The sequence below is a fragment of the Nyctereutes procyonoides genome, unplaced genomic scaffold (genome assembly GCF_905146905.1).
Source record: "Nyctereutes procyonoides isolate TBG_1078 unplaced genomic scaffold, NYPRO_anot_genome, whole genome shotgun sequence".
Taxonomy (NCBI): domain Eukaryota; kingdom Metazoa; phylum Chordata; class Mammalia; order Carnivora; family Canidae; genus Nyctereutes; species Nyctereutes procyonoides.
This window is the reverse complement of record NW_026575126.1, coordinates 31,539,905-31,611,993: the sequence shown is the minus strand read 5'-3', so window position 1 is coordinate 31,611,993 and position 72,089 is coordinate 31,539,905. Positions and strand designations below refer to the sequence as shown.

At 34.8% G+C, this 72,089-nt stretch overlaps 1 protein-coding gene and 1 pseudogene across 1 annotated transcript; one reads left to right on the top strand and one right to left on the bottom strand.

The window, feature by feature from the left end:
* Nucleotides 1-28,316: 28,316 nt before the first annotated feature.
* On the bottom strand, nucleotides 28,317-29,265 carry LOC129520149 (pre-mRNA-splicing regulator WTAP-like; annotated as a pseudogene).
* A 29,295-nt stretch (nucleotides 29,266-58,560) lies between these two features.
* LOC129520150 (protein dpy-30 homolog) lies at nucleotides 58,561-58,746 on the top strand. The gene has a single exon (XM_055341168.1). It carries the CDS (start codon nucleotides 58,561-58,563, stop codon nucleotides 58,744-58,746), a length of 186 nt encoding a protein of 61 aa, XP_055197143.1.
* Nucleotides 58,747-72,089: the final 13,343 nt, after the last annotated feature.

Here is a 72,089-nt window from a genome sequence, read left to right as displayed (position 1 = left end):
GGCGCCTGCCTTTGGCCCAGGGCGCGATCCTGGAGACCCGGGATCGAATCCCACATCGGGCTCCCGGTGCATGGAGCCTGCTTCTCCCTCTGCCTATGTCTCTGCCTCTCTCTCTCTCTCTCTCTCTCTGTGTGACTATCATAAGTAAATAAAAATTAAAAATATTAAAAAAATAATAATTATGGGGAACAGGATGTGCTTCCTAGAGAAAGTGACTTCTTTTTTTTTTATTTTTTAAAGATTTATTGATTTATTCTGGTGGGGAGGGGATACAAGCAAGTGGGGTGAAAAGAGAACGAAAGGGATTCTCAAGCAGACTCCATGCTGAGCACAGAGGCTGACAGAGGGCTCAATCTCAGGACCCTGAGTTTGTGACCTGAGCCAAAACCAAGAGCTGGAGTCTCAACCAACTGCCAGGTGCCCCTAAAGAAAGTAACTCCTAAGGGAAAATCATAAATTAGTTTGGCTAGGGGAAATTATGGGCAAAGGGTAGATTGAAGAAGAATATCCTAAACAAGAGGAACAAAAGATGGAAGGACAAGGCATATTCCTTTTTTTGGAAATTTAAATCAGTAATTAGTTTTTTAGTTTAAGAATTTTCTCCCAATGTTCTTAGATAGCACTGTTTAAGAAAAAGCAGCATAAATGGTGTAGTAAAATCAGAATAGTAGCAATCCCTCCCCCTGGACTAAGAGGAGAAAAGAGGGAAAAGTTACTGCATCCTGAAGACAGAACTATATGGAGAAAGTGGGCAAACAGAAACTAATATTACACAGATGGATGATGTAGCCAATATACTTCCATTCCTTAGCAGTTGACCTAGGACTAAGCGCTCAATCTCACTCTGAATCTCCTGTTCTATTCTGGTGTCTCTCTTTGGCCAAAGAGTCATTTGACTTCTCATTAGAAGTCAGATAGCTTGGGACTCCATTGCTGCAGTCCACAGAGACTAGCACCAGCAGGTAGAACAGGGTGGAGAATGGTGAAAAGTGGCTATGGAAGGGTAAAAAACATGTCACCCAGATGAAAGTAGCATGTAACAAACTGCCTGCCTTAACTCTACGGTGGCAGTCTTTTTCCTTAGCAAGCAAAGTAGAGCCTGTATTTGACCCTAATTAGTGCTCTGTGGCTTACACATAGGAAATATTAAAGTACGATTCGACCTTTCAGGGAAAGGAGAGTTTGCAAGGCTGTATAGTTCCCAGGTGACATGTGGTGTTTTTAATGCTACCACAGCTCCATTTTATCAACCTCTTAAGATTTAGATGAAGTGTTATATTAATGATTTATTTTGTGCTCCTTAAAGTCCTAAAACTCCCCTGGAATCAATGCAACATTGATCATAGAAATGCATAGAAAAGCTCATAGAAGTGGTTTAGCTGGTAACACCAGTTTTGCTATATGACCAATGGAGTATTGAAATAAACAAACAAGCAAGCAAACAAATAAATAAAACACCTCAGAAGCTTTAGGCTCAGCTTCCATGATGCCAAGACATAACACATATGTCATCATGGTTGGTAATCTTGAATTGAGTCATGTCCTGAGAAAATGAGAGACCTTTAAAATCTTTGTCTGGATCTCTGAAACTTGGCTGTTTGCCTAATGTTTTCTTTCTTCTGTTCTATCTTACACATTGCCTTTATTAAAGCTTCATTTGAGTATATTTTGTGTAGTCACATAAGTCTTTTCAATAATCCAACCCCAAGTGGCCATAATGTAATTACTGCAATAACATATACAATAAATAGCCATTAAAATATTGTTTCACTGAATAAATGAATCAGTGAGTAAAGGACAATAAATATATAAAGAGTACCAACTATTTTACAGAGATACTAACTGCACAAATGAAGTGAATTCAATGAGTTCATGGAGAAATGTGTTATTTTTATATTTAGGTGATTTAAAATTCTGTTACTTGTTCCTTTATTTTAATGATCTCATATGTATATCAAGGAATATATATATAAAAAGATCTCAGTACTGAATTTTCATAAAAGTTTTATTTATATGGTTAGCAGGATGGTACAATAAAACTCTTTTAAATTTAGCACAAACCAAATAAAATCTTTCAAGGCACACAAAAAATAATTTTGAACTGTCATTGTTACTGCTTATGTAGGTTAATGTCAGATGGGACCAGGACTTTCATTATTAAATATCACATACACTTCATGCCCCAAGTCTTTGCTGAATCCCTGACCAGGCGACATTTTCTGACTAATACGGGTAGTCCTTAGTTGTACTCATAACATGTTTTTAATGCCTCCACCGTTCATTCTTTAACCTATCTTCACAACCTACAACATGTCAAACTATGTTGGCTAGATGCTGATAATGCAAGTATTAAAAACAAAACAAAACCATATTTCACATATGCATAAACTAGTAAAGGTTAGAGTCATTTCAATATATAATTTCAATATAAATTTTGAAATGAATGAAAATGAAAGGCACAGAGGGCCCTGGGCAGCTCAGTTGGTTAAGCAACTGACTCTTGATTTCAACTCAGGTCATGAAACAGGAAGTAGAGTGGCCTTTGCCAGGAACTGGAGGAGGGGAAAGAAAGGAGATGCTCAATGGATACAGGGTTTCAGTTTTACAAGATGAAAAAGTTCTAGAAATGTTGCACAACAATGTGCATAGTTAAAACACTACTGTACTGTATACTTAAAAATGGTTAAGATGGTAAATTTTATATTTGTGCTTTGATCACAATAAAACAAAATAATAATAAAACAGACAAGAGTCCTAAAAGAATAAAAAGAAGTAGGAGCCTAAATGCCATTGATGGAATAGAAAGTGTTCTTTTGTTCACTTGAATGACCTTAAAAAAAAGTTATTTATTTATTTTTTAGTAATCTCTACACCCAACTTGGGGCTCAAATTCAAAACCCCGCAATCAAAAGTGGTATGCTCCTTTGACAGAGACAGCCAGGCACCCCATTTGGATAGCTCTTGATGTACTTTATTGCACACAGGGTCAGATACTTAGATTACCTTTCCACAAAGGAGAATACAATTGTTGAAATTATGTTCCAGAGTGGCATGAAGCTGCTAGCAAATGGTTTGCATAATATTAAAGATTTAAATCATATAAAGAAAATTTGGAGACCCTTCTATATCCAAAGTTTTTCTTTCAAAATGAATATAGTTAACAACAACTGTATTTGTTCTGGCCACTGTGTGTTTCAAGGCTATAGAAAATCAAGACAATGAGGTGTCAGGTACCTTTACTCCCTAGAAGCTGAGAAAATCTGCCTATGGTATTTTATGCTAGGATAATATCTGAATCACATGTTTAAGAGTTGAGTTTATTATTTTAAATATAATTTGACATTTAAAATGAAGCTGACTAGGGAGAAAGGTAGGATTTACATTTCATTTTAAATTTCCTTAGTGAAAGTATGTAGTCAAGACAACTATAGATTGTGAAACTAATATCTTGATTCCAATAATGCCTGATCCCAAGATGTCAATAGTCTTTCAACAGATAATATAAAGAGTGAATACATATCTAATTTTAACATAATATTAAATGTAGAATGTATTACTGCATTGCTAGAAGAAACATAAAGATAACTAAGGACAAATCTGTAAAGGCCAAAACCTCAATTTCTCCTTGGTTGTGTATATATTTGAGTCTCAATTATATCTGCAGGTCCTTCCATTCTATACATGTGTATATCAAATGTAAATTCTGTGTATCCAATTCTTTCATTGAGGAAATTGGTAGGTTGACTATTCTACTCTAAACCTTGAGTTTTGTTCCAATTTTGAATACTGTCTAATGGTTTTGTGGGTACAGTAGTCTCCCTCTTATCTGCAGGGAACATGTTCCAAGACCCCCAGTGGATGCCTGAAACCAAAGACAGTATAGAACTCTCTATATAGCTTGTTTTTTCCCCTGTGTATGCACACCTATAATCAAGTTTAATTTATAAATTAGATACAGTAAGAGACTAAGAACAGTAACTAATAATAAAATAAAATACTTATAATAATATATTGTAATAAAAGTTAGGTGAACATGGTCTCTCAATACATCTTGTACTGTACTCACCCCTCTTCTTGTGATGATATGAGATGATAAAATGCCTACAAGATGAGACGGAGTGAGGTGAATGACATAAACATTGTGTCATAGTGTTAAGCTACCGTTGACCTTCTGAGAATTTCTCAGGAGTATCATTCCCTTCTGGACTGCAGTTGACTATGGAAAACTGAAACTGTGAAAAGTGAAACCACAGATGAGAAAAACTACTATATACCTTTGTTTCAAGACAGAATATGCAGAGCGTGTCAGGAGCACACAAGCAGAGGACCTAACCTAGGGAGAGTTGGCCCCTGGTTTCGAAGACAGGAGCTGGTAATAAACAGTGGTGAGAAAGCGCTCTAGAGAGAGGATGTAGTCAGCACAAAGGCAAGAGGTGAGAGAGAACCTGTTACACTCAGGAAACTGCAATATTTGGTTTATAGTAACTATCCCGCAAATATTTGCCATTATTATTTTTTACTGAAGTTGTTTTTTATTACTGTAGTGAGAGAGGAGCATACGGGGAACAGAGAGACGATGACTTTAAGAATTTTGTACATTTTGTATAGATTCTATAGAGCACTTAAGACAAATGCAGGAGGTAATGATTTGATCTGATTTACATTGTAGAAAGGTGTGATAGAATAGGTAAAAGTAGAGTAAACCTGATTATTAGGAGTTTTATTATAGCAATCTAAGGGAGAAACAATAATTCTAACAGCAATAGAGTGGATTAAGAGAAAGTATTGGCATTTTGGAAGACAAATGAAAGAGGGGATTGACTTTTTGTGGGGGATGAAAGACAGAGATAGAGCAAGGAATCCTGAATGACTTCCAGTAGGCTTGTGCAAGTTAGTAAGTGATTTTGTTACTAACATATATATATATATACAGCTCAAGAAATATCACGGTTGGGGAAAAGTTACATTATATTTTAATTATGTTTATTTTCAAGTTCCCAAAGGACCTCTAAATGAAGATATCATATATTTGGATATAGGTACAAATTTGGGGAGTCTTCAATATATAATAGTGTTGAGGCCATGGATGTGACCATAACATCTATGTAGAAGATGCAGAGAGATACAGACTGACCACACACACACACACACACACACACACACACACACACAGCAGCAGCAGCAGCTGAAAAAAGTTGTAACAGAAACGAGCAGGACAGAACACTTCCCTAAAACTGATGCAGAACATTTTTGTGGAAGTAGAGTTGAATATTTTCAAATACTGAAAAGACAAGGTAAGAACTGGGAAGTGTGCACTGGGCATCACAAAGAGAAGAGAATATAGTTTCCTATAAAGAGTGAAGATGAAAACCATGAGGCAATGGTTTGAAGACTAAATGCTGCATGAAGAATGGAGAGAGAAGGTGTAAACTACTCAATGGAGATTAGCAAAAGGAAAATACCTTTTCTTCCTAGTCCTACCTGTTTTTAATTACTAATGGTTATCCTCCAGGTTCAATATAATTGAAGTCTTGAGAAAGGAGGCTAATTGATTTCTAAGTTGAGATGTCCCTTTGAGATAAAGTTAATAGGAAATAGTGAATGGGCGCTTTCTACCTTGACAGATGGGCTATAAGGAATCATGACTAACCAGGAGAGCAAATATGGAAGAAAACATGTATTTTTGGTGAGAGATAATGAGTTTGTTTTTGACATGTTTACCACATGTGCTGGTGGAAATAACTGGTTTAAAAATAACAATGAAGTCCAGGTATTAAAAGAGTGGTTAGTGATAGGGGATTTGTGAATTCTGAGAATTGAAGACTTGCTTTAAAAAATTAAAAAATAAAATAAATAAAATAAATACTTGTTTTCATGATTTGCAACATGTGGCTTGACTGAGGGGGCTTGACTTTTTACTCTTTGAAGAAAGAGTAAAAACAGCCATTGGTTTGTCTGAGATGTTATTAACCCTAGTGGGGATTGCTTTTTGAAATCCATGTGCCAAGAAAGAGCATAATTTTCTAATTGGCCTTTAGGCTGTCTCACATGCTCATGGAGGTTCTGTTGGTATATTCATAGTTAATTATTATCATGGAACTGGATGAAAAACTATAGATTAAAATAAAATAGAGAATATAGAAAGTAGGAATAAAGCACACCAAAGGACTTTGGAAAAGAAATATTTAAGGGATGCATATAGAAGAAAAAAATCCAGTCAAGAAAATTGAGTAGAGGGATCCCTGGGTGGCACAGCGGTTTGGCGCCTGCCTTTGGCCCAGGGCGCGATCCTGGAGACCCGGGATCGAATCCCACGTCGGGCTCCCGGTGCATGGAGCCTGCTTCTCCCTCTGCCTATGTCTCTGCCTCTCTCTCTCTCTCTCTCTCTCTCTCTCTCTCTGTGTGACTATCATAAAAAAAAAAAAAAGAAAAAGAAAAAGAAAATTGAGTAGAAATGTTCAGAGATAGGGAGGAAACCAGGGCCACATAATATCCAGAAGTCACAGGTCATCTTGGGTCTACAATTCTGATGCGATTTGACACCCATTTGGAATAGCGTTTTTCATGTAACTTAATCCACACTGAATTAACTTCCTCCTCTTTCTCCACTTTTCAAATTGTTAGGCATTTCTTCAGCCCAGATAGCTCTTTGCTGCCCCCTTCTGATACTTGCCTGCTACAACTCCAGCAAATTGCGTGATTTCAATTTAGGTCAACCCTAAAAAGACCCAGAGGGGGCTCATAATTGATTTTTACCATTAGAAATCTGACTTCTACACTCTATCCAAGATATAGAAATCTGTTCATCAATATCAGTCACTTACGGTTTTGCTAATCCCTCCCCTTTTTTTTTTTTTGGTTTTGCTAATCCTATTTCAAGTTCTACACATTTTTAATTACTGATAGTTACTTGAAGTGTTGAACGACACGAACAAAGCAATGAGGGTATAGATTTCCAGTGCAACCCCAAATTAATCTAACTTCTATAATCCTGGTATCTCTGCACTTGGAGAGTCTTCTGCATATCTGAGTGTCCACTGGCCTGCATCTACTCCAGAATTAACTTCTTGTTTGCTTCCTTCGCAAGAACGAGATTCTACTTTGAATTTATATTCAGCAATTTAAAATCTGAATCGTCGAATGTCAGCAGCCCTATACACTTCCAAATCAAAACTGCACTGTAATTGTCTCTTTAGTCAGTATTTGATGCTAGACCTTTAGTTACATATGATCTCAATCCTAGTCGATCTTTTTCTTTTCATGAATTTATCACTTTATTTTTCCCAGCTTTATTGAGAGATACTCGAAAAATAATAGTGTCAAGTTAGACCTACACTGGTACACTGTGATGATTCTATATACATTTATATTGTGAAATGATTAGAATAATAAGATTATTTCATACAGCCATCACAATAAAGGTAACATCATATAGTTGCCTGTGTGTGTGTGTGTGTGTGTGTGTGTGTGTGTGTGTGTGTGGTGAGAATGTCTAAGATCTAGTCTATCAACAAATTTCACGTATTTAACCCAGTGTAACTATGGTCACCATGCTGTGTGTTAGATCTTCAGAACGTATTCATCTCATAAAGGAAAGTGTGTACCATTTAGCCAATGACTCCCCACTTCCTTCACCTCCCCTCAGTCCCTGGTAGCCTCCAATCTGTTGTTTCCATGAGTTTTTTTTTTTTAAGATTCCACATAGAAGTGAGATTATACAGTATTTGTCCTCATTTCCTGACTTAGTTCCCTTAGCATAATACTCTCAAAGTTCATCCATGTTACAAATGGCAGAATTTCCTTTTTTTTTAATGGTTGAATAAACTTCTATCGGGTATATTTTCTTTATCCATTCATTCATCAATGGACAGGTAGGTTATTTTCATATTCGGCTTCTGTGAATGATACTGCAATAAAACATACGAATGCAGATATCTTTTCAAGATAGTGATTTCATTTCTTTCAGACATATATTCGGAAGTGGAATTGCCAGATCATATAACAGCTCTTTTTTAAATTTTTTTTGAGGAATCTTCATACTGCTTCCATAGCGGGGGTACCAATTTACACTCCCACCAACATTGAACTCAGTTTCCCTTGTCTCCATATGCTTATCAACTATTTATAATCTCTTGTCCTTTTTATAATAGCCATCCGAACAGGTGTGACACAGTATGTCATTGGGGTTTTGATTTGAATTTCCCTGATGACTCGCAATGGTGAGTGTATTTTCATGTATTTTTGCCATTTGTGTATCTTTGAGAAAATGTCTATTTAAGTTCTTTGTCCTTTAATTTTAGATTATTCATTTTTTTACTGTTCCTTATTTTTTTTTTTTTTGGATATCAATCCCTTATGATATAGGTGGTTTGCAGTTTCTTTTTGCAGTCTTTAAATTGCCTTTTCATTTTGTTGGCTGTTTCTTTTGCTGTGCAGAAGCTTTTTAGTTTGATGGAATCCCACTTGTTTATTTTTGCTTCTGTGTTTTGTAATTTGGGAGGTCATAGGTAAAAAAATTATTTCTAAAATCAATGCCAAAGGATCTTTTCCCCTGTCTTCTTTTAGGAATTCTGGTTTCAATCTTACATTTAAGACTAAACTCTATTTTGAGTACATTTTTGTGAGTAGTGTGAGATAAGAATCTAGTTTTGTTCTTTTACACACGCATATCCAATTTTTTCCAGTATTGTGTATTGAAGAGATCATCTTTTCTCCATTGATTATTCTTGGCTACCTCATCAAATACTAGTTGACCATTATGCATGGGTTTATTCCAGGCTGTCATTACTCTTCCATTGGTCTCTGTGACTGTTTTTGTGCCAATATTATACTGTTTTGATTAATATAGTTAATATAATTTGAAATCAGGAAGTGTGGTGCATCCAGCTTTGTTCTCTCTCAATTTTTTTTTTCACTCCTTGGGGTCTTTTGTGATTCTATGCAAATTTTAGGATTGTTTTCCTTTATCTGTAAAAAGAAATGTCATTGGAATTTTGATAACTGTTGCTTTCAATCTATAAATTATTTTAGGTAGTATGAACATTTTAACAATATTAACTCTCCCAATCTATCAACATAGTTATCTTTCCATTTATTTGTGCCTTCTTCAATTTCTTTCATTAAAGGCCATATAGTTTTCAGTGCATAAATCTCTTATTCCCCTCCTTGGCAAATTTACCACACCAGCTGAAAATGCTACACAGGAGATTTGACACATTATTAAAGGACAAAGAACATAAATAGACATTTTCTCAAAGATACATAAATGGCCAAAATTACATGAAAATACACTCACCATCAGGAGTCACCAGGGAAATGCAAATCAAAACCACAATGACATACTATGTGACATCTGTTAGGATGGCTATTATAAAAAAGACAAGATATTATAAATAGTTGATAAGCACATGGAGACAAGGGAAACTGAGTTCAATGTTGGTGAGAGTGTAAATTATTATTACTTAATTTTAAGTAGGTAAGAAATGATATTTTACTCAATCTGGGTATATATTGAGGAAGTAAGTTTTTTTAAAGTTTTGAAGTTCACATTTAAGGTAATCTGAGCAAGTGTTACAAACTAGAGAGTGGTTGATGTTAAGACATCTTTTGCAAGAGCTGATGCCTTCTCATTGGTTACTATAGTTTCTCATTACTCTGAACTGTTTTGAAGGGAGAGGAAGGGAGTATCTTACTATTTTTTTATGTATTTGATCTCACCTTACTTGCAGTTTCTTGTCTTTCTAAATTTATATCTTCAACTTTGTGTTTAGGGCAAACAAAATGGACCAACTTGTGTGTTGTAACATTGTCTAGCAATGTGCCTATGTTTTTTTTTTCAGCAATTCATAGTCAGTATGGTAATAAATATGCATGGGAGAGGGAGCAATCTTGATCAACAAACTTATTCTTACCTTTAAGGATGACATTTGAAAACAGAATTTCTGTGAATATTCCACAAAGTTTGTATAAATGAACTAGCATTGAAGTAAAAGAGAACTACCCAATCCTTATTTAAGAAAAATCATTTTTTTTGTCTATTTGCCCATATGCATTGAATAAAAGGCTGCAGAAACATTGCGTAATGTCAGCATTACATGGATGACCATTAATGGTTACTTTATTTCTTATTAAACTGTTGTTTCAAAAAAAAAAAAAACAAAACAAAACAGGAACTGAGTTTTCGAGTACTGGCTTGTACTAAGAGTAATAATGATAAAGATGATAGTAATAAATTATCTTTTTAAAGACTATTTAATATGAGTAAGTTCTCTACTAAGGTCTTTATGTATAATATAACTTAATGATGCAATCATAATTTATCTCTTTTAAAACAAGAACACATATTTTCTTGACCTGTATGACAAAAATAATCTATACAGTAAAAAACAAATAATAGGGGTTGTATATGTTTTATTATTATACATTTATATCTCTACAATATAATCATGAAGTACTATGTTTTTCAAGGTGCACCTTGAAAATTACTTTTCTTCAATGTAACTTAACCTGAGTAAGTAATAAAATAAATACTCTCACTATATCTGGAAACAAAATAAGAGATTTTCCTTTTAACCCAGGATTTTCAGAAGTTTTTCTGATTTTCCCACAGAGTAAATTAAGTTTCCTTTTTCTCAAAGGTGTAGGCTTATTAAAACAGGTGTTTAACGTTCTGAGTTTATTTATCAATTGATCACCAGATTAATGGAGTTCCTTATATTTTAATAATAATTATTGTTAATACTTTTAGTGATATTAAGGATTGACTTGTATCAGCCACTCTAATAACTGTTTTACAGAAACTCATTTATCACAAGAACTCTATGTTGTTGTTGTTGTTTTTAAAGATTTTATTTTTTCATGAGAGACAGAGAGAAAGAGGCAGAGACACAGGCAGAGGGAGAAGCAGGCTCCATGCCAGGAGCCCGATGTGGGACTCGATCCTGCGACTCCAGGATCACGCCCCTGGGCGGAAGGTAGGTGCTCAACTGCTGAGCCACCCAAGGATCCCCAACTCTATGTTTTAGATACAGTTAATGACCACCTCCATTTTACAGATGAAAAGCTTAAGACTCATAAAAGTTAAATACCTTGTTTCAGGTGTCATTGCAGAGCTGGTGGGTGGATAATCTGAATACTTCACCTCCAGAAGATGTGCACTTTATTGAGATGTAGAACTGCTATAGAGGGCATGGGATGGGAATATATTTAAATGTGAAGCAATAATGTCCCTATGCTCCTATGCTACCCACTGTCCAAAAAAAAAAAAATGGAATGACAAGGTAAGAGAATTTTAAATAATTCATTTCTATATCGGGGCACACATGCATTCAATCAGTGTGCTTCACAAAACAAACCCTTTTTTTTAAAGATTTTTATTTATTTATTTATTCATGAGAGACACAGAAAGAGAGAGAGAGAGAGGCAGAGACATAGGCAGAGGGAGAAGTAGGCTCCATGCAGGGAGCCTAATGTGGGACTCTATCCAGGGACCCTAGGATCATGCCCTGGACTGAAGGCTGATGCCCAACTGCTGAGCCACCACACATTCCCACAAAATTCTTTGAAAGAGAGCTCACAATCTTCAAATTACAATGAAATTATTGGTTGTGGTGTGGCAAATAGGAATGACTTTGGGTAGAATTTAGTCAATCTAGGTCTTGTCTTTGAAGGTGAACTACTATCATTTGTTCTGACTATTGATATTTTTATTGTGAATCTAAAAATAATCTGGAAATAGCTGATTTGTAAATCTCCATGAATAGACAGCATCCATTGCCCACTCTCCCACTAAACTTAAACTGGAAACAAGTGTGTCTTCCCTTTAAATTAAAGTATATCTGATTTTGTTTAAACCTTAAAAATATTTTGGCAGATCTATTATTTCAACAGACATTCAATTAAGGCATTTCCTATTTTGGTAATGAATAGTTATTTTTTAAATACTGAAACATTATTATTATTTTTTGAAAATTTGGTTCACAGCAATGTGTTTCTTCAGGAAGAAAATAGATTCTTCAGCTAACTAGAAGGGCACGAGGCCAAGGCGAAGAAGTCACCAGACTGTGTGCCTTATTTTACCCTCTCTGAGCTCTATACGGAAATTTTTATCATTCTTTTACATTATCAGAATGAGCAGAAAGGATTTTTAAATAGTCTATCTCCAGCTGTCTCCTTTTTGGGTCCCTGGATGATTTCTCAATGTGAAACATCTTTCATCTTTATTCAGGTGAAAGGTATACTTGCAGGTTTTCTACAAATGAAACCAACTAAATCTCCTAAGCTCAGAAATAAAGCTTAGACTCTTTTTGAAGGAGGCGGCCTCGTCATAGCTGCTCAGCTGCAGAGCACTCACTGAGGCTCCGCCACCCACCACTCAAACAAGGGCAGGTGCCAATTAAAAGGAAGCCAAGCAGGTAGGACCCACATGGGCAATGAAGTATCTCTTTCTTTTTATTTGCCAAATAGACACAACCTGGCCAACGAAAGCATGTTAGGTCAAACTATGATGCTTCTTTACAAGTTATCAGGGGATATTGGGCCAAAACAAAGCACATGTGATCAACTTTGCCTTGGGTGCCCTGTATCCTTCTTATTTCACCCCTTTCTGAGCACCCCTTTCATGCACCTCTCTTCTTGTAAGACTTCTCCCAGTTAACCAGTGCGTTCATCGTTTTTTCCCTCCCTTTCTCATTACACCTGTTATCAGTAAAAAAGGTGATACATTCATCCATTCACTTCAGGATGAAAATTATGCATAAGGCTTAATGTCCTTCATGATTATTTGTCATTTTGTTTTTTTTTTTTTAATTTGTCATTTTGTATGAGATAATATCTAAGGTCAAAGTCAGGCAGATTTGATGATGGACTATCTGACAACAGCCACAGAGTTGAGAAGAATATTTTGGAAGTATAAATTCCCCAACATTTAAGAATTACTTATTTATTCTGCATATAAATCAAATACAAACACATACGTAATGCTAAGCTAGGTAGTTCTGTCAATGTACATATGTATGTGTATATAATGCTGGTGGCGTTGGTATGCAAGATGAGTACTTGGCAATTTATTTCAGTAAAAACTATTTTCATGTTCTGATGAGGAAATAATAAGTGATGTCACCTTTAGTTCCACTTTCTTTCTTTCTATATTAATTTTCACTAACTTTTACCCGCGGCAGTGTGCCGTATTCCACATCCTAAATGACCTTCCCAATGAAAGCACCTAAAACTGCTCAATAAAATATTTTGAAAATTTTCTTAAATGGAAGCTGATATGGCAGGAAAGTAAGAAATTCTGAGAGGCTAAAAACAAAGAGAGCAGGAAGCTTGGGACTACTGTAAGAGGCAAGCACATTCTGAAGGGCTTTGCCCTCAGGATATCTGTCAAATGCTTGAAGAGTAATTACATGGGGTCAGATAATTGAGAGGACTCACCACACTCCACAGGGTATACTCACATAAGGTAAAATATACAGTCCAGCAGGAGAAAGAAAAGCACAGGCAAACATCAGACAGGCCCAAGACTTACATACGCAACTCCCAGAGTCCTTTCTTGATACACAACTCACACTTGGTCTTAAGGTTGTTAATCACCACATGTGGAATGGGTTCCAGGTAGGGTGGGAGCTGGATACCTAGGTCTCAGGAGTACCTTTGCCTCATTGAAGAAGGAAGGACTTGTGTACTCCTTTGTTCATGTAGCCAAGACGAGTCTGCATTACTATGCTCCACAGCGGAAACCAAAAGAAACAATGCAGAAACCAGAACAAACCTTCAATCTGTTCATTTTCTGTAAACTCATAAAGTGATGTGAATTTCCTCCAGGTTTGTCTCAAATCCTTGCATAAGACTACTCTAATCATTAGTTAGAACAATTTATTCAGTTTGGCCAAGGGTCATTCTAAGGTTCCAAGCACCCTGGAAGTAAGGATGAGTCTGCAACAGGATAGCTGAGTATTCCTGCACTAAGTACACAATTTACACACAGATTGCACAAGTTACAATTTTTGAGGACCCTAAGGAATTGAAGGAACAAAAAAATGTGTTGAGCTACGCAAACTTGGTGAGAGTCTAATAGGAAACATTCTGCAGTTAGCTGCAATCCAAATGTTATATTTGCTTTATAAGGATGAGATCGAAATACAGCTGATGTACAGAGAGAAATAGTAAAAAGGTTTCTGTCTCAATCTGGGCATTTGGAAGAGGCAGGAAAGTCTTTGCTGAGGATTCATAATTTTATGAACTTCATTTGAAATTTGTCCTCTTAGCTGCTCTAAACTGGGTGAAACAACAACAACAACAAATTTTGTGAGGAACAAACATAATTCTTAATACAAGAGCCATCCTTTAATACAATAATCAAAATATAGACCCCATGAGTTCTAAAATCACAAAGCACACAAGGAAAGAATGAACAAATGTGAGCCACCAGAAACAATACACAGCAAATACACAGTATTTAAGATATTTGCAATTTCTCAGATTACTATATGAAGTAAATATGATGGTTTTGCTTAAATGAAATATAGTTATACTTTTTTAATATAGTTTAAACTTATGAGAAAGAAAATGCCACAAAAATTGTTCATATGAATTTAAAAATTACAGAGAGTGTCCAGAGGCAAGAAGGAGATGGAAAAAAGTGCAAAAGAATGTAAAGGTCTTGGTAGAGCACAAATACCAACACACCTACTTGGAACTACAGAAGAAAAGACAAAAGAATGGGGAATCTTTGTTTATAGGGAAAATTACAGGCCATTCCTGAACTGATGAAAAATATGTATATTTGAATATCCCAATGGTTGGAAAGTAGAATAAATAAAAGCAAATGTCCTTCATGAAAATGTAGAAAGCCAAAATCTATAGACGTTTGCCATTTCATCAAAACATTTTACATTAATGTATAGAATCAATAATGTATAGAATTATTGACTCATTATATTATATACCTGAAATTAATATAACACTGTATGTTAATTTACTTCATCTTAAAAAAAACACTCAATAGTAAACATACAGGTTATATCCACATTGAGATTTTGTGGTTGATAAAAAATGTAAAGTAAATTTAATATTTTGTTAGTCGAAGCCTCGACCATTTTTCCTGCTATTTGTAGAGTCTTTGCTTCTTATAGTTCTTCCTAGCAATAATCACTTATAAACAAAAACCAATATTTGGAGTTTGTTGAAGTAAAACTATTTCCATTTGTTCCTTATCAATATTTCACTTCTCCTTAGCAGGGTCAAAATTTTTATTCTCACAGAGCTGCAAGGAGACAATATATTTCCTTAAATTCACACAGAAGTGGAAATGACTTGTCATATATCATCTTCTCAGAACAGATTTTACTTGCAGAGGAAAGTAAGATTTCCCTAAATGCCTCAAAAGAGGTTAGATAGGGACCAAAGCCAGCTAAGGGATGGGGGCAGCAGGGGAGGTGATGGCCTAGCAGAGGAGGGAAGGGATAGAGAATGTAAACAATTTTTGCCCAGGAGACAAACACCTTTGGAATGTTGGCCTGAGGATTACTAGATCTCCAATCTTTAAAGCATGATAGCCACTGAGCCTCAAAGCTGAGCATGCCAGGTTCTTAAGAATAAAGCCTGCTATACTATCCTGATATAATCTTTGTATTGGTCAAATGATAGGGAAAACCTAGCATTCATGCCTTGACCTAGAAAGAAGCAATCTTTCCCATCAGTTATTTTTTTTTTTCTTAGCAGGTAGCATCGTTGTATCACACAAGAACCAAGAATATAAATGATTAGCTTTGCATATTACAGACTGTTAACATCCTTTGCTTGTCAAATCTACAATACTGCCCAGAGTACTGTCACCACTTATTAATTTACCTTTCAAAAAGACAAAGCTACCGCATATACTAAACACACAGCTAAAGTGACAGAGTCCTTTTTACAACCCAAATAAATATATCACTGTCATTTAGCCATCCTGTGCGTTTGGTTGATTTTTTTTTTTTTTTTTTTTCCCTACCAGGAAGTAAAGGAGGGTGAAAATAGAGAGACAGCTCATTGACTCCCCTTGCATACATCTATACCACTTTAATCTTGGACATAAAAGGTCAAGCATAAAATTATTTGCTTGGAGCAGCTGTCCTCCGAGATTTGAATTAACATAGATGGAGAGTACCACAAGGAAAAAAGTTAATTTTACCTTAATTGGATTAAGCCAGGTCCCATCCATACTGAGGGGATGAGGTTACAAAGACTGGAAACTGCTAGGTTGACAGAAAGGGATTAATTCATGGGCTAGCGTCGGGTTGTTGACTAATAACGTATTGATCGCATCTATAAGATATGCAGAGTGTCTGTCAGGAAGAGAGACACTTTGGAATCGAAGATCGCTACCCTATCTGACATGATCAAAGTTAGATTAATATTATTAAGGAGTTGCAAGTGAGCCGCATATCGCCTTAGCAACCACAGAAATTTTCTACACGTGTCTGGAAGAGACTGACCATCATAAACAGTAGCAGAACTTGTCAGTTAGAAGCAAGGGCCTGATTTGTGTTGCAGCTACCCCACCCCCCCCACCGCCCTTTCTTTCCTTTAATGTCTTCCAGCAGACATTGAACTACCACGGTTTAATCCCAGCGGAGCCTGCAGGTGGTATTGTCCTTGCATTGAGGAGTTATTAAATTCTTAAGGTCACCATAAAAAAGGTTCCATTAAATTGAGTTAATAAAAACATTGGGCAAAGGTTTGCAAAGAGCACAGATGTCAAAGCTTTGGGAATTGGAATGTCTCTTATAATATCAGGCTAAAAGAATAATTTAAAGTACATCATAGTATAAAGAAGACAAAAATTCTGCGTTCTTCAGTAAACGTGAAGTTTATGCACCTCGTACACACGTGTATAAGTGAATACTTATAGAAGACGCTCATTTCTGTAGATGTTTTCTTTTTCTTTTCTTTCTTCTTTTTTTTTAAAGTTGAGACCAGCTTTGTTTAAAAACTGAAACACCTAGAAGATATTGCAGCTGAGAATAAAAACTCAGCAAATTGCTAGGAATTTTTGTATGTGTGACAACTGATTTTTTTTTCCTAAGGAAAACAAGATAAAAGGAAAAAAGTGTAATACCTGATTTAGGATGACTCTGGCACTTGCTTTGATGGTACATGGATGTGGATTAAAAACGGTCTTTAGAACTCAATCTGAATGACGCAGCTACTGAGATATTGCATTATACAGCTCATACACAGAACTGCATGAATGGCATAAAAAATATGGAAATCTGGTTTCTCCCCCATGCATCCCACTTGCATTTCCATGGCTACTATAAACACAGGTTTTCAACAGCCTGCTTCTTCTTCCCTTCCCTGTGGAAGGTTACATTAGCATAGTGGCATTGCAATAAACATTCTAGGAACTGAGGGGATCACTACTCAATCTATCCAATTATTAGATTTTAATATTGTATATTTTGGGGGATAATTAAAAGAAGACTCTTGTAGAGAGCATAGACTTTTTAGGATGAATTTACCAAATTTGGGTCTGTTTTAAATGACCCACTCAAAAAGTGAATGCCATTTCTTAACTAAAATCTCATCTCCAGTTTTTCTGGGACACAATACCTGAATAGCCAACATTTCCTAGACTTCATTGCATTCTGTAGTCACATGACTACAGAGGTGTGATTATACATCATTTGTAGGGCCCAGTGTAAAATGAAAAAACGTGGAGAAAGCAGGGATAAAGGGCATATTCAAAAAAAATGGAAAAGTGTACTATGAAAAGAAATGATATATAAAGTGTTTCCCTTTTTCTTTCTTCTCAACTTATTGCAGTATTTTTGTATTTGCTAATTAATGTCTAAGTAAAGAAAATAAAATTTTTAATTATGAAATGAATTTTATTGTTCACAATCATTTTGTTAAATACCAGTTGAAAAGCATATATAAGGTCATTTAATGCACATAAGGAATAACAGAAATTTACAATTCAGATTTCATTGTTATTACACAAATATATATTTCATTCTAAGAGAGTGAAAATACTTTTAAAAACCAATTCAATTGTTATTTATTTCACTTCTTGATACACACTCATTCTACCAATACTATCCTTAATGAATGCATTGATGAGTAAGTAAAGGACTGAATGGAGAAGAATGTATGAGTTTCTGTATCTTTCCCTTCCCTTCTATGTCATCATTTAAGTATAAATAAAGACAGGAAATTAACGCTAGTGAGAAAGGATACCATAGAGTTCCTTGATTGTTTTAGTATCTTAAAACACTTTTGCTTTCTTTCTGCATTTAAAAGAAGTTCTGGTTCAAACAAAAAGTTTGGGCTATGGGCTATTAGCACCTCCATTTGCTCAAACCCAGAAATATATGCTTAATATTTAGTTACCTGCATCTTGCTGAACTCCCACCCATGGAGGATCCACCATAATTCTTTATGTATGGGACATTGTGAAGGCCCTATGCAAATAGTGTAGTAAGAAATGGCAAGCACACATATTGTGTGAATGTCCTGTGGTCACCTGTACAATTGACTGTCCCATGAAACTCATTAACAAACAAAAGTTCAAAGAAAAAAAAAGCATTCAGAATTTCAAAGCATTAAAGCAAATATGGGGCTTATTCAGTGATTTTTTTCTTTCTACAAGTTCATTTACATTTGGCTTGAATCTTGCAGTCATTTCCATAACACAGTAAAATACTTAATCTTTTTTTTTTAATTTTTTTTATTTTTTTTATTTTTTTATGATAGTCACACAGAGAGAGAGAGAGAGAGGCAGAGACACAGGCAGAGGGAGAAGCAGGCTCCATGCACTGGGAGCCCGATGTGGGATTCGATCCCGGGTCTCCAGGATCGCGCCCTGGGCCAAAGGCAGGCGCAAAACCGCTGCGCCACCCAGGGATCCCAATACTTAATCTTTTAACAATTTGTTTCATTTTCATCTTTGTTGGGTAATTCCCTCTTTTGGTTATCCATTTTTGTAAAATAATGTGGGTTTATCATTAGGACACAAAGAAACAACACAACTATCTGATTTGCTGTCTGAGAATGAACTGAGTAATAGATAGGCAGTGACCAATCAGTGGCAGACTTTGAAAGAAATAGTGATTGGTTACTGAAAGTGATAGCATCTTTTGTGTTTTACATAGAGACTTATGGACTGAAAAGCTAACTGCAAAGTACATACATTCTGTATTTATTCTTTTTTTTTTTTTTTTTGGCTAGGTACAGTATACTTTATTGATGGTACATGACAAGGTAGAGCTCCCCAAGCCCCCCCCCTTCCTTGGGGTCTAGGATGTAAATTGGAGGTCAGGAGATTCTCAGTGTGTTGGGGGATTAAGTTGGGGCAGGGACTCCCCAGCAGCTGAGGGCCTCTCTCTTCCTCTTGTTCTTGCTGGGTCTGGTGGTCCAGGAGGCTCTTTAATGAGCTATGGTAACTGTAATTTGAACAGTGTTGTTGGGGGACTAGTGTTATTTAAACAATAACTAGTGTTATTTAAACAATTATGCAGTAATTAATATTTCTGCATATTAGAACCATGAAAAATGAGGACTGCTTGTATTTATTTTATTTATTTACTTTTTTCATAGTGTCAAGAATCTAGGAATGGCTTAGAGTTCTGGTTTGGGGATCTCATTAGGTTGCAGTCAATATGGAGACAAAAAAGTTTTACATCTTAAATATGTAAAGATGACAGTAATATGAATTTGAATATAAAATATTGTTGATTTAATGTAACAATATAATGTCATTAGGCAAGTTATAAAATAAGAAACATAAAAGGTCATTATTTATACTAGTAAAATACTTAACTCTTCCAATAACAAAACAATTGCAAATCAAACAAGAGCAAACAGTTTCTTGCTCTGCAGATTTTTATAATAAGAAACAATACTGTTAACTAATATTGATGAATGTGGAATGAATGTAGAAATAGACACTTTTGTATAATGTACATAAAGTACAGGCTATAAGGAGAAAAAAATATATTCCTATCATTAAAATTTTTTCTTACTCTTTTATCTACCACTTTCCCTTGTAGGAAAATATACTAGGACTATATTATACAACTGAAGAACATAAAATCAATAGTGTTACTCTAACAACTAGAATTTCTGAGATGTAAGTTCTACTCCCAGATTGTTGGGCTCTTTGTAAAACATCCATTTGGCATGCTTTATAAACTAGGCCTTATTTTAAAATTCTGCATATATAAAGATAAATAAGACTTGGTGCATGCTTTGAGAACCCTTAAAATTTAGTGTGTATATGGAGCGGTATGTATAATATAATATTGCAGCAATTAATTTTGCTATATGTCTGCAATGAAAATAGGTTTCTGTCTCCTAAAGGACTGGGGCCTCAGGTAAGTGCATAAGCAAGAACAGAGGATAGATGTTTCTTTTCACGTCCTAGGCAGAAGCATTTGAGCACTAAAGCAATAGGGTGCGTCATCCTTTTTCTACACAGCTGCTGAAGCTCTATTGCAAAATAAGTTCTTGGTATTTCTCTTGACCATGAGAAGCATCGCACAAGTCGTTAATGTCTCTGCTTTCAAAACTACCTTGGAGGAAGAGTAATAAAATTCTTTAAACTTGTATTCATTTTATACTTCATATTTTTTCCATATAATCTTTTGTCTTTCACTTTTCCACTACAATTCATGGTTATGATGTACATGAGAAGAAATCATCTCTGCTAATCTACCTGAGATAAAGGAGAAGCAGTTTGAAACAGGTTAAATGTTATTTCCTGAATTACAAACCACAGAGATAAAGGCTTCTTAAAATCCAGGTTTTCTGATCACTACTTCATTATGGTTGTTTTTGTTTGCTTACATTATTTCCCATATGATTTTCTTTGACTATCGCTTTGATTTCTTTTTCCTAAGGGAGGAGGAGTACCTTCAAATGAAATAAAAAAAGAAAAATACAGACAATTTTCAAATATGCATTAGTTACAATTGAATGTATTGTGTAAACCACTGTAACTTAATAAGTACTTATGCTGCACAGAGAAGGCAACTGTAGCAATTATTAAAGCCAACATACGGCAGGTGCCTAAAAGCTCCAGGGTGACAAAAAACATGACTTCAGCTCATTATAAGTATTTTCTAAGATCCCCTTAATTGCTATAGTAATTAAAATTTACCAATTTTTGTGAAAATGCCAACTGACTTATTACAATGGAGTGAATATATGCTATTATTAAAATTATATAAAAATGCACATTTCAAGAATAAAGGTCTTTTTCCATATATTTATATTTGTATTTATATTATATATCCATCTATAGCTATCCATATATAGAGTTATAAATCTCTCTCTCTCTACATAAATAGGTAGTGCCTGACTCTGTGTGTATCATATAAAGAAATCTTAGAGTTTAAATCCTTCTTTAACAAGTCACTGTGTCTCATTTTTATTTTCTACACATTGTAGCCTGCTTTTCAGTATTTTCTAATTAGTAATATATACAGTGTGGTGTTTGCAATCTATTGGTAAAGAGTAATAATTAGCATTGTGAAAATTTATTAATTCAGATCAACAAGACAGCTCCATTTTCCAGATCACATAGTACTATGGTAACACCACTGTGATTAAAAGAAATGTTTGCTGGATTAAAATACAAATGAAAATATAATAATGTATTAACATTTTAATTCTGGGATCCCACACAACAGGGTAAAAAAAAAAAAAAACGTTCCAAAAGGAATTGGATTTCTTTTAACTTTAAATTTCTTATGTTGTTAGATATTTCAGGTTATTGGATACCCTTGAGAAAAGTTGTTTTAACAGTATAATTTTGAATTCATGACAACATAACCACTTGAAATTGGTTTTTAAGTTAGGGTTTAGTTTTTATTTGTTTAATCAATCCAAGGTTTATGAAACTCTTGGAGGCCTATAAATAGCTAGAACCTTTAAAAAATACTTAATATTGTAAGGAAAATGTTTTTCATAAATTTAGTAAAATGTGAACACTAGTTCTTTTCTAAATTATGGTTCAAAATTGATTAGACAAAAATGTAAAATGTTTTAAAATGTGGTAAAATATGTAATATCTTAACCTAACCTGAATTTTATATTTTTAAATACTCAGATTGTATCAGTTAGGGTTCTGTACAGGAATACAGTCCACTTTAGGGTTTTGTTTCTTTTTTGTTTTGCTAGTAGAAAATGCAAATGTTTATGAAATCATAGGTCACCTCTGCAAATAGGGAGTTTGGGAACATATTGTCTTAGTGAACCTCAGTATCTTTGAAATTTGGAATCAAGAAGTCACTGCTACAACTTTAGCCCAACACCAACAAAATGGTGACTAGACATCCAGAATGCTGAGGTCATCTGGCTCCATAGATTTTTTTATATGAATGAAGCTTTGATTGGTCAGTGAACTGTAGCAACTTCTAGATATAAGTCTATCTATAAGACTTTGTTTGAGAACAGAAACGTCCGGGGTATTTCAGTCAGAGTCACCAGGATCACAGAAGCCAACCTAAGAATTTAAACAAAGGAAATTACTGAAGATAATGTGTTTTCTGAGAAGCCAAAGGTGAATAATGATCCCTTCCCCAACTTCCAAGATTAAAAACCAAGAAACACTTTTATTCCTATTAAGGAAAGATAAAGAGGAGATGTCACCAGAGTTTAGAGACCACAGTTATCCAGTAACCAGGGTAGGCTTCTCATTTTGGTGTGGGAGCCATGGAAAGTTATATTAGCCATTAGAGATAGAGCCTGCTGCAGAGAGAGAGGAAGAAATGCTCTAGATCTTCCTTCTTCATGCCACTCAATATTCTGACTTTGGCTTCCATAGGCTAGAAATGTGGAGAAGCCAATTAAAATCTAGCTTCAAAATACTGGCTGCCAGTTTAATTGGCAAAGCCCAATTCACATCATGAATTCAAATGAAAAAAGAGTGGAAAAGTAGTTTCCAACTTTCCAGTCTATTCTTTATAGAAAGTCCTACTAGGCTAGTAGAAAGATGCTTAGTGCCAGTTCATCATACCCAATATATTTCATCTTAATATATGTCCTTAAATTTCAAGAAAATAATGTGTTTTTTCAATAATGTGTTTTTAGATAACAAGAACACATATATCTGTTAAAATAGGAAGATTATTGTCCCTTTACAATAGGGAAAGACCTTCAAAGATAGCAACTAATTATTCCATATCTGAGTGAAGTTTATTCTTCTTCCATTTAGTACAATTCCTCTTTTACAATCAGCAACCTCAAGGCTAAATGATAAAGCTGCTACCAATGTAACTCTTTTTTTAAAAAGATTTTATTTATTTACTCATGAGAGACACACAGAGAGAGGCAGAGACATAGGCAGAGGGAGAAGCAGGCTCCATACAAGAAGCCTTGATGTGGGACTCAATCCCAGGAATCTGGGATCGTGCCCTGAGCCAAAGGTAGTCGCTCAACGGCTGAGACACCCAGGCGCCCCTCACCAATGTAATTCTTTTTTTTTTTCACCAATGTAATTCTTATATAAAAGTGATAGCAGAGACAGAGAAACAAAATTGGCATAAATGCATATATATTAGAAAAATGTGAATAACTATCACAGAATTCTGGCTATTTATAAGGTTTTCCATTATCCTTTCCATTTTCTCTTTGCCCTCAGTTAGCAAGCACCTTAGCTCCAAAAAAGTTAACTGGCATCCACATAATGGTCACCTTGTCTACTTGAATAGCAAGAACATCCTATGCCATTGCAGGTTTTCTTGGTTGTTTGGTTAGTTTTTATGTTTGGTTGCTTTTTTTTTTTTTAATTTAAAGCACTTTAATTCAAAGCATTTGAGAAGCTTATCCCTATGAGCTGTTTGATAAATGTATTTTCACCACTCCTCCAATAGGATCATTTCTAGGTGCTTGAACATCTGGACACAACGAACTGCATGAGCATCAGTGTCCTGCGATCATCTCTTCTTCCTATCAAACTGAGAGCCTACATGTACATTCACAACTTTCTCTAGTAGGAAGATTCCCTTTTCTTGAATACAGATGTAATAAACCAACAATATACTCCTGACAGATGCTTTTGCAATCTATGGTGCTGGTTCAAATATTTTCTTGTGTGGCCAGGTGAGGGTAAGTACATTGAGAGAATACACTATATAAACAATCTATTCATACTGATAGTGCCCGCCAAGTCCTATCTATGTTTACCACTTCCACATAATGCTTTATGTTACATACACTTACCCTGATGTCCTGGTTAGACATATATAGCATCCAGTTCATTACAGTTCATATTACATCTAGTTCCATCTATGGTGCCATATATTCACTGCACACAAATGTATGATGTATCATGTTCAGACAGTCAATCTCCAGCAAAGTCCAGTAACAACTTCCACTATAAATTAAATCTCCAAAATATACTTTTATCTCCTTTTTAATTTATGAAGAATAATAAATATCAAAGGTGTTACTGATTGTCAGTGAATTGATTGATTACTTTTGCTTCTCTTTGCTTTTAAACAAGCAATTTGTGTTTTATCCAATCTAAGCTTTAAGTCACCAGAAGCTACATCATCATCATCATCATGATTATTTGGTTTTTGTTAAAATTTCTATAATGGTTCCCCTTCTATATAATTCAACTCTTCTGGCTTTATGGGCATATATTTTTGAGAAATAATCTCTACTACCATTATAAGATCATTTTTAACAAAGATTCCTTGATGAGTGTTTGTTGAACCCTCATTAATGTGACTAGAATGCTTATAAAAGAGACCCCAGAGTGCTGCCTTGTCCCTTCTGTAATATGATGACACATTCCATCTGTGAACTAGGAAGCTGACGCTCATTAGACACCAAGTTGGCCAGCACCTTGATTCTGGATTTAGCCTTCAGAATCTTGAGATATAAATGTCTGTTATTTAAGCCACCCAATCCGTGATGTTTTGTTATAGCTTCCTGAACAGACCAGGACATGTAGCATCTTTGGAAAACAATATGGTGGTTCCTCAAAAAAATTAAACATAAAATTACTGTATGATGCAGCAATTCTACTTCTGGTTATTTACTCCCCCAAAATGAAAGCAGGGTCTTGGCAGATATTAATTCATTCTTTCTCATAGTAGCTTTATTCAAAATATGCAAAAGTTGGAAACAACCCAAATGATGTATCCATTCAAGAAAAAAATGAATAAAAAAACATGGTATTTACACACAATGGAATATTATTCAGCCTCAAAAATGAAAGTCATTCCTTCATGTGCTACATGGTTGGACTTTGGAGACATTATGCTAAATGAAATAAGCCATGTACATATTTTATTTGAAGAATTGTTGGTTTAAATCTTTTGTCCACTTTATAATTGGGTTGTCTTTTTCTTAGTGAGTGGTAAGAATTCGTCACTTATATTTTTCTTTTGTCACTTTTGCAGTTGGTTGCATACATTGGAAACTATTGCCCAACTTAAGATCACAGATGTTTACTTCTATGCTTTGTTATAGAATTTTCATATTTAGCTCTTTTTTAAAATAATTTTATTTATTTATTTATTCATGAAAGACACAGAGAGGAAGAGACCTAGGAGGCAGAGGGAAAAGCAGACTCCCTGCAAGGAGCCTGATGCGATACTCCATTGCAGGACCCCAGGATCACACCCTGAGCCAAAGGCAGATGCTCAACTACTGAGGAACCCAGGTACTCCTCATATTTAACTCTTTCACTGGGGTCTACGATCCACTTGAGCTCATTTTTGTGTGTTGTGTGAAGCATAAGTCCAAATTCATTATTTTCCTGTAGATATCTAGTTATCCAGCCACATTTATGGAAAAACTATTTTCTCCATTGCATTGTCTTGGGACTTCCATCAGAAATCTATTGGTCATAAAGATAGGGTGTATTTCTTGTCTCTTAATTCTATGTCATCATCCATATCTTTTTCTTTGCCAGTGAAACATTACCTTGGGATACAGTAGGTTTACAGTGTCAATTGAAATGTGAATACTCAAAACTCTTTTTTTTTTCAAGAGAATTTTGGCTATTCTGGATCCTTTGAACTTCTATATAAACTTTAAGATAAGTTTTCCAATTTCTGCAAATCACTAGCAAGAATTAATAGAAACTGCATCCAACTATACATCAATTGGGGAATATGGCCATTTCAACAAGTTAAATGATGAGTCAAAAGTCAAAGTTAAGTCTTGAATCATGGGACATCTTTCTATTTGTTAGATATTATTTAATTTCTCTCAGTGTGTTTTGAAATTTTCAGTGTACAATCTAGCATTTCTTCGCTTAAAATTATTCCTAGTTATTCATTTTTTGTTGCTGTTATGAATTAAATTGTTTCCTTGTTTCATGTTCAGAGCATTTATTGCTGGTATACAAAGGCATAGTTGGTTTTTGTAAATTGATCTTGGATATTTATTGCCATATTGCTGAACTCCATTAGTAGTTCAGATAATGTGTGTGTGTGTGTGTGTGTGTGTATGTTTATTCTTTTGGATTTTGTATATCCAAGATTGGGTCACTTACCAATAAAAATGAGTTTACTGGGGATCCCTGGGTGGCTCAGCAGTTTACCCCCTGCCTTCAGCCCAGGGCCTGATCCTGGAGTCCCATGATTGAGTCCCACGTCGGGCTCCCTACATGGATCCTGCTTCTCCCTCTGCCTGTGTCTCTGCCTCTCTCTCTCTTTCCCTCTCCTCTCTGTGTTTCTCATGAATAAATAATAAAATCTTTTAAAAAATGATTTTACTTTTTTTATAATCTGAATGCATTTTTTGTCTAATTGCCATGGCTAGAATTTTCAGTAAAATGTTAAGTAGACGTAGTAAAAATGGATATCATTTTTTTTGTTCCTGATCTTAAGAGGAAATATTCAGTCTTTCTTCATTAAATATCCTGTTAGTTGTGAATATTTTGATATGGTTTTGATATACTTTCTCAAACCTAAAGGATTCCATGTATTTCTAATTGTTAAATAGTTTCATCAAGAAAAGGTGTAGAACTTTTCAAACACTTTTCCCATAACTGTTGAGATGATAGCTTTTATCATGTATTCTATCCATATATGGGATTACATTGATTTTTGTATGTTAAATCTACCTTACGTTTCTGGGATAAATCTACTTAATCATGGTGAACAATCCTTTTCATATGTTGCTGGATTCAGCATGTCAGTATTTTACTGAGGATATTCATCATTTATAATCATAAGGGCTATTGCTCTGTAGTCTTCAAGTAATTTTTTTTCAAGATACATTTAATTCAATATCAAGAGTGCAATACAGGGGGACCTGGGTGGCTCAGTCATTTAAGCATCTGCCTTTGGCTCAGATTATGATTCCAGGGTCCTGGGATGGAGCGCTAAATCCTTGGGCTCAGTGGGGAGTCTGTTTCTTCCCCTCCCCCTCCTAGTGCTTTTTCTCTGTTTCTCTCTCTCTCAAATATATAAAACATTTTCTTTAAAAAAGAGTGCAATACAAAAGGCCCAAAAAGAATGAAGGAAACACATTCCCTATTAATATCAACAACAATTCTCTTTCAAAATACACCTACTAAATGGAATGGGGGATTTAATTTCACTACCGGAAGAAATAACCCAGTGAGTCTCATCACAGCCAATATTATTATACAATCTAGTGACAAGATGAATGTTTATAATGTTTCCAACAGTTTCTACCTGAAGTTTGATACCATACCTTTATGTTTGTATAGTCCTCAATAAGATCATCTGCAGCATTAGCAACCAACCCATTGATTAAAACCAGATTAAGTTTCAGTCAAGTGATAGAGAGCCCCAAACTAAAAGGTTAAATATATGAAGTACTTGTAGTGACATCTATTATTTGATTCGTGACTATTAAACTGGTTCTTAGCAAATAAAAACTTTTAAGGCAAAATTTACCTCATTTGAGTTTTGACCAAGACGTTCAACAACAATCACAGTCTCACTGGCAATACGGATATACGGTGTCTCTGTCACTATGCTCAAGGTTAAGAGCAATGTGCATCACGTTTTTACATTTTACTAGAATTTTAGGTGTTCAAGTCATGATTTTAAATCACTAGGTTTTCGGGGCACCTGGGTGGTTCAGTGTTTGAGTGCCTGCCTTTGGCTCAGGGCATGATCCTGGGGTCCTGGGATAGAGTGCTGCATCAGGCTACCTCTGCCTATGCCTCTGCCTTTCTCTCTATGTTTCTCATGAATAAATAAATAAAATCTTTGTAAAAAATAAATAAATCTTTAGGTTTTCATTCTTCCAAATTGAAGACACAGTGTGCCACGGGCTTGAGATTTCCATTTCTCCACCTTCTTCAAACAGAAACATTTCTCAAGTGTTTACAAGTTTTAGAAGAAGTTTTCAGAGGTAGCCATTTCTTTGGAATAGTCCCATGCCATTAGGCCTCTGAAGCAAGGGATGAGGAAGAGAAAAAAAGCTAACACCAAGTTTCATTTGGTAGGTTTTACATTAAACATTATAAGTGGGCAGCCCGGGTAGCTCAGCAGTTTAGCGCTACCCTCAGCCCAGGGTGTGATCCTGGAGTTTGGGATCAAGTCCCACATCAGGCTCCCTGCATGGAGCCTGCTTCTCCCTCTACCTGTGTCTCTGCCTCTCTCTCTCTCTCTCTCTCTCTCTCTCTCTCTCCGTGTGTCTCTCATGAATAAATAAATAAAACCTTAAAAAAAATTATAAGCTGAATAGTATAAAAATGTGGCTTTTTTTTTTTTTGGCTCAAAAAACCTGAGTCTTGGTGTGGAAACCAGTATGTGGCTGTCTCACCACAGCTTTCTCCTTGTGGAACTATTGGGGAAGTCTGGACTGGGGAGTATGATCTGTTTACCTATCAGGTGTAAACTTCCAGGCACTCAGTTCATTTTGGATTTGTTTCAGTTTGTCTTTATTCTATTCCAGTCCACCTTTCATTTTTAGGAAAAAAAACAAGTTGACCACTGGTTCTACCATTGTTGATCTCAGTTGGGCAACGCTAGGCTGCTGGACTTGCTTGAGCTACTTGATTTGAGTAACACACTTGCATCTCTTGCTTCCTGGTTGCTGGTCATATTACAAGGATGTTTTTTTTTTTCTGAGCAGACTCTTGTTGATGCTTTAGTTTTTCTTCAGACTCCCTTAAGCCAGTTACATCATTAGAATTAAGATCTGTGTACTTGCCCTCCAGAGCCTAGACATATGCTTCACACTGTTTCACCATCTTGGAGTTAACTCATCATGTGCTATGACTTTGAAGTCTGTTGTACTCCTTGGAAACTTTTTGGGAAGAGGCTTCTCCTTGGTCATTTTGAATCCTTTCCAGAAGCAGCTGCCGCCCATTCACACTGCTAGAATTTCACTGCCCAGGCCTCCAGAATACCACACACTCCATTTTCTCTTGTCTGCAAGAACGATACCACACTCCTCCTTTTCCCTTGCCTGCACTGTCCTTTATTTGTGGTCTCACGGACATCAAATGCTGCTTGTAGTTTTCTTGTAATATTCTTGTCTGATTTTCATATCACAGTAATAGTGATCTCACAGAACGATTTGAGAAGTATAATCTATCTTTTGGAAGAGTTTGTGAAGGATTCCGATGAAGTCTTTTAAAAAATGTTTGGTGGAATTTATTAGTGAAGTCATTTGGGCTTGGATTTCTCTCTCTAGCTCTCCTCTCTGGCTCTTGGTCTCTCTCTTTTACCACCTGAAACTCTTTGCTTTTTGTAGATCTATTTAGATTATGTATGGGGCGGGATTTGAACAGCTCCAAATTAAAGCATAGTAGACTGCTGTCTTAATGAAGATTAGCAATTTCTCTTCAATAGTTGATTTTTATTTTGTTCTGTGCCTTTAACTGAATACAAGATTTTTGAAATTGTAATTGTAGTTCTTTTAACATATTTTTGTGTTTTAGAGAGAATTCACACATTTCTTCACTCCGCCATTACAGAAGGTGATCTGGACCAGAGGAAAGCTGGTTCTGTCTTGTGGTTATTGTGAAGGTAGAAAAATTTGAGCCAGTAATATTTTAGGAAGAATCTTTATAATATAAGAATATGATATTTTAGAAATATCTAATAATCAATGCAAAGATAAAATATATAATATTGATTTTATCACAATCTAATTATTGTAAATGGAGACAACAATTAGATAAACAGTTATGGATAGACGATAAAACTCCTCTTTGTAAGATATTAAAATGGGTCACAAACATTTGACTACCTGAACTATTTCATTAAATATCTGAAGTTACCGTATGACTTACAGGTAAACTCCAACTTATCCTAAGGCTGAGGGCATCAGCTTTCTAAGGCAGATGATTAATTAATGCAGCTTTTGATTCCAAGTTTAATAATTTATTTGCCTATCAATGCCACTATAAAATCCCTGAAGCTCTTTACAAAATTTGCAATGAGATAGAGTTAGCAGGTGCTACTAAGAGAATATACAAGTTTCCTTAACAAAATGCCAGAAGTTGATTGTCGACCAACTGGGGAAGACCTATGAGATCCTTCCAGTGTACACAAAAGGAATGAATCCATAATTAAATTACAGTTAATCACAGATGGTTATTTTACAGCAGGTGCTCAACTTTGAAATCGTAGCTCTGGACTATTTTTGTTCCAACATGGTGCTCAATCCCTGTTGGTTATCTGGCAATATTTTGTGGTTAGGAAAATGTTTAGATATGGTGGAAATTTTATTTTATCTTTTCCATAAATATATAAAATATTATTTCATATAATCTTTCATGTAAGTTTTATGAGCATATACAATGTTGTTTTGATATTTTTTAAAAAACACTGAAAAATATAATTTATTTATTAGATTCATAAACCTCCTTGATTCAGAAACAATAGTCATTCAAAGGTATTGGTAGGATTATGTGAAATAGCAACAAAATTTTTAATATTCAAATTTTCTCAAGTTTAAAAAAATAATATTATATAGTCAACAACACATTCAATGACAAAATATAGGTTTATTCTTATCACATTTCTCTTTCAAACAAGTTAACAAAATAAGCAAAATACAATATAACATTGAATCATTTGTCATTAACTATCATAATGTACGAAGGGAAAGAATGGGATAGATCATTTTTTCTATGTTTAAAATTAACACTAACATGCTGTAAATAATAACGTTGCTCAGCAAAACAGATCCTTCTTCTGAATATCATAAATATAAAGCTGATCTGAATGCATCTGTTTCAGGGTCTAATTATTAAAGATCTATTAAATGCAAGATGCTTAACTAAATACAAGTTGTAGTTGCATTTTCAGATTTGGGATTTCATTATGGACCTATTAATTTTTGACATTCTTATAAGTAGCCACTAATTACCCATTTCTTCCATCTCTCTCTCTCTCTCTGTTCCTTTCCTAATTCTTGGTTTGGAAAGAGGAGCTGAATACTCCTGTTCCTAATTGCTTTGGCATTGCTTTCTGGCAATATTGCTTTCAATCTGTTATTTTCTGTAATGATCCAAATAGGTATTTCTGTCTCTCTCTCTCTCACTCTCCCACTCTCTTTCTCTCTCTCTCTCTCTCACACACACACACGCATATACACTCACACACACACACACACAAGTAAAGAAAGACATCTACAGCATCTCACTGTAGGAGAATAAGCCTTCTGCAGATTTTTGGAAGGACACTGGAATAGCTCTTTCTAGGTGAGAAACATGGAATGATAAAAGCAGTGTAGTGTAAGATCTGCGAACACCATCACCACCTGTGGGACTTTGGTCAGATTGAGTCAAATAAACAGAAACAAAGGAATCATGTCTTTCATCAAAACATATCATTCAGAAACCTGAGATAAATTAAAATATTCACAGAATCAAAATAAAAACATTTCAAATAAAGACTCTGGCAAAGAAAAAAAAAAAAGTTCAACACCTGTGTCAGAGTCTGACCTCTGACTTCCTTTCCCAAAGAAAATACTCTTGACTAACTAAACGGAACCATGAGCACACCATTATATATACCATTTTTTCTTACTTCTCTTGCCACTTAACAATACATGTGCTTTCCTTCTTCCTGTAATGACTTTCCCCTACTTTTACCTACAACTGCATGTCTTTCTCAGTTTTTTCTACCCCCAATTCAAGTCAGTAATACCTCTAATACATAAATTACACAGTCACAAGTTGTATCAAGGAAATATTCCCAGATGATACCTATTCAAGATTTAATCATATGATGTTCCTGTGTTGTTTTTAAAACACTCAATATTTGTGCCAAAATGACATTTCTGGTCTGTCTTGAAATTTTCTTCTTTTCCATCAACTGTGTGCTCCTAATTTAGGGAGCGATTACATCATATCCTTAGTAACCCAGCATGGTGCCTGTCGCATAGGTACTGGTACTGAATAACTTTTTTTTTTATAATGAGTAAATATGTTATGCTAAATAGTAACAGTTTTGTGGCTTTAAATATTTTCTTTCTCAATTGCTTTCTACTCTTACCCATAGAAAAGAAATACAAAGTAAGAACATTGCTAGTAAAATAACTACTAATTTGAAAAACTAGAGACCTTTAATATATTTTTAATATGTAGTAGTTACCAGCTGTGTTGCCAATACAGAAGATGTGATTTTCCTTTTTTAATCAGAGAAAACTATGGCTATTGCTGTGTCGAATCTCTGACTGTTATATGGAAATAAAAATATAATGCACATACACATTCAAACTGGATCCAAAGGTTGAGAAAAGAATAGCTTATCTAACCCATATCTAATGGTTAGTTTATTGCTTATGTCATTTCAAAAGCTATTTAGAATGGGCATTTATCATCTTTATTATAAATCTACCTGCTAGAATTATTTGTCTGATGTGTACATTTTATAGTGTAGGTTTTAACAATAAAAGGCACTTCTGGAGATTCAGTGTACAAAACAGTCCCCATACCTGAGTCAATCCCATACCTCAAATAAATCTTCTATAAAACCAGGTAGATATAACGGGGTCTAATATCACCAATTTCACATTATCTACATTTTAACAACCCCTCAGTAAGTAGCATGCTTTGAAGACAAAGATTATATTTCCTAAAAAGCTACCATGGCAACTGATTTCCTATTAGTCAAAATTATATTTATATTTATTTATTAAGTATGTTTTCTATGGAATGCCAGCTTTTAAAAATTACAACCTTATAGGTCATCATGATATCTAAGCTATAAGCAGATCTACCCATATATTCTCACTGACAAAATTATTGAGGTATAAATTAGTGAAATGCTTTGACTATATTTTGTAAAATGTTATGGAAATAGTCAAATGTATATTTCAAATTTACTCATTATAAATTACATTCTATATTTTTAATAAAAATTTCTATGCTTTATATAATAGAAACAAACCCATAAAATGCTTAGATAGAACTCTTGTCCTCTGGTGTTTTCATGTGATCAAGTGCTCTAGCATTCTAATCTACAGAACACAGATGATTACTAAGTTAAATCCAAGTGATCAATTTAATGAGATTTTAAATGCTAATATTTTGGACACAATTGATGACATATAGGTCCTAATAAAGAAGGTAGCCTATAGAATATAGTTAATGGCATTATAATAACATTGCACGATGGCAGGTGGTAACTACACTTTTGAGAATAGCATAACTTATAAACTTGTTGAATCGCTATGTTGTACACCTGAAACTAATGTAACATGTGTCAACTATACTCAGATTTTTTTAAAAGTTGTAAGTGTACTTAAAGTGTGTATACTCACTTTTTTACATAAGAAAAAATAAACATCTTGAGTTACAATGTCTCAATCCTTGATCCTCCTTTACAGAAAACCTTAAGTATATGGAGAAATTCTTCACTTGTGTATTAATGAAAAGTTCACAAACTGATGCTCCAATGGACAAATGTTACATTGTGATCTTTTAATTAAAGGAATTGCACCAATACTAAAGAATTATAAAATTAACAGAAATGTGTAAATTATGTTTTTTTCTTAAGAAGTCTTCTTGTTTTCAAATTTTTTTCTTGAGGTCTCTTTGAATGATTATCTGTTTTCTGGTTTACATAACTTATTCTCCTGGTGCTAAGAGTGACTATTATTGGTCATTTATGACAGCTCTTTCCCTGATGTATATCTTAGAAAAAACACTATTCGTATCACTATTAAAAATTGGAAAACAGAAAATAATCTGAGAAGTCTGAAGTTTTTTGTAATTTGTACAAAAATATTTCTTTAGGTAAAAAAATGAAAGAATCTATTATTTTGGAAAATGTTAAGTGAGCTACCTGGGGGTATGGGTAAGATGATGAGAAATGAAAAGTTCATCTCATTTCTTGCATATGCCACAACAAAATTAGATGGAAAGTTGTTTGTCAGAGAAAAAAGTGTTGGGATACAAATGAATCATAATAAAATTATAATAAGACTATATTCAACGAAAAACACAGTGAGATCTGTTGAACATCAGACAGGATTGGAAAGTGTAATCTCAAGAAAATCTTATAATCAACTGGAAAAAAATGTTAGAAATAAAGACAGAGAGCTGATATCTCCATAGTTTGGACAACAGAGATATTACATAGATATTTATGTATCTTAAGAGGCAAAAAAAAAAAGAACAGAAAATTTAAACGATGTAATGAAAAAGAAAATCTCTGCACAGATCTGTTTATGAAAAACAAAACACAAAATAAAGTTGTCATTATATGTGTATGTGAATTAGTATTAAAGTTGTTTTGATAGAAAATATATAAGAAAATTAGTTATGGGTAATAGAAAGTGATATGCTAAGAACATGAAAACACATACACATTATAATCTTTAAAAGTGATTATCAATAACATACTGCTCATCCCAGTTAGAAAACTGGATATGTGAGAGGTCGAAAAACTGTAAGTTGGCTGCTTTCTTCATTAACAAAGCTGACATGCAGAAAGTGATTCTGACTAGGAAGGGAAATATAATATTTGAAATAATTTCTGAGTATCTCAGCACTTGCCAGGAAATCAGGCATTTTCAGTTTATTTATCTTATCATCAAAAATAGATTAAACTCCTATTTTGTACCAGAAACTGCTCTAAATTTGGGGGGTACAAAGGTGCCTGGGTGGCTCAATCAGTTACGCATCTGCCTCCAGCTCAGGTCATGATCCTGGAGTCTGGGATCAAGCCCCTCTTTGGACTCCCTGTCAGCAGAGAGCCTGCTTTTTCCTCTCTCTCTGCCCCTCCCTCCCCCAGCTCCTGCTCACTCTCTTTCACTCTCTTTCTGTTATGCTGATGAAAATAAACCAGTCAGTCACAAGGATGAAAAGGATGGTGCAGAGCAGGGATTAACAGAGCAATGATACCTTCTGTGACTTGAAGGTCATGGGTACATTGCATAAGTAGAGAGTCTGGCCTAAAATACAATCAGAGGGCTGTGCATCCTAACAGAAACAAAGGCAATGCATATCTTACATGTAAAGATTCACAGAAATTTCTTTTAAAAAATATATTATTTATTTATTTATTCATAAGAGACACACAAAGATTGGCAAGAGACAGAGGCAGAGGGAGAAGCAGGTAGAGGGGAGCCTGATGTGGGACTCCATCCCAGGACTCCAGGATCATGACCTGAGCTGACCACTGAGCAACCCAGGTGCCCCCAGAAACAGCTTTTAGAGCCCTACCTCACATTGATGTGGCTCATCACTACTGATATTTCAAATTTCTGAGAGAGTCTTGGTGGCTGTAAGGTCATATAATTCTAACATGGCTCCCCACACTATTTTCCATACATAGTTACACCTTGATTTTAATTAAAGTTCATGTATGTCGTATAAATGCTTGAAAATAACTTCTGTTTCAACTAAAATGCTGGAGGAAAATAAAAATTTATGTAGCTGCCAAAAGCAAAAATAAAGAGAAGGGAAACATTAAGTAAAAAAAAAATGAGATTATAAATGCGAGAATAAATCAATTAGGAAATACATGTAAATGAGACCAACATGCCTATTTAAAAATGCCTTATTGAGTAAAAATTATTCCTGAAGTCAAATATATAATAAATTTTTCTAAAATAAATGCAATTTTTTTTTATAAATGCAAATTTAAATAAAATATGGTCAAATATCTACTAAACTAATACATTAAAAATGTTTATCTTAGAAATACTTTGTTTGCAATAGAAGAATCCACTCAAATCAGCTTTAAAAAGAGATATGGAGGGGCACCTAGTGGCTCAGTCAGTTGAGGGATGACTCTTGATTTCAGCTCAGATGATGATCTCAGGGTTGTGAAATTGAGCCCTGCATCCAGGCTCCCAGTCCAATGTGGAGCCTCCTTAGGATTTTCTCTCTCTCCCTCTCCCACTGCTTCTACCCCCACCACAGGGTGTGCTCTCCCTAAAAATAATAATAATAATAAAAAAATAAAAAAAATAAAGATTATAAAGAAATTGCACTGATATAATGCTCTGTTATTAATTTTAAATATATATATAGAAATATATTTAAACTAATCCTTTGGAAAATAAAATTTCTGGGTTGCCTGGGTGGCTCAGTGGTTGAGCATCTGCCTTCAGCTCAGGTTGTAATCCTGGAGTCCCAGGATCGAGTCCCACATTGGGCTCCCTGCATGGAGCCTCCTTCTCCTTCTGCCTATGTTTCTGCCTCTCTCTGTGTCTCTCATAAATAAATACATAAAATCTTTAAAAAACTTTTTTTAAGAAAATTGCTAAAAAGTAATAAAGAAAAAAGAGGTCAAATTATGCATGAAAAATGTATATCATCGCAGAAAGAAAATTGAAGTAATTAAAAGATAATAGATTCATAAAAAATACATGGTGACAATTTGGAAATCAATAAAAAGAGTTTTTTAGAGATTTAATTTTTTTATTTATTCAGAAAGGTATAGAATTAATATGATTATACCTTATTTGCACACTGAATTTTATGTATGTACTGAAATTCAACAAAACAAACCTAAGCGAATGAGACGACATAACATATTCTATATGAAGATACACATTTTTTGCTAATAAGCTATAGCTTCAACACAGTTCTAATAAAAATATGATAAAATTTTAATTCCAACTTATATCTTTTGGGCTGGGGTTTTTGGAATCTGAATAAAAATATTTTAAGTTCCAGAAAAATAAACATGTGACAATGCTCAGATAAATGTTTCCCCTTCAATTTAGTATATCCTTAGTACTTTTTTTCATTTTTTTTCTTAGCAAGAGAGAGAGCATGCATACATGCATGGGGTGAGGGTGGGGTGGGGAGATGGGGTCTGGGGGATGGATGAGGGCAGAGGGAGAGGAATAATCTTAAGTGGGGGTCCATGCTCAGCCTGGAGCCTGACTTGGGCTCGATCTCACTACTCTGAGATCATGACCTGAGCCAAAATCAAGAGTTGGACCCTTAACAAACTGAACACTAAGGTGCTCCTATACTTAGCTTTTTTTTTTTTTTTAATGAACTGGATAAACCTGAGGAATTAAACATACTTCCTACTCTTAAAGAGCCTAAAATCAGATCTCTACACGAAACCCTATTTAATAGTATTATATAAAATGTTTATTATAGTCAATTACTGTTTAATGTTTTGTAGAAACTAAATGCACTGGAAAAGAATAATTAATCATTTAATGATTTGTGGTAACAGGAAATACAAATTTAGATTTTCACACACTATGTAAAATATTTAACTGTAAAACCAGAAAATACAGAAATATTGAAAGAAAGTATATATCTATTTAATTATGACCCTAATAAAAAAGATTTTAAAAATAGCTACATCCAAATGAAAAAGAAAATTGAAAATGTCACAATAAATTTAGAAGGCAAAGGCAAATATTTTGTCATGGGTTAACTTCTATAAAATTATTTTTATTTATTTATTTTTTTACCTCTATAATATTTAAATAAACTATACAAAAGAAAGAGGAAGAAGCTGTGTAACTTGAAAAGAAAATAAAGCAAACAATTAGAATTTTGCTAAAGATGAAATATAAACAGCTGACAAGTAAAACCATTCTTCAACTTCATTCTGTGTGATAGAAATAATAGTTATAAAAGATTGAAGAACCTACAAACAATTCACTTCTCAAGATTTACTATCGCTTTCCCATTGATTATGTCAAGAGATCATATAGCTGCATCCCTGAGCCCTGTTGTCTTGCTTCCGCAAAACTGCTTTCCAGGGTTTTGCTTTCATATTTTCAGCTTGTTGAGATACTCTGCAAAAGATAGCTTTATGAAAGCCAAAGAAGGATGCCATTAGAGACTATCAAAGAGTTTCGACAGAAGATTTTTTTTTTAAGACTATTTATTTATTCATGAGAGACACACAGATAGAAAGGCAGAGACACAGGCAGAGGGAGAAACAGGCTCCAAGCAGGGAGCCCGATGTGGGACTCGATCCCGGGTCTCCAAGATCACTCCCTGGGCTGAAGTCGATGCTAAACCACTGAGCCACCTGGGCTGCCCTCAACAGATTCTTAACAAGAGATTAACGTTGTAATTGAAAGGAGCTAGATTGCCTAAGCTTGTGTCCACCTGGAACATCGCTACATGACCAAACTGGGCATAAAGGTCTTTGCAGATGTAGTTAAGGTGAGGGTCTCAAGATGAGCACATATAGGACTTAGTCCTAAACCCAGTGACTGTGTGTCCTTATGAGAGGAAGAAGAGGGAGGTTACAGGTAAAGAGACACAGAAGGGAAGGTCATGTGAAGATGGGGCATATATCGGAGGGCAGCCACTAGCCCAGGAAGGCCAAAAATTTACAGCAGACATCAGACTCTGGGAGAGAGGCATGAAATAGAGTCCCCCTTAGAACTTCCTACCCCTTGATTTCAGACCTCAGGCTTCCACAACTATGGGACAGTACATTTCAGTTGCTCTGTAGCCACTCAATTTATGATAATTTGTTATGAAAGCCTGAGGAAAAAAAAATATAGTACCTTTGGCATAATAAATCTCTTATTCTCTCTCCGACTCATTGTCTTCATTTTTAAATGGTGATAATTATAATATTACCATCACATTTTTATAAGTATTAGAAAATATTCTAATACTTATAAAATAAGTAATAATATTCTAATATATTCTAATATAGAATAATAATATTCTAATATTCTAATACTGCTCTCAGAACAGTATCTAGCACAGTCTAAGCACTCAAAAAGTGGTGGCTATAATTTTTATTATGGGAGGTGACTTTTTAGGGAATGCTTGGAGCAGCAAGATCTTGGGTTATCTTGGCAGACTGTCCCGATTATCTTGGCTAGACTCCCCGTCCAGATGTGTAGGGGAAATAGGTCTGGAAGGAAGGTCACTACCTGCCATGTGTAATGTGTAGTCACCTAATTTAAGAATGCAGTATGAGGAGAGCAGAATTTGGAATTTATATTCACAGATTGGAATATCAAAAGGACCACCATGCTCCACAGTTTCTGTATCTCAGGAAGTACTCCTCATTCTGTTACTTTTCTGTGGTATTAAGACTGCATTGTTCCCCATGCAGTATGTTAATGAACAGGGAGGAATTGCACATGGGTCTATGGTGATATTTTGTAGTTAAGCTTTCTCTCTGATGGTCAGTTGTTTTGCTTGGTAATTGTCTCTTCTCCTAGTCATCCAAGGTAACCACTCTCCCAGGGCTAGTGAGGAAGACCAAAGTCTTTCACCTAATCAAGGATTACAATTTTGCCAGCATTACCTGAGCTGACCCATTCTAAATGCGTGGGGGCACTTGGAGCAGTCTGTTCCTGAGGCAGGCAAAAAGGCGGTGTATTGTCTCAAGAGAATTATTTTAAATAGCAATGAAACTACTGAAAATTGGTCAACTTTGATTACCACAGTACTGACAATGTTAAGCAAACTCAGTGATGAAATAAATACTCCACCTGGAGAGTTGCTTCCATAACTCCCCAGTGACATGCCATTACCAAAGCTCCGGGGATAGATTGTGGGATGATCTCTTGATTTTTTAAAAAATAATTATTTATTTGAAGTTCTTGTTTTACTTATGGAGAAGTATCTCCTTTTAAAGTGATAAGCACTTAAGTCAGTCATACCTTTTACTCCAAAGAGACTGCTGCTCATCCCTCTGGAAGTTTTCTCTTCTGTGAATTTTGTTTTACTGCAAGTTAACCTACTCTTGCCATCTAGCCATTTAGAGATCCAACTTTCCACCAATTCAAGTGTCCTTCAACTCCCCTGGAAGTTTCAGTGTCCTGCACACAAAGACTTATACTTTGCATCCTTGAGAATCATGAGACTTTTTCATTTCCGGTTTAGCACTTATTTCAGTACGGGGTACACTTCAGAGATCATTACAAGTTCCTCAGATGAGAAAAATTACAGATTTTTAGAAATTCAATTCATGCTACTTTTCTTAGTTGGAATTCTAATTTTCAAGTAATCCCAGAATTTAAAGAAAAAGCATCTCTCTCTACATTCCTAAAAATATTAAGATATAAGCATATGATTATTTAAAATGCAAAAAAAAAAAAGTAGAACTATCTATCTCTGAGATTAAGCCGAAAGCTAGAATCTGTTCTCCTATCCCTTAGAAAAATGCCAGTATTCTTCAACTGCAAGTGACAGAAGCTCAACTGTCCAACTAGTGTAAGCCAAATGAAGAATCCCTGAACCACACACCTGGGCAATCCAAAGAATGAAGTTGAGTTCAAGAAGCTGAGCTACATGTAGAGAAAAACAAGCATACTAACAACTACGCTGTTCGAGCTCTGTCTTTTCATCTCTGACCTTTACTCTCTCATGTGCTGGCAACTTTCGTAGAAAGATCTTCCTCTGTGGTAGAAAATATGTCCACCAGTTGAACTAGGCTTAGCCATCCTTGCAGGTAGTCATTTCAAGGTAAAGGTGGCATCTCTCTCCAATACGTAGCAAATTTCCCAGACAGAGTAGTGATTTCTCATCCTTAAGTCATGTGTCCATTGCTGAAGAAAAAAATCATTGTTAAAAGATAGAAATTTAATTGGTAATCTAAGTCACAGGTCTACTCATGTGGCAGGTGAGGGGGCATTATAATAATACCAAACCTATTAAATTGGAGCTGTCCACTACCAATCAAAAATGCTCTTTTCTCTTTCATCTTTTACAAATAGCTTCCTGTTCTTTTTCTTGATAACATTTACCAGTTTCTAGGCATATAACTCTTAGTTTGCTTTCTCATATTGCCTCCCTTCCTGACTATACTGCAGTCTTAAAAATGACAGCAATCATATTTGTGTCCACCAATCTACCTGGTGCCCTGCAGGATATCTTATGTATGAAAGGTTCTAATAAATAATATTACAAAGTGAACCATAGCTAGAGTGGTGTTTCTTACCTTGGCGAAAATTATCATTATCTATATGAATTTATTTTTTTGTTTTTGACCATTCAGTACACATTCTGAAACTCCTGCCCACACCTGCTAAATCAGAATCTCAGTCCTTTCTCTGTTTTGGGAAGAGCCCACCTTCATCCACTGATTCTAATGTTATATATAGCTATGCCAATTTACTTGTCTGTATTAACTGAATTATTGTTTTCCATTGGGGATCTTAAAGTGACTGTGGACTAATAACATTATTCAATTTAATTTAAATATATAAATATAAATGTACCAAAGAAAAATTTCAAATTCTTCTTTGGCTGTTTCAGGAGCCAAGTTACTAGGGTGACTCTCTTGAGTCATAAGATAATAAAGAACCGTGGTTCTTTTTTGCTCATAACATCCTGGCAGTTAATATTGACTATACATCCTTCCCTGTGCATGGGAAATTAAAGCACTCCCTGTGGAACCCTGACTCTAAGAGGTATATTTTGGAAGCGCTCCTATGGTGTCATATTAAATACTTTTTCCAAGTTCCTCTGAATTGCTTTCATTCCCGTTCGTATCATGTTCCACATAAATACAGTGACCATATCATTTATCTTCTGAACCGGGATACATTTGAGAAAGAAAGGGAGCAGTACTGTACTTTTGTAGCAGACATACCCCAGGACTGTCCCAGGTCACCCTATACATAACAAAGAAGCAGGGAGAGAGGCATCGCATGATTATATAATGTTTAGGGATTGGCTTTAGCTTTTGTTGGTCCATGACTTCCAATATACAAAACTACTGCTATTCAACATAGTATTGGAAGTCCTAGCCTCAGCAATCAGACAACAAAAAGACATTAAAGGCATTCAAATTGGCAAAGAAGAAGTCAAACTCTCCCTCTTCGCCGATGACATGATACTCTACATAGAAAACCCAAAAGCCTCCACCCCAAGATTGCTAGAACTCATACAGCAATTTGGTAGCGTGGCAGGATACAAAATCAATGCCCAGAAATCAATGGCATTCCTATACACTAACAATGAGACTGAAGAAAGAGAAATTAAGGAGTCAATCCCATTTACAATTGCACCCAAAAGCATAAGATACCTAGGAATAAACCTAACCAAAGAGGTAAAGGTTCTATACCCTAAAAACTATAGAGCACTTCTGAAAGAAATTGAGGAAGACACAAAGAGATGGAAAAATATTCCATGCTCATGGATTGGCAGAATTAATATTGTGAAAATGTCAATGCTACCCAGGGCAATTTACACATTCAATGCAATCCCTATCAAAATACCATGGACTTTCTTCAGAGACTTAGAACAAATTATTTTAAGATTTGTGTGGAATCAGAAAAGACCCCGAATAGCCAGGGGAATTTTAAAAAAGAAAACCATAGCTGGGGGCATCACAATGCCAGATTTCAGGTTGTACTACAAAGCTGTGGTCATCAAGACAGTGTGGTACTGGCACAAAAACAGACACATAGACCAATGGAACAGAACAGAGAACCCAGAAGTGGACCCTGAACTTTATGGTCAACTAATATTCGACAAAGGAGGAAAGACGATCCACTGGAAGAAAGACAGTCTCTTCAATAAATGGTGCTGGGAAAATTGGTCATCCACATGCAGAAGAATGAAACTAGACCACTCTCTTGCACCATACACAAGGATAAGCTCAAAATGGATGAAAGATTTAAATGTGAGACAAGACTCCATCAAAATCCTAGAAGAGAACACAGGCAACACCCTTTTTGAACTTGGCCACAGTAACTTCTTGCAAGATACATCCACGAAAGCAAAAGAAACAAAAGCGAAAATGAACTATTGGAACTTCATCAAGATAAGAAGCTTTTGCACAGCAAAGGATACAGTCAACAAAACTCAAAGACAACCTACAGAATGGGAGAAGATATTTGCAAATAACATATCAGATAAAGGGCTAGTTTCCAAAATCTATAAAGAACTTCTTAAACTGAACACCCAAGAAACAAAACTGACACTTCCCATTACAAATTCAAGATGTACTTTTCATTATTCCAAATCACTTATAAGTATCAGAGAAACTGTTCTTCTTAGAGGCATGGAGAAGGGAAGAGAAAAAATTGTATTTTAAGATGCTTTATTGGAAAAAGCAGAAGAAAAAAATCTAAAATATTTTGAAATGTCTATCATGAGAATCTAGCCAATTATATCCATAATTTCAGATCCCTAGCAGAGACGGAGGGGAAGCAGGGAGGAACAGATTAAAGACGGTTGTTGTGTATTTCATTTCACTCAAAATCTGTATGAAAATAAATCTCCGGGGGGATCCCTGGGTGGCGCAGCGGTTTGGCGCCTGCCTTTGGCCCAGGGCGCGATCCTGGAGACCCGGGATCGAATCCCACGTCGGGCTCCCGGTGCATGGAGCCTGCTTCTCCCTCTGCCTGTGTCTCTGCCTCTCTCTCTCTCTGTGTGACTATCATAAATAAATAAAAAATTAAAAAAAAAAAAGAAAAGAAATCTCTAAAACTCAAAATACTATCAGTGCTACGTAAATCAACTCATGAATAAACCTCCATATTTAACTGATGCTAGATATATAAATCACCTAAATGAAATTTAACTGTTCTAATGGCTCCATCTTCCAAATAATGTATATGTTTATGATAAATATTAGGTTTTAATAAATTCCTTAAAATGCTAGTGTCTGAATATCTATTACAATAAAGTGTGTAGTAATGCAAATGAACCGAGAAAAAACTACCAATTTAATAATTATAAACTACTCGTTTGTTTTGTAGATGCTTAGGTTTTTTATTCCTATTATAACAAACTCTCATTACCAAAATTTAGTGGTATTTTTTAAGGTATATTAAGATGAAATTATAGTGAGGCAGTGATTTGCAAATGTAAGATTAAAATACTTAATACTGTGATAGTCCATAGAGAACACTTATTAAATGTTACATATAATTATTTTCATTTTTATTACCAGCTGCTTCTTACATTTAACAACAAAAAGAAAAACCAGTTTAACACAGAGAAGAATATATCCAAATAAAATTGCTTTTATCCAAAAACAATAAAATACAAATTATTTAAAAAGCTCTGAAATGATTATTAACTAGCATGTTTCTGTGATAAAGTTATTATTGATTTTACTTGTTTTTTATTTTTAAGATTTAATTTATTCATTCATGAGAGACACACAGAGAGAGGCAGAGACACAGGCAGAGGGAGAAGCAGGCTCCGTGCAGGGTGCCCGATGTGGGACTCCATCCCAGGAACCCAGAACCATGCCTTGAGCAGAAGGCAGATGCTCAGGTGCTCAGCCGCCCAGGCATCCCAACTTTATTTAGTTTTTAATCAGATAGCCTATCTCTTCATATTAGCATCAGAATTCTTAATGTGAAATTTGATTGCCAGTATATGCATTTTGTTGTTTTTCCCCTTATGCTTCTTTTGTAGCCCAACAAAGCATATATATGCTTATCAAATGAATAAAACATCAAGTTTTGTGATATAAAGTCAAAGTACTTGGAGTACAAATATTAATAAAAATATTTTAAAAGGCATTTAGAAGTTTGGATATTTTTGGTTCTAATGAACTTAAAGTCTTGTTCTTGGGATTATCAATGAAACTGATATAACTTTGAATAAATGAATATATGTATATGAATATATATATGTATATATTATATATATATATTCCTCCAATATCTTAATTGAATTATATCATACATGGCAGAGCCACCAAAGTGAAATTATATTCAGGCACGTTCTCACTGATTATACTGTCTAAAAGATTGATGGGACAGTATCATTCTCATTTTTTTAAGAAAAATAATCCTTTATATTCTTTAAATGTAAATGACGTTCTTAACCACAGTGTGGGATGACTTCACAATTATTTTGGGGATTTCCAGGAAGCAAAGGAGCCATATATTTAAAATGCATAGATTCAGATACATTTGAACACCATAAATTATGATTTATGAACACTTCTATTGTTTTTAGAAGGAATTCTTATCAAAACTTAATAGCCTATAGACCTCTGTTTCCTTCTCACAAACACATCTACACATTTTCCTAAGAAGTTATTTAGAAGTTAACTTTAAAATATTTTGGAACTAAATTTTGATTGCTGATATTAATGACAATCAAAATCAAGTATGTATTTTGGCTGTAATAGAAGTGCAATAACATTTTTAAAGAACTTATATAATATAAATTTATCTTATGTTGCTTTTAGATTAAGATATTTAAAATTTATACTTAAAATAAAATCAGAGTTAAGGAAGAATAACTGAGGGCCAGACACGTTTTTTTTTTTCCAGTTGTCATATAAAGCAAGTCAGACATTATATGCATATAATTTAATTAGTTTTAAGTTATTTTTCATATAGTGCATTTCACAATATTTTGATGCCATATGTATGTCAGTGCAAGCCGCCATAACAAAATAGCATACAATGAGCTTAAATAAACAGAAACATATTCTTACAGTTCTAGAAGCTGGAAGTCTGAGATCATGGTGCCAAAAGTTAAATTCTGGTGAAGACTCTCTTTCTGGGTTTCACAACCTCTCTGTGTGTCCTCATATAGTGAATATGAGCAAGGTCTCTTGAGTCTCTTCTTATAAGGACTCACCCTCACGACCTCATCTAAATCTAATTACCTCCCAAAGGCTCCATCTCCAAATATCATCACACTGTGGTTTATGGGAAAAAACAAAAAACAAAAAACAAAACAAAACAAAAAAACAACCCAATTCAGTTAACAGCCCCGGGTATAGCTGTAGGCTTGCCATAAAATTTATTCTCCAAGTTGGAATGCCGTTTTGAGCAAGGAAGAGTACTATTAACAATTGTAAGTAATGTTGGCAAATTTGGACATTCTGGGCAAGTAGCTGTGATCATTCTCTCTTGTTACTCTGTTACAATTCTTAAGAATTGAAATCACTTGTGAGGTTTTTAATGTCTGCTAAGATTTTTATCTGACAGTCAAGAGTACATAGTACTGTTAACTTAAAAGTCTATCCTCCAAAGACACTGCAGACACTATTTTTGCTTATAGTAGACGAAGATAACGGTAAAGGAGCATTAGTTGAGTGTACATGTTAGGCATGGTGCTGTTTTATGAACATGATGAACTAGAGATAGAAGTCATGTTTCTATACTTTCAGTTTCTACTTAAGAAGTAACACAGAAAATCCAATATGTTGGTTACAATGAGGGATTATGCAATATACCACCTGAGTTTAAATCATAGCTCTACTTCTTACTACTATGTAACAGTGTTTAAAATACCATATAGCCTTAATAAAGTACCTTAATTTGTCAGTTTCCACATTTCCAACAAATGTATAGTAATTGTATTTACATTTTAAGTTTAAATAAATTAAATGTATGTGTGTGTGTGTATGTGTGAGTATGTGTGAAGAAGAGAGTCTCATGCATGCAATAGGTGTGTCCTCTAAATATTACCTTTGTTTTCTATGTTTCCAGGAGCAGCTCTGGGTGGTCCTCCTTTTTGTTTTTCCAGTTTAAAATTTTCACTTTATAGGAAAAAAGAAAACAATGATGCCAGTTGTAAAACCAATGGGACACCTCTCTGTGAATCAATAGGGTAAAAATCAAAATGTGAATGCCAGTCAAGTCAATCAATGTACTTAAGGATACATGTTCACACCCTTTTTACAGAATAATGCCACAGTGAGGCAAATTCCAGGACCATGCTTTAAGGAATCCTAGAGTGATATTCTTGCCCTGAACCTCATTTCCAGTATTAAAAGAAAAACACCTGGAGGGATGTTCTCTCTAAAGAGCTTTTTCCTTTTTTGAACCAACGCTTTAGGTAACTTTATACACATCTGATCGTAATTCTGCATCTGGAAAAGTATCAGCATTGACTATAATGAATGTGTGTTATCAGCCTTCTCTAACTGGTAACACTTGTTCAGGTAAAACTATGTCTTGGATGCTGCTGTCATAATATAAACCATGGACTTCTGGCGTTCCAAGCGGTGAGTCATTCATTCATTCTTATACCTTGCAATGTTAACAGTTTATAGTTAATAATTGGGTTCCTATTCGTTTATGGTCTGACTTGAAAAGAAAATCTGGACTATTTAGTGTTTCAGGATATAAATAAGAAAATGCCTGTATTTAGTGGATATTTAAATAGGTATGCTTCATATTAGAATGTTTAAATATCATTGTCACAGTATCCTTTTATATGACTATTAAGTGGGATTTTTGTGGAGATTATATAAAAATGGGAGCCAATTAAAAAAATTAACCCTTGAGTGAAATTATCACTGTAATTCACATGGCTATAGATGTAGGCACATAGATACACATACAACTGAGTGAAACATTTCTACTTTTAGAACATATTAACATTATTATCAATATACTGAAGTATAGAGAAGTATAATATAGAAGTCTTGCTGCTGTACATCCATTGTCTCAAAATAAAAATTGACTTGGATGGGCTCTTTGGTTTCACCTTCATCAAAGAGGATAAGAATAGGGAGCCATATGTTGGATTTTGAATATTGATGTTTCCAAATTCTTCAGAAGTATTTTGATCCAATATGTGATTGATTTCTATGATATTCACATAATATGATGTATAACCTGGGGTTTGTATGGTATATGGGGAAAAAAAGATCAAATTTAAAGAATTAGGAAAAGATTTGAAAATGATGAAAGTAAAAAGCCCCTATAAGATGAGAAAATGATTTTGCCTATCCATTCATCTATATTTAAAATATTTACTGAATTTTCATTCTGTATCAGTCACTAAGCACAGGTTGTGGTTATTCCTGAGGAGAATCCCATCAATGTACTATGAATACGCTCTTGGGAAGAATCACTACATTAGTAATAGTTCACTGTTCACTAGTAAGTGACATACTAGGAGTATGTCAGTGACACTAACAACTATAATTTTCCGCCATATACAATTTTAAAAGAATCTAAAATCAAAGATATACATAAGGAAATTATAGATATGAATTATTAAGATGTACATATTACCTGACTTTTTACTAGGGTATAGTAATAAGAAAACAAAATAAATACATTGTAATCAACAGCTTCACTATCATGAAAACCCTTTGATAAAAACAACATAAAATTTTTATTCAAAAGAGTTAAAGGAATTATCAAAATATACTCAAAATTAACTTAGTAAGAAATCTCCAGGAATAGAATAATAAAATGTTAAAGTATTTTAAAGTTAACTAAGAACACTTAAAAAATGAATAAATGATGTGATATAGATATGATAAGTATGTGGATGAAACTTATAAAAATGACAGTCCTCTATAAAATAATTTATAAACTTAATTCAATTAAATACAAAGTCAGAGTAATTTTCTTTTAATTTGATAAAATGGCCTCAAAGTATATCTGTAGTATTAAAGACACAAAACCAGCTGGAAAAAAATTACTTTTAATTAAACAAATGTTTTTACTTAAACATACATAGTGAAAAGTGCACATATAGTGTGTGTCTCACATTTCTCTCCTACACATCTTTCTTATTTTTCACTTCTAGTTATTTTTTTTTAATTTTTTTCAAGTTTTTATGTAAGTTCTAGTTAGTTAAAGGGCGCCTGGGTGACTCAGTTTGTTAAGTGCTCAGCTCTTTATTTCAGCTCAGGTCATGACCTGAGGGTCTTGAGATCAAGCCTCAAGGCAGGCTCTGTGCTGGGTGTGGAGTCTGCTTAAGATTCTCTCTCTCTCTCTTTTCCTTTTTTTTTTTAATTTTTTTTATTTATTTATGATAGTCACAGAGAGAGAGAGAGAGAGAGAGAGGCAGAGACACAGGCAGAGGGAGAAGCAGGCTCCATGCACCGGGAGCCCGACGTGGGATTCGATCCCGGGTCTCCAGGATCGCGCCCTGGGCCAAAGGCAGGTGCTAAACCGCTGCGCCACCCAGGGATCCCTCTCTCACTCTTTTCCTCTGCACCTCCTCCCTCCCCCTCAAATAAATAAATAAGTAAATAAATTCCAGTTAGCTAACATACAGTGTAATGTTACTTTCAAGTGTAGGATTTAGACATTCACCGTTTACATACAACATCCAGCCTCACACACATCTTTTTGTAAATTATATATTTTCTGTGGTCTCCTTTGGATATTTTTTCATTGATCTGTCTCCATGTCTCTTTCTTCTGTGGCCAATACACTGTTAAAAACCATTGATTTCTTTGTTTCAAATAACGTGTTTATTTTTTAATATTTTGAAAACTTTGATTTTCTTTTCATAGATTAGAATTCAATGGTGAACTTCCCCATGTTTTTGTCTATTTTGCCAGTCTTTCCTATTTTCTTGAACATGTGTACTATAGTAATTTTAATGTCCTTGGCTTGCCAACTCCAACACCTGGATATATCTAGATTTGTTTCTTGTCTCCTTAGTTTTTTTCTTGGTTATTGGTCATACAGTCTGTCATCTTTGTATGTATGGTGATTTTTAGTTGTATTCTAACATGTATAAGATGTAGTTAACACAGACATAAAATGCATGTTTTATTGTATGTTCACATTGTGCAGAGGCCCTAGATGATGTTCCATTCCAGCAGAAATAGTCCCCCTTTCTCTGACAGAAAGATAATATGGAGGCAAATCCTTGATCCTGAGAGGAACTGAGCTGTATTAGAGTTAAGATGTGGTTTTAGCAAGTTTGTTTTTCTCATCTTACTCTTGAACTCAAATTTTCCCCATGAGGCCTTTAATTCAAAGCCAGGGAGTTACCTCCTCAGCTCTGAAAGGATAGAGGACATATAATTCTTTGTCTTATGTTCCTACCTCAGTTCCTTAGCCAATAGCCTTGTGTAGTTTCAGTTTTTAAGGTGGATGCTTGTCATATTTTTGAGGCTGTGTCTTCTCAATCAGATCTTTGATTCCAAGTATCACTAAGTCTGTGAATGATTTTACTCTGCCTTTTGGAAGTGTTGGCCTAGATTTCCTGTCTTCCAAAATAGACCCTAAACTTAGTAAACATTTCTTAGTAAAAACTGGCATACGTCCAGAGTGGGGGAAAATGAGCAGCTCACTAGATGTTATCAGCTTACATCAAAACAATTCTCTCCTCTCCAGAGTTTTGATCATCTGCTCCTCATTGTTTACACAAAGCTCCCTGATGCCTTTCAAAATATAATCTTTGTAATTAATTTAGCTTTCTTTTTTTTCCCAGTTATGACAGCAGGCATTTCAGCTTGCCATCACATGCTATATTTTACCAACAAAGGGCATTCATTCCCTTTAAAGAGCAAATGCAGTAATAATAGACTCCATGTTAATTAAGGGCATAAAAACTTATATTCTATGAATTCTTTTCCTTTGTTTTTTCTTCTAATCAGAAGAAATGATTATAGGTTTCATGAGTTCATCTTCTTTATTATTTAGTCCTTTTTCCAATATTAAATATTTCTAAAAGGCAATCGTGTGCATAAAAACTTATATTCTATGAATTCTTTTCCTTTGTTTTTTCTTCTAATCAGAAGAAATGATTATAGGTTTCATGAGTTCATCTTCTTTATTATTTAGTCCTTTTTCCAATATTAAATATTTCTAAAAGGCAATCGTGTGCACTGCAGAAAAACAGCTCCTCATATCTTGTATTTGTATCAATCAGCCCTCTGGCTGAAGGCTCTCACTTCTGTATACTTTTGTCCCATATGGAAATCGGCCTTACTTAATCCCCCAGGTATAAATAAATTAAATATTAAGGTTCAAAATAGTTTATGGTGATTTGTGTATAACAGAAAACATGATGAAGCAGAAATAAAATTGAATCACATCTACATCTGTGTATATGACTATTTCCAGGGTCCATACATTAACCTCTTCCATGGTGTTTGCCACTATCATTCTTTTCCCTGTGTTTGCTGTTATTTAAAAAAAAAACAAGTTTATAAAAAAAAAAAAAACAAGTTTATCTTGGCCACATCTTAACTTCATACAGTCTAACACCTATTTCTGTGTTTGTAGGCCCAGTGAGAATTAAATATGCATATTTTAACCTTCCCTTCCCTATTTAAGTTCATCTTCCTGGTTAACATATTTTCCTGATGTTTCTTTAGCCACAACCATTTATATTATTAGGCATAAAAGATGTGTTTCTCTTTTTTTTGAAACTTTCAATTCTAAAACAGGGTTTTGTTTTTACTATGACATTTCGATACTGAAATGTTGTCTCAAAAAATTATTTTATGATGAAAAGAAAATTTAAAAATCATCCTTAGAAAGTAGAAGACTACAGCAAGATCACCCCAAATATTGGGAATCCAATATCGGATCCTCAGATCAAACCACTTATCATATATAAAGCCCCTCTTAATCCTCTATGCCATTAGCTTGTGCCTCCTAGGGTGGAATTGAAAAGTTGAAGGATAAAACTTTTTTCAATCTAGATTAATAGAAAATGTAATATTTTAAAGAGATTTTTATTAATATTAACATTCTCTTAAATAAATATAAAAGTGTCTAACATACAATACCGATATTGAGCACTATTATATTTTTAAACTAGGCTAATCTAAAATTTATACTTGCTATTTTACTACCGTAATTTTCGTTTCCTTTGATTCATAGTTTGGTTAACTCTATTAATGTATTTATTAATTTGTCATTCCAAAGACTTTATGTGCATATTTTCCCCTATTCTAGAGTTTATAGTTTACCTGATAAATTTGTGTGAACTATTCAGATAGAAAAGATTTAACTTCCATAATTTCTGAAATGTACATGTAATTGGCTTGTATGGTGTGTGTATGTGTATTTCTTGTGTTTCTGTGTTATAAAACAAAGATTGTCATGTTATTGTTAGTGTTTGTTCACTTACAATTTGTTTACACTTTTCAAAATTTTCTAGGAGTGAAGATAAAATTATATGTTTCTTTAAGTATTTACCCAGTTGTGTGAGTGACAAGTATTGAATAACAATATATTTCATTGGCAATTATGATACTACCTTTATCCAATACTGAGTCTTTGTATAATCTGGATCTATTCTATACTGTACCATTGGTTTATTTGTGCTTTTAATGCTACCACTCTATTTTTCATTTTAATTATGAAATGTATCATAGAACAGAAGAGACAAAAACTGTGTCATAACATAAATACCAGCCCAAAACATTATAATTATTATTTCACTCTCTGAAGGGTAAACCACTATCATTACTCTTATTCAAAACTGTTGGCCAGTATCATCTTATTCTTCTAGTTGAACTTTAGATCTCTTTCTTTTCAGTTCTATGAAAATATTATGCTGAGTTTTCAATTGAACACAAAGAAAAGAAATAATCTCTATTTTTCTTATAATCAATATTGACTACAATGTCTTTCAGTAATGAATCATGATGTACAAGTATTTTGCAATTTTTTTACTCACTCTACTGCCTTAACCTACGTGTTTGGGGGGGGGTTACATTTTCTTAGACATCTAGATATGGCATTACCTCTATTAAAACAATTCAAATGTAATTTCTAAAGCTACTTCTTCAGGAAACTTTGCCTCGCCATTGCTCTCCACACAGAAAAGGCCACAAAAACAGCTGAGAGGTAACTGAAATGCATAAACGTCTAGTTAATATCATGCATGAATATGTTAATGAGAAGTCCAGAGGCTTGGCATTGTAACTAGTTCCTGAGCAATAAAACCTAATCAAATTGATCCTACTTAAAATCACAAATCAGTCTCTCAAAGTCTCTGTTTTTATACACTGTGATATTTCCTTTTGAACTTCCTCCCAGTTTTCTCCCCAGAGTGTAACTTGATGTTGCCAGTGATCCCTATTGGCTGTACTTTTCAAAAATGCAGCAAGTTAACCTGCAATAAAGACATTTAAGAATGATGTGTGACTGCTGGTCTTTTTTGAGATCTTTGCGCTGCATGTTTGGTCTACAAACATGATCTTAATTTCTTTACCCTTGTTTCAGCAAGAAAAAAGAGAAAGAAAGCATCTTTTGTTCATATGATGCTGATTATTTCCGTTGCTATTATCTGTCACCAACCTCCAAGGTTTTGTTCTCTTTCTTTAGCTGACCCACACATATCTTTCTGAATTCATGGTCTTAATCCATTTGGTTTCTACTAAAGAAACCTGATGAAGTCCCATACTGATACAGTAGATTTACTTTCTGATAAATACCATACAAGTAAATAATTACAATTCGCTATAAAGACCTATACTTTTATTTTACAAAAAAATCTTTTCAATTCCAAGAAATAAAAACATGTAAATGTTGCCTCAGGTGACGAAGATGTATTTTAAAGCTTTTTGTAACTAAATACTATTTATTTGTAAGAATATTAGGGAACAAAGATATTTTTCTTAATGGTTAATAGTTTGGCTTTATGGAAATCCATAAAAAAATAAAAAAAAATAAAAAAAAGGAAATCCATAACATCATTACTAACACAGCACTAACATTCCCCCCGGGACTGTAGTGACCTGATATCACATTATATCTGTTCTCTGCCTTTCTGCCTCTCTGCATCTCTACATCATCAACTTTATGCACTCTAGTCTCCTCTCAGGGTTACAGCGTCACTTCCTCCTGGCTTCTGTTTATTGTTTTATCTCTATTTTCCCTTCTGCTCCTCTATTTCAAGTTCCTTTAGCTGTCAAAGCTGGATGAGCTATTCAATCCTTTCTATTAACCCATTTAGAAAAAAATTATTTGGAAATGAAATCACCTTAGGCCAGCGATTCTCAAAATGTGGCCTCTGGAGCCCCGATGGTCCCAGGTGGGCTTTCAAGGAGGCTGCAAATTCAAAACAATTGTCATGGGATGCTTGGGTGGCTTAGCGGTTAAGCACCTGCCTTCTGGCCCAGGGCCTGATCCTAGAGTCCGGGATCTAGTCCCACATCAGGCTCCCTGCATGGAGCCTGCTTCTCTTTCTGCCTCTGTCTCTGCCTCTCTCTCTGCGTCTCTCATGAATACATAAACAAAATTAAAAAAAAAAACCAAACAATTGTCATAACAATATTGAGATTTCATTTCCCTTCTTCACTGCATTGTCATTTACACCAATGCTTGCAAAAGCAACGATGTGTGAAATGGTTAGTGCCACACATAAAGCAGTAGCAACAACAAAGTATCATACTAAGTACTAGTACTAGTAAGTACTTAGTACTAGTACATACTAAGTACTAGTACTACTCATTACAGCCACCTTCTCTTAACTAAAAAAGTTCCTATTGCTAGTACTAGTACTACTCATTACAGCAGTTTCAGTTTCACTTGAAAATGTCCTGGGAAAGTCACAATAATTATCAATGTTATTAAATCTCAAACTTTGAATGCATATTTTTTTTAAAAATTGAGAAAGTGGAGAAATTATAAATCAATTTGCTGCATTCTAATTCATAAAGACTTCCTTAAAGAAAAACACTTGTGCAATCAAGTTGCAACCAGAATTTGAAGCTTTTTCATAGAACATTGCTTGTACCTGAAAGAATGACTGACAGATGATAATTATTTAGACTTTAGTATCTATCATATGTTTTCTTGAAAATGAATGAAAGCTTGTCTATCACCTCAAGGAAAACAATAGTGACTGTCAACAATTATAATATTTGAGTTCTCAAGATGTTATGAAATGAATTTTGGTGTCCCCCTCCAAATCCATATGTTGAAATATTACCCTTTAATGTGATGTTATTAGGAAATGGGTTTTGGGGAAGTAATTAGGAATAAATGATGTCATTAGGGCAGGAAGCCCTTATGAATACGATCAGTTCCCCTGTAAGTGTCAGAAAGCTAATTTCTCTCTGCTATCCACCTCTTCAGGATACAAGAAGTCTGCATTCTGCAACCGGAAGAGGGCTCACACCAGAACTTGACCATGCTGGCTGGCACTCTAATTTGGGGCTTCCAGCCTCCAGACTGTGAGAAAATACACGTGTGTTGTTTATAAGCCACCCAGTCTATGCTACTTTGTTATGGCAGCCCAGACTGAGACACAGGAGAAAATTAGAAATTTGGAACTTTTCTATCCATCACCATGAGGTTGACAGCTTCCCAATGCCTACAGAAATAGCTGATGGCATTTTTTATGTTGTTAATGAATGTGATCCCTTAATATACTATAATAAAATGTGTCAGCTTTTGAAAAATCCGCATTTCTCAATGAAATGAAAATAGGTGAAGGGGATTAAGAGTACACTTTTTTTTTTAATATATATATTTTTTTTATTTATGATAGTCACACAGAGAGAGAGAGAGAGAGAGAGAGGCAGAGACACAGGCAGAGGGAGAAGCAGGCTCCATGCACCGGGAGCCCGACGTGGGATTCGATCCCGGGTCTCGAGGATCGTGCCCTGGGCCAAAGGCAGGCACCAAACCGCTGCGCCACCCAGGGATCCCGATTAAGAGTACACTTATCCTCATGCACACAATATACGGTACTGCTAAGTCACTATATTGTACATGTGAAACTAACATAACACTGATGTTAACTACACTGGAATTAAAAAACAATTTAAAGACTGTAACTTAAACAAACTACAGGAAAAACCAATTCATTTTAATGAAAGATACAAAAGTGTTTATTCATATTGTTTCACATCCCATATTTTAAGTAATGTTTATGAAACACATGGAGTTTTGCTACCCTGACGAAGGAGAATATCTTCCACTGTATGAAAATGTTATTAAAATACTGCCCCCTTTTCTACTTACATATCTATATAAGGCAGGATTTTTTTCAATAGCTTTATCCATTGGTACAAATCACAGCAATTATATTTAGATGTAGATAGGAAGCACAGCTGTCTTGTTAATCAAGATATTAAGGAAATTTGAAAAAATATAAGAAAGTATTACTCTTTTTTGCTCATTTTCATTTTTATTTATTTATTTTTTAAATAAATAGGGTTAAAAAGGGTTGACTTAAGGGGCACCTGGGTGGTTCAGGTGGTTAAGCCTCTGCCCTCAGCTCAGGGACCTAGCCTTACAACAGGCTGCTTCTCCTACCTTTGCCCCTCCCCCTGCTGTGTGTTCACTCTCTCTCTCTCTCTCTCTCTCTCTCTCTCTCTCTCAATAATAAATAAAATCTTTTTTAAAAAAGGTTGACTTGTAATGGGTTTATTAAGGTTGTTTTATTTGGAAAGAACTTTTTTTTTTTAAATTTTTTAATAATAAATTTATTTTTTATCGGTGTACAATTTGCCAACATACAGAATAACACCTAGTGCTATTGATGATCTCGTCAAGTGCCCACCTCAGTGCCCGCCACCCACTCACCCCCACCGCCCGCCCTCCTCCCCTTCCACCACCCCTAGTTTGTTTCCCAGAGTTAGGAGTCTTCCATGTTCTGTCTCCCTTTCTGATATTTCCCACTTATTTTTTTTTCTCCTTTCCCCTTTATTCCCTTTCACTATTATTTATATTCCCCAAATGAATGAGACCATATAATGTTTGTCCTTCTCCGATTGACTTATTTCACTCAGCATAATACCCTCCAGGTCCATGCACTTCGAAGCAAATGGTGGGTATTTGTCGTTTCTAATGGCTGAGTAATGTTCCATTGTATACATAAACCACATCTTCTTTATCCATTCATCTTTTGATGGACACCGAGGCTCCTTCCACAGTTTGGCTATTGTGGACATTGCTGCTAGAAACATCGGGGAGCAGGTGTCCCGGTTTCATTGCAACTGTATGGAAAGAACTTTTCTTACTGAAGTATAACACACAACATATTAGCTTCAGGAAAAGAAGGACTATATAGATTGTTATTTTTAAAATAATAATCATACATAATGATATACAATAAAAGGAGTTTAACAGTTTTGGTTAGGTTGTTATTAGATGTTTATTGGGCACTGTTCTTTAAATAAATGTAAAACATTTTTAAAAATGAAATACAACACAAGTGATTAACACATACACTAGATAGGTTTCAAATAGAAATGGAAAATAATAGAAGATGCTGGATTTAAAATAAAACAACTAACTGGGAATTCTATTAATGTTATCATGAAATGTTCTGCTGGGTTACCAGAAGTAAATTCCAAAGGGAATTCAAAACATCTTCCTTCAAAGAATTTGTTGAATTATTGCGGGCATTTTTAGATTCAAAGAGAAATATAAATGATCGTATTTTAACTGTGTGGTATTCTATTTTTTTTTTAGTTTTGAATTTGTATGTATTTTAGCATTCTTAAGTAAAGAGTTGAGAGGCTAACAGACAAATGAAAACTTCAATATCACTCATTATCAAGGAAATACAAATCAAAACCACAAGAAGATAACACCTCACACTTGTCAGAATGGCTAAAATTAACAACTCAGGAAACAACAGAATTTGACGAGGATGCGGAGAAAGAGCAACCCTGTTGCACTGCTGGTGGGAATGCAAACTGGTGAAGCCACTCTGAGAAACAGTGTGGAGGCTCCTCAAAAAGTTAAAAATAAAACTACCCTATGATCTAGCAATGGCACTAGTAGATATTTACCCAAATGATACAAAATTATATATATATATATATATATATATATATATCCTTTTCAATCAGTATTTTTGTATCATAATTACTATAATAATTGTTATTTTGTATCATTATCACAATGTATATTATTTTGTATCATAATTTACATAACTTACTATTACAGACATATATATGTATCTGTAAATGTTTAATGGCCGGCTAATTATATCACTACATTTTTATTGCAGTATAGTACTCATTTAAGCACTTAAAAATGGAAGGTGTACAAAGATTAAACTAAGACACGGTACATTGACTAAATATTTGGTTTCTTATATAAATAAAGGTCATGAGGGTCATGAGCACACTGTTGACATGGAATACTGTTATAATGCAACAGTTGAACTTGGAGCGTCTACGACAGAAGTCATCTGTCGTTAAACAGGAAACAAAGCTGAAAAGGACCAGGTTGAAACTACTGGGATTGACAAATCGGGATTGTAGGAGCAACAGACAACCTGTCCTAGAGTCCTGGGAGGCCCGCGGGGCTTCTGCAGCCGGGAGGCGGCCTGGCCCGGCCTCACCCCGCCCCGGCCCATCCCTCCCTGCCCCGCCCCAGCCCCAGCCCCCCCCGCCCCCCCCCCCGGCCCTCCCTGCCCTGCCCCGGCCCATCCCTCCCCGTCCCGCCCCCTCCCCCGCCCCCGGCCCACCCTGCCCTGTCTCGGCCCATCCGTCCCCTCCCCGCCCTGTCCGCCCCCCCCCCGCCCGCCCCGCTACGGGTGCCCCCGCCCAGACCGCCTCCCGGGGACTGTGACTTGCAGAGTTCGCCCTGGAGCCAGAGCAGATGCCGCCAGAGGGACGGACGCAGGTCGCAGAAAGCCCTCACTCTGAGGACCGTCTCGCTCACAATGTGGACGGGATAACAGACAATGAGGAGATTAACGCAGAAAAGTCATCAAAACAGAAAGTGGATCTCCAGTCCTTGTCAACCCGTGCCTCCCTGGATCAGACAGTCATGCCTATTTTATGACCGGGCCTCACTGTGCTTGCAAAAGAAAGACCACCAAATCCCATTGAATTTCTAGCGTCGTATCTTTTAGAAAACAAGGCAGAGTTGGAAGATCGAAACTGACTTACTGGGAAGCACAGAAAAATTTGGTTTCTACTGTAGATTTACATGATTAAGAGGCAGCTTTAATTGCCATGATTTTTTCCCCCTTTTTGGAAATATAAGAACCTTCAGGACAACTAGACTTATTTCCGGAATTGCAGAAGAAAACATATTTCCCTTAATTTGATTTAATCACCATACTTATTTAATGAGTGTATTCTGTGCAATTTTTTTTCTCAGATCGTCTTTAACTTTGTTTTTAAAATAACCTTCGAAATAAACCGTTAAAGCATCCAAAAAAAAAAAAAAAGACTCTCCTCACACGTATGGAGGGGCTGCAATGCTGCATCTAGGTACTCTTCCAGCTTCATAGACCCTTTGGAGCCATGCTCTGTTGGAAAATTTCAGGGTGACGTAGTGACGTCTTCAGGTTTACTGATGCTCAGATAATGGTTTGTCCCCTGGGCCTTCAGAGATATGCTGTCTTTCTTCTTTCTTTCTTCTCTACTAAACAGTCTGCTCCCAAGGACAATGGGATAGTCACCGCACCCCAAACATAGTCTCCAAGTGTGATGCAACGGAATATATGTGTGCGTGTGTGTGTATATGTGTATGTATATATACACATATATATGTATGTTTATTTGCCTGTATTTCCAAATAGTAACAAATTATTAAAGATTATTGAGTTAAAGACGTTAATGAATGTCAGATTTATTTATCCAGTGCTTTCTGCATTTGCTCAACATTTCATTCTACTTGTCATTTACTTTAGAAGAAGGAGATGGTGGTATTTGTTACATCCATCTGGTCCTATTGCTTTTATGGAATTGCGCATCAGCTAGAATTGGGTGTAGCATGTAAGTCCTAAGATTCTGCAGGTCCTACCTTATTTTGTCAAAGTCCTTCTATAAATCAGGGTTTCATAAGTAACACATTTTATCTTACAGTGGTGGAGTATTATTTGTTACCTCATTTTTTTAATTTAATTATATTAACTACTCTCCACCTATTGATTTTTTTCAGACTTGTTTAGTAAAATATCACATTTACAGATTGCTTTAAGTTTTCATGTTTTCAGATGAGAATTTTATTTAAATTAATTACTGAAATAAACATTCGAATATAATATTGGCACTATTATTTCCTGATGAAGAAATCAGTGTTCAGGTAAGTTACTTACTTAGGATAACTTAGTTGACAAATATAGAAGAATCAGAATTTGAACTTGAATGCAATATTTTTATTTCAAATTTTCTATTATCATTATGTTTTAACTTCTTTCATTAAAATTATTGTGTGCTGAGTGGCTCCTGGGTGACTCAATTAGTTAAGTGTCTGCCTTTGGCTCAGGTCACGATCTCAGAGTCCTGGGATCAAGCCCCATCTGGGAGCAACCTGCTCAGTGGAGAGTCTGCTTCTTCCTCTCCCTCTGCCCCTCTCCTCTGGTCAGGCACTCTCTCTCAAATAAACAAATAAAATCTTAAGAAAATATATTTTCTTAATATATTAAGATATAACCATTTAAGTGAAATTAACAGAATCAATTTCTCCATAGAGCCTTCTCTAAATAATGTCTAGATATTTGAGTGAGTGAGAGATTTAAAGGTTACATCCTGACTGATGACAATGTCAAATACATATTTGAAACCTGTTTTTTATTTCTTCCTTCCTTCCTTCTTTCCTTCCTTTCCTTTCATATTAGTTGATGGTTTAATGGATGGAGGGATTAACATCTGTTAGAATATTCTTAATCCTTTGACTACTAATGCAATATGAATGAACATAGAAAGAGACTTTAAAGTAGATATAGTACAGGAGGTGGGCATAGTTCTAATTATTGGGTGTCAGTACCAATAGATGTAAAAACTATACAGAAGGGAATATGGAAGCAAAGGCAAAGATAATAAACTAAGAATTTAACTAATTAGGAAAACTGAATTTTTATTCAGCTCTATAAGTCCACTGAGAAATCATGTGTCCTAAAAATAAAAATAAATAAAATTTCCCAATCAGATTTTCTACGATGGATCATAAATATGTTATATATGAGAACTAGAATATAATGCCATGGAAAAATTAATAGTGATTGGTTTTCATTCTTCAGCACTTCTGGCTCACTGAATGAGAGGATCGAAGAAAGGATAACTGTAGATAAATGGAAGCTAATTCAGAATGTATTCACCTTTATGTAAAAGTTTAAAAAAAATACATTCACAGATTTCACTATTAGTTATGCTACTTCAACAGCATGGATAACTTTAATACTTTGGGATTTATTACTGTTGCCATTTGTTGCTACTACTATTTATTACTACAAATGGTTGTCCATATACTTTTAATTCACTAGTGAATATTCATAGTATGTTGCTTTATACTTGAACTTTTTGTTTAACCACAGAAGATAGGCATGGCTTGTCTCTGAAAGAACCAGCTGAAGAATCTGCACTCTAATTTTCAATTTTATTAGTGCAATTGGCAAATAATTAGTTTCAGTTGGTACATAAAATGTTACTCTTTTCATGTCTCATTTTGCAAACTTATTTTGTAGATAACATTTGTTATGATATAAAACATGGGTTGAAATGAAAACAGGGATCCCTGGGTGGCGCAGCGGTTTGGAGCCTGCCTTTGGCCCAGGGCGCAATCCTGGAGACCCGGGATTGAATCCCACGTTAGGCTCCCGGTGCATGGAGCCTGCTTCTCCCTCTGCCTGTGTCTCTGCCTCTCTCTCTCTCTCTCTGTATGACTATCGTAAATAAAAAAAAAAAAATTTGAAATGAAAACCGATTTATATGATAAATAATGCGAAATAATGAGGGGTCAAAATTGATAGATAATTGATTATTCTTACAGTAATAATAAATTCATTTTTAAAGAAGACATAATTTGGATTCATTTTTAATTTCTCCTGAGATTTCAAGATAAATTATTTAAGGAGAGAGAAATAATGAATGAACACAAATGAAAGACTAAAAATCCTGCAGAATAAAATGCCTACATCCAGTTAGACTTTTAATTTTTTTATTATTAGTTTTTAAATGGTTAGGTTTTTTAAATCTAGGAGTTCAGTTACATATGTAACTTTTCTTTGAATTACTGGAATATGGGTTGCCTGGGTGGCTCAGTGGTTGAATGTCTGCCTTTGGCTCAGGGCATGATCCTGGAGTTCTGGGATTGAGTCCCGCATCAGGCCCCTGCAGGGAACCTGCCTGCTTCTCCCTCTGCCTGTGTCTCTGCCTCTCTCTCTCTCTCTCTGCTGCTCATGAATAAATAAATAAATCTTTAAAAAAAGAATTACTGAAATATATGAGACTGTACACAAAAATATAATAAATCCAGTTATGATTCTGTTAAAATTAAATGACACTTCCTAGTTTTTTTAGTGTTAAAAATAGTCAGGTACTCTTACAGTTTTGAATGAGTGAAAGAGCAATTTCCATAGTTTAAATGACTACGTTGGCTAAAAAAAGGAAAAAAAAAAGTTTGTTTCCAAGTGAGATTTAAGAAGATTCAAAATCTGGGCTATTAAGGTTATATGTAGAAATGTGTAATTAGAAAACAATTGGTTTTAGGTATATTCATGTAGTCATCATATTTCATATGTTTAGTCATAACAGAATGTTCAAATATTTTCATAGGATAAAAAACCTTTGTCCAAGTCTTCTGATTAAAAAATAGAATTTATCTCACCCAAGTAGGCATCTCTGAATGTTTACCATTGATCTACATCATCACCACCATCATCATATTCATCATATGAATAAGGTAAGATAATGAGAAGGCCTTTATTTAAAAATTTAAGGAACTGGGATGGATTCTCAAGATTGTATTTACTATACGTGTGGCATTTACACTAGTCATTTACACTCATTGACTTTGTTCTACTTTGTTTTTAGGTAAGCATAAAATAACACATACACTCAACATCACAAAGTTGATGAGATCTGTGACATGTTTGCTCAGAAAAAAAATCTGAAGACTGAAAACGTCAATTTTAGGGCTAACTACTTCATTTTTGGACAATTATTATGGGCCATATGTAAGCAGAACAGAAAAAAAAAAAGATGTTGAATGGAAAAGAAGAAAGACACAAACTAAGCCTAAGAGAAATAAAGTATAACATAATCTCTGGCTCATGCTGTACTTAAAATGCTTCCTGAACCTAAATTTGTTTAGTTAATAATTCTTAGAAAACAGAATTTCTCCTATCAAAACAGTCTCTGAATAAACAAGTCCTAATAATCTATAAATAATTTGAATTTATTTCAAGACTTGAATTTGAAAGAAAATGACAAAGAATAAACTGTGAAAGCATTAGAGAGATTTCATCTAATAGAATTACTGCTAGTGTGTATCTTGAAACAAATGCAGATTTTATGTTGATACTACCCCTGTGTGGACAGGATAATATTCATCACAAAGCTACTATTTACTAAGCATCTCTTGTTCAAAACTTCTCTGTCCATTATGTCAGTTATTCAATTTTATTCCCAACTATTCTGTTATTTATTTTATTTATTTTTTTAAATAAGAGAAAGTATACCTAAAAAATCAAAGAACTGATCTAAGGTCCTATAGATAGGAATGGAGAGATGCCATAGGTCTGAGTCTCAAATGTATGTGCTCTTTCAAATATGAAATTCATCGCTTATTTAGGCATTTTGGGCATTCAAGTGATGGCCTAAAATATCCTGAATCATCAAGGAAACAATCAAATCTGTCTAATTAACTGTACTTACCAAATTTTCAGATGTTTCATCGACAGTATAAACATTTATAAGAGCAAGGTCTTTCTTTAAAATATTCACTTTCCAGAGAAAAATTTTCAGATATAAAAAATCCAAACAAAACTTCATATTGCTTGAAAATGTTACTTAATTAATCAAATGGATACTTCTAAATATTAGTTACATTTTTGCATGTGGAATAAATTTATAAAAAAACAAATATATTCTTTGTGTCTAACTTAGAATTTATGACTTGAATCACTTTTAAAGGTTTACAAATGATTCTGGGATGCATCAAAGATGGAGGACCATTGCGCTTTGTTGTTAAAGGAAGAGAAATTCAATAAGTGAACTATAGTCATATAATAGTTGAGCTTTGTGTGTTCATACCTATTGCAGATGGTCCCCTACTTTTGATAGTTTGACTTATGGTTTTTTGACTTTACAGTGGTGTGAATGATACATAGTAGAAACCTTACTTTGAATTTGGGATGTTCAGCTTTTCCCGGGCTAAAGATATGTAGTACAATACTCTCTTGTGATGCTGAGCTGTGGCAGCTGCTGCTCCCAGTCAGTCACACAATAATCAGAGTAAGCAACCGATAGCCTGACCACATTCTGGACCCATACAACCATTCTTTATTTTCATGTTTAGCACATTATTCAACAAACTATATAAAATATTCAATATTGTATTATAAAACAGGCTTTGTGTCAGATGATTTTGCCCAACTGTAGGCTACTGAAAATGTGCTGAACACAGTTAAGGTGGGCTAGGTCAGCTATGATGTATGGTAGTCTAGCTGTATTAAGTGCATTTTCACCCTAATACTTTTTAATTTATAATGGATTTATAAATTTTATAAATTTATAAACGCCATTGTACGTTGAGGTAGATCTGTGCTTTTGTTGATTTAACTACCCTATGCTATCTCATTATTTAGTTTAATCATCAAAATAACTCTGTGACATGTGCAGTAAGACTATTTCTACTACCATTTTATAAATAAGGAAATATTCTTAGAGAAGTTGCTACCTAATCAAGATCACAGAGCTAGAAAGCTAAAGTGCAGCTTTGAAGCAGGCGGTCTGACTTTGGATTTCTAATTCTTAACGAATATAACATAATATCCCTCACTCCCATTGCCCCACATATACCCATAAGAGAGAAGGAATTCATGATGAAAAAGTCCTAAGTCTCTAATAAGCATCCTAAGATGCCTCCTGAAGTATGTTTCTCCAACAGATCTAGGAGAAAATTCTTGGATTTCTAGGCGATGAGATCTTTGTCCTTTTGACGTAAGTGGCCTAATCATGAATATTTTCCATCAAGAAATTTATAATTTTTGTAATTATAAATAACTTTCCTTCCAAAGGTGTTATTCTGATTTTCTTTTCCCAAATGCACTGCTGACAGTTTTTTTTTCTGATTCATAATTTAATCCCCTAAGTGAATTTGTAAGTCATTGTTTATATGTTGTATAAAATAATGAAGTTGACAATGACTATGGTGGCACTAGTAAAACAACAAAATCACTAATTTAGCACTTAGAATGTTCCAGCCTTGAGCTAAGACTTTAGTACATATTGTCTGTTTCATCTTCATATCACTCTGCCTCCAATTTACTCATGAGGGCACTGAGAATGGAAGCCAAGGAACTTGCTCAAGATTGTACGATTAGTAAATGATGGGTTGGATCTGAAACACAGGCTGTTTGGTGGCAGACCTAGTGTTGTTAGCCTGTGACATCTTCAGTAGACTTCCAAAGTAACCCCCAGGGCACACACAGTCATTCTCGATTAGTGGCTGCTTTCCCCTGTATCTGCTCAACTTTCCACAAATATCTAGAATTTGAGTGAAGTCTAAAATCGAACCCTGAAATTCAGCAAATGCATCTAGGCTCTGGCATCCTGAAGACTCTGCCCATTCTGGGCCATCAAGATTGCAGTTGGTCTCACACAGGGGACATTTGTCAGTCTTTGTCAGTTCTGCCAGAAGAGCAGATCTGGTGGTGGCATGGCAGCGGTGCCATTGTTCTCATGGCTGACAGGGTCATGTTTATGAGGCTGTCTTTCTCAGGAGGCAAATGCTGTGTCCTACTTCCTGCCCTGTGGCCCTCTGGAATTCACTTTGCTCCTACTATCTTTGGGTCAGTCCACTGTGAGATCCAAATCATTCCTGTGAATTTCCATTTTAAGCCTGTTTGAATTGCTTTCTGTTTCTTGCAATCAATACTTCTAAAGTGCTAGACTTTGCTTGCCCTCAACAGAAACTTTGAATGTTATGACAATGATGTTTCTCATTTTAAGGGCCTGATTTAGAGTGTCATAAAGAGGCTAAGCACAATCTGTAATAGATATCTTATAGGCTTCTGGCTAAGTGCCCAAGCTGCAAAGTGCAGTTTTGATGAAACAGAGAAGAGATGAGATAATGGGTCTAGATTGCTCACTGAATTCTTATTTATCTACTTATTGAGAAGAGTTCATAGTGAGAGTGTAAGATGTTTTCACAAACACTGGAGCAATTTCCGGGAGTTACATACATTTGGCCCCGCAGGGTTTGAGGATGCTTTATCGACTTAGCTAAATGAGAAATATTAGCAAATGTTCCCAAGTAGAATGTTGTTGGAAATAAGGCACCCTAAAAACTGAGGTATTGAATTTTATACATATGAGCATATTTTTTATTAGTTCTTATAAATATCTACATTTCTAGATGTCAGTAAAATTAATTGATAATTTGGGACAATCTACAAGTATTGAAGAGAAAAGCTAATTTAGCTGCACTTAGAAATATACTAGCCCTTTTTTGCCTAGTCCCCTAGACTGTTCAGTCTTTGAATACTAAGACTTCATCTCACTCAGGATTGCAGTTCAGCTCTGGCATGTAACAGGTGTTCAATCATATGTTGTTGAAAAATCTCCAAACTTGAATAACAGAGAGTCCTATTCAGTCCATTGTCACAACATATTTTATTTGGCTAATAAATATATCCTAAAACCATACACTGCTTAGGTTTTACCAAAATCACCTGTATCCAAGGTGGACTTCTATAATAACTTTAAAAAGTATATTTTATTTAAGTTCAATCTGCCAGCATATAGTATAACACCAGTGCTCATCACATCATGTGCCCTCCTCAGTGCCTGCCACCCAGTCTCCCCATCCCCCACCCACCTCTCCTTCTGCAACCCTTTGTCTGTTTCCCAGTCAAGAGTCTCTCATGGTTTGTCTTCCTCTCTGATTTTCCCCCCTCCTTTCTCTTTAGTCCCTTTCACTTTCTTATATTCCACAAATAACTTTTTAATTCCTCTACTTATGACCATTTAAAAAATTTTCTGTAGTCTATTATCATTTACTGCGATGAAAATAGTAATTAAAAACATAAATGTGATTCTGATACCACTTTAATTAAAAGCTTTTATTACTCTATCATTTTAAAAATAAAGACAACATTCCACACGTGAGTAATTAAGGTCCACATCTGCCCTGGGTGTCCTCTTGAAGCCTCACTTCCTACCATGTTTGCCATCACAGTGCTTCTACCCTGCTAAGGGATCTCGAGGGGTTCCCTCCTACTCCCCCCCCCCACACACACACATGCAGGTCTACTCTTCTTATTCTCTCTAAATTGCAAACTCCTCTTTCTTTTGGATTTCAGGACAAACATCATTTCCTCATATAATTACAGCTTGTGATTTTTCTTTTTCTTTTTTTTTTCAGCCTGTGATTTTTCATCACAGCACTTATTAGAGTTGGAAATTATATAGAAATCTGTGTGATTATTTTCTGATGCCTTTTTTTCACTGGAATTTAGATTCGATAAGATCAGGGACCATTTCCAATTCTGTTTACCAGTGTATATCTAGATTCTGGTACAGTACTCTGTATATTTAAATAGCCATTGACTGAAAAAATCATTGAATGAATAATCTTCTCATGTGTTTCAACTGAATTAAACATCCCAAATAAATATTTTGAAGGGAAAAGTTGCTTAGTCATTTGAATAAAGAAGTAAACAGCAGCAACTTTCTGAGTTCATGATTCTCTCTCTCACCTTGGAGTAGGAGAGAAGAAAGAGTACATTAGGCAAAACACAGACAGCTGGTGAGTCTGGGTAAAGGGTATGATTACACAATTCTTGAAAACTTGCTGTGAATTTGAAATAATATATATTCAAGTAGAAAAATTACATAGCAGATTATCAGTTCTATAATATGCACGTAGTAAATGGAAGCTCTTAATGAATCAGTAAGTTTTCACACGTGCCTTCTATTTATTTTTTGTCTTTTTCCTTAGAGAGAAAATTAAGTCATCACATAACACTTTCTCATTCCTTAAGTTTGCCACCAATTCCAAAGCACTATTCAATATTAATCTATAATGACCATGATTCATCTGTTCCCGTATCAGTTTTAGTATTTATTTAATTAATTTTATTTATTTATTTATCTACTTGAGACTTTATTTATTTATTCATGAGAGACACAGAGAGAGAGGCAGAGACATAGGCAGGGGAGAAGCAGGCTCCATGCAGGGAGCCTGAAGTGGGACTCCATCCCAGGACTCCAGGATCTCGCCCTGAGCCAAAGGCAGACACTCAATCCCTGAGTCACCCAGGCATCCTCAGTATTTATTTTAAAGCACTGTTGTCCCAGTAGACAATAACTTTATGAAAATGTGCAAAATGAAATGTTCTTATTAAAATATGCTTTTTTGCATAACAAACAATAGACAAGTATTTTACCATACAATTTAAAATAATATGATTATTTATAATGATTTATTTTAATTGTAAGTAAAATAATTTATTTTTATTGTGATCAATTTTTTTAAAATGTGTATTAAAGAATAATGTGCAATTATTTTTTTTGTCTAACCTTAGGAATATATATTGATAGTTCTCCACAGACTACCCATATAATTCAATCAAACTTAGCAGTCTTTAATTGTAGGTGTATTTGTTCATACACACAAAGATATACAAATCCACCTTAATAATTTTTGGACTTGGGAAATAAATAAAAAACTTAATATTAAGCAAATTATTACTTGTTCTTAACTACTGGTCTCAAAGTAATAATTTGGGAAATATGTCTTCCTGAAGGATGTATTTGTCAATGTATATGACAAATTATTTCCATGACTTGACTACTTTGTTTCCTCCCATTTTAAGTTTTGTTTGTTCTTATAATTGAAGTTAAGAAGACTCAAGGTGGTTTTATAAAATATGTCATAAAGAACAACAATCCTATAACCAGAAGCAAACTTCATATACTACTATCATATAAACAGCTCTTTGCATCGAAGATAATGGTCTACTTACTATTCCTTTGGCCCCACTGTTATTTTATTTGAATTTATCTTTCTCCTTTTATTTTTTAAAGAAGCATGAAATTTCAATGCTTAAAAATTTTCGTGGACAGATTATAAGTACTGGTACATCTCTGACATATTGTACATTTGAAATACAATTCAATTGGTCCTTTAATCTTGAATTTTGGTATTTCCCATGCTTCCTTATCCAAAGAAGTTAATACAATAGGACATAACAATATCATTTAAGGAAAAACTCTTTATAAACTGAGTGACAATTACTATCTTTTTTTTACTGTTGTTTTAATATTATCTTCTAAGTTATAGGATAAAATATCTTGTATATTGTACAGCATCAGTAAGCAGGTAAATATATAACCCACATTCTAAATATTTTAATGTCTCAGTCAATAGCTTAATAATAATTTAATAATAAGATACTTATGTCATTTTTCTACAAAATAGTTGAGGTTATGCATATATAAGTATACATCTAACTCAGAGGGAACATAGTTGATACTAAAATGTCGGTCCTATAATAAATAGGGGAAATCAAATCATATACACATATCTATGCGTTTTCACTTATATCATCATACATCATTTATGAATGAATATATATGAAAAGTATAAATCAAGAGGTATTTGAAGATACATGTTTTACTGATGAACAGGAAATTTGTGGTATACCTTCACTATCTATAATTTCTTATAAAACTAAGCTGAAATTGCAAAAGTCATAAAAGTGAAATCACAGGTTTCTTGATGAGCATTCTTCTTAAACAAATTTTTCAGAAGAAGCAGTCTTACGTACATTTCTTTCCTTAGACATGAGACTTCTATCAAAATAGCACTAAATGTAAAAATAAAATAATACTTTGGGTAATATGGTCTTGCTCACAACTGGATGGCTACTAAGATAATAGACTTTTTTTTTTCAGGCGCTTCCAGCGCTTTATAGTTCTCTCTGGGACAGACGGACAGACAGACAGTGCTGCCCGCGCCGTCAGCCCGCATCATTGGCACCTTGGACACCGCACCAGGCCAAACCCAGTCCTTGGTGCCCGCCCGGGAGAATCCTGGTCCAGCCTCAAATCAAATCAGCACCTCAGACAGCTCCCAATAACTGGCTATTCAGCCTGCAGAATTGTGGCCCTCCTGTGGGATAGACATTGTCAGAGCTTGTAAATCTCATGTGATATCATAAAGATCACATGGGTAACATCTTTAGTTTTCTGAGGTCAATCACTCTGGACTAAAAAAAAAAAAATGGTCCTAGGATAGATTTTGGCGTATTGCAGTTAACTTTTGATTATAATTGTTAGAAATTGTTGGTCAAAGAGAAATTAAAAAAAAAAAAAAAACAGAAATAAGCTGCCAGTGTGCCTTGGCTTGGAAAGGAAAAGGAAAAGATGGCATTGCGAGTCCCTAGGACTTGGTATCACCCAGTTGGAACTGTAGATATGATAATGTACTTCCTAGCTAGAGCTGGGTCTATGGAGAAGTGGGTTGTCTTGTGGGCAATTGAACCCCAGAGGAGACTCAACTTCTGTTAAAAATGTTGCTTACAGCAAGGAGAAAAAGAATAGTGCTTACTTAATGGCCATTTATATAAAGTAATGAAGGCTATTCCTGGGCTCAACTGCATTAATTTCACCAAGGATGACCTGACTGCCTCTATTGCTGAGTTCCCAGCCCATGATAGCATAGAGCAATGCTTCATCAAAATGTGGCTATATTTACTAGGAAGATCAGTCATCATCCAGTGGCAGGTTGATGACAATGTAACACTTTTATTTGTTATCAACTGGAATAGCCACCTCCTTGGGGTGTGTACTTGACTTAGCCTCACCATCATATCTAGATGTTGTCCTTGTGTCCTACAATATACTGATTTTAATCAGAAACTCAAATAACAGAAAAATAAATGCAGCTTAGGGTTAATTCCCCTATAAATCATTATACTTTATCATAAAAGTTAGCTAGCCTCTATGACAGATTGGTACAATAACTTACTATAGATTCATTTACATTACTAGCTAGAAACCACTGCCCTTATTATTTTTTAGGAAGGGAGGGGCAGAAGGAAAGGGAGAGAGAGGATCTTAAGCAGGCTTCACAGTCAGCACAGAGCCTGATGCAAGGCTCAATCTCATGACCCTGAGAACATGACCTGAGCCGAAATCATCAAGAGTCCACTGCTCAACCAACTGAGCTACCCAGATGCCTCTAAAAGTTAATGCTCTTAGATGTGAGGATGTTTTCTTTTACATTTTAGTTAAATTAGTTTTAAATAACCTTGTATTTTTCAAGCCATCTGGATTTTCTGTTAATTGAACACAAAAGATTTCCTTTGCTATCCAAAGGTCTGTCTTAAGCCACTGTGCATTTGTGAAAGATCTGTTTTTGCTAACCAAAAGAAATCTGGGAAAGATTTTCACTTTTACAAAATAGCAATGATTTCTTCAGTTTATGCCATTTCAGCTTACAAAAGTCTTGATAGGAATGCTATGCTTATGGATAGCAGGAGAAATCCATAGTGCTAAATCATGTAAGATTTTTTGTTTAGGACAGCTCAATCTGAGTCAGTGTTATGATGCATCTCCTGAAAGAATAATAAAAAATAAAAATTAATTATTAGAAAATGAGGACAGCAGTTCCACCTCTCAGACACTATAGCCAGGTTCAATCACAATATTATAAGATATGGAGTGATGAAATGTGGTGTATCCTCGGGAGCTAGTATATAAAATGATGGATATAGCAAAAATAATGTGGATTTATGGCATATTTATTATATGTGAGGCATTGGGTTACAATTTTATAAGCAAAATTTTATTAAATCCTCAAACCAATGGTAATAATAATGTATCTTAATATTAATATGAAAAAATATTGAAAGAACTAGAAATCTATTGCTATAAAATGATTGCTATCATAAAATGTTAAAGTGTCTTGATGTGGAAAATTTATTTTGTATATCTACTGAGTCCAGGTATGGGGCCAGATTGACATGGCAATTGGAAAGCAGATTTTAAGTCAATATTGCTAGTATAGGTAGAGCTGGTCAAAATGGAATGAGCTATTTTGTAAGGCAGTCAACTGGAAATGCTCAGGTAGGATCTGAATTTCATTTTCTCAAAATATTAAAGCAAATGATGCTACATTGGGTGGGGCAATAGAATAAATAATCTTTAGGACATCTTCCAGGAGGA

Excerpts from the sequence above, each read along its gene's own strand:
- LOC129520150 (XM_055341168.1), top strand. The coding sequence starts at position 58,561 with ATGCCGCCAGAGGGACGGACGCAGGTCGCAGAAAGCCCTCACTCTGAG.